This window comes from Neofelis nebulosa, chromosome 4, assembly GCF_028018385.1.
Source record: "Neofelis nebulosa isolate mNeoNeb1 chromosome 4, mNeoNeb1.pri, whole genome shotgun sequence".
NCBI lineage: Eukaryota > Metazoa > Chordata > Mammalia > Carnivora > Felidae > Neofelis > Neofelis nebulosa.
The window spans coordinates 158,053,411-158,122,035 of NC_080785.1; the positions used below are offsets into that span (position 1 = coordinate 158,053,411).

The following is a 68,625-nucleotide window of genomic DNA, read 5'->3' on the forward strand; positions in this document are numbered from 1 at the left end:
TGGCCAACCCCTGACCCTCTGGAGCTGGAGTGTCCAGGAGCGAGCCTAGGCTGGGGTGAGGGGTTGGGGAGCCGGGAGCCCTGCTTTGAGGGTGGGAGAGTAGACAGCAGCAAGGGAAGGGACACTTAGGAGACCAAGTGTCTCCTCAAGTGCCTCGCTCAAGAGGCACTGGTGACTCACCCGCCTGCACCTGCCGTGCGGCCCAAGGAGACCCCAGTGTGGGGACAGAGCGGGATATGCATTCAGGCTGCCAGGACCGGGCGGGGGCTGCAGGACCCAGAGGGCCACGTGACCGACAGCGACTCTTGAACCTGGCCCGGTCCCGAGTGGGGAGGAAGGGGCCCTGCGGGGAGAAGCGGGCGAGGCAGAAAAGATTGTCCTTTCAAAGGCCAGTTGTGAAAGAGAGCGTGTGTCTGTGCGTTGTGTTTGCGTCTCTGTTATGTTTGTGTCTGTGTGTCGTGGGCCTGTGCCGTACGTGCGCGTGTTTCTGTCCCCTTGTGTCCACGTGCGTATGTGGCAATTTTGAGGAACTGAATCCCCTGGTCGGATGTGTTTGCCACCCAGAGGGTGTGGGAGGCTCCTCCCTGCCCTACAGCCCCACTGTCCCCAGGCCTTCTGGGCTCTCGGCCACACCCCAACCCTGACCTCTTCTCTCTCTCACCCTCTGCCCCGGGCCCCCCAACTTCCCTCCTGCCTGAGCTCTCCTCTCCCATCAGCTGCCAGGGGAAGATGTGGAAACCTAAAACCCTCTGTGGCTCCCACCGCTGGCTCCAAGTCTCTCTGTCCCCTGTCCCAAGTCGCTGGCTCCACGGAGAGTTCTCTGAAACATCTTCTAGCCCCGTGCCAGGGCCGGGGCCTCCTTGTCCCCACCCAGCCCCCCATGTGCCACGAGCACAGAGATATCTGTCCCCCACACCCCACTGCCCCCCAGAGGAGGGGTTTTTCTGGCTATTTGCCTCCTTGCATTGAGAACAAGGCCTGGTACAGAGCAGGTGCTCAATAAATAGCTGAATGAATGGGGGTGGGGGAGGGGCTGGAGAGGACAGAGGAGCCGAACAGGGTGAGGCCTCTGCTGTGGGTCTGGGCCTGGTGGGGGGGACACATTCTGGGGAGTTGGTGAAACCCCATGAGCCGGGCACCTCATGGTCTAAGAAGCATCCCTTTGATGCGCTGGACTCAAAGGCAAGTGTCATCCGTGGGGTGGGGACCGCCAGGGGCTGGGCTCATCCAGTGCAGTGGCTTAGGCTGGGTGAGGTGTGGGGGACGGGGGGGGGGGAGGCGAGAAGCAGGCGGTGGGTGCAGAGGTGAGACTTAGGAGGCGGAGCGAGCAGGAACATCACCGCGGTCTTTCCTGGGATGCCGGAGGACCTCAAGACGACCTGGCTTCAGGATCGGTCTGAGCGGTGGAGACAGAACCGTCGGGGGGGGGGGGGGGGGGACACAGGGGTGAAGGTAGCCCAGAAGCCAAGGGCGGAGGGGGCAGCTCAACAAAGGGGGTGTGGCCAGCACCCCACTGGATCCGCCCCTCCGCCCCGCCCCCCGGAGCCTGACTGTGGGTGGGCGGTCCAGACCGCAGTGGGGTTAGAACACGCGGGAACCACAGCACCCCCAGCCGGGCTGCAATGAAAACGTCCGGTAACACTAAGCGCTGGTGAGGATACGGAGCCGAGCCACCCCGGAAGGCTGTTGGACAGTGTCTACTGAAGCCGAACCTAGATCTCCCCTCCCCTCGAACCCAGACATCCTACCCGCGGGTGTTTGCCCACAAGAGAAGAAACACGCAGCCGCCACAAGACGCGCCAGGAGCAGTTTTTTCCTAATAGCTCTGGACTCCATCCCAGCGCGCGTCAGCCGGGGAACCGGGCCGACAAGCTGCATCGGCCACACCGCGGAATAGTATGCAGCAGGGAAGAGGGGAGGACGTGGGTGACCCTTAAAGGAGCCGAGCAGAGGTAGATCCCCGGGGTTCTGTTTGCCTCAATTCGAGAACGGGTAGATGAAGCAAGGGTGCCAGCGAGAGCCCCGTGGTTCCCTCTGCGCGGCCGCATGAGGGAGCCTGCGGGGCGGGCCGGGGGCAGGGGAGCCGTCGGAGGGGTGTTGTTACGTGTGCACCTGAACACACGGAGGTAAACGTGCATCACGCTTCACACAAGATCTGCGTGTTTGGCACGTTTTGCCGCTTCGTTTTATCACGATCCAAAAGTGAATATACACGGGGCGCCTGGGCGGCTCAGTGGGTTAAAGGGTCGGACTTCGGCTCAGGTCATGATCTCCCGGTTCGGGAGTTCGAGCCCCGCGTCGGGCTCTGTGCTGACGGCTCGGAGCCTGGGGCCTGCTTCGGCTTCTGTGTCCCCCGCCTCTGTCTGCCCCGCCCCGCTCACGTTCTGTCTCTCTCTCTCTCTCAACAATAAATAAACATTAAAAAAATTAAAAAAGAAAGCGTGTGGTGATGTGGATGCGAAGCGGCGTGTAACCACCGCTCTGAGGTTTGGCCCCTCAGGGAGGCTGGGGGGCTGGGGTCACTGTGAGGAGGGGCCGGCGCTCACTCGGGGTGGGAGCAGGGGCTGATGGGAGAGGCCGGCTGGTGCAGAGGAAAGGGTTCATCCAAAAGAACTTGCCAGAAATTTCCAGGCACGGTATGCCCAGTTTGGCCAGGTGCCATGGCCTTGTAGCCTTATAACAACAACGACGACAACAAACAGTGAAATCCCTCAAAAAATGAAACGTGAATTACCGTATATATGGCCAGCAATTCCCCTCCCCGGTATAGACCCCAAAGAACCGAAGGCGGGGACTCAGACAGATACTTGCCCCCCCCCCCCCCGTGTTCACAGCCACGCCAGTCGCAGTCGCCAAAAGGTGGAAGGAACCCAAGTGCCCCTCAGTGGATGAGCTCGTAACGCGGTAGCGCGTTAGTCATAACGAGGACTGAAACGCTGAAACGTGCCACAGTGAGGATGAACATTTTGCACAGCGAAAGGAGTGAGTCACAAAGACGCAAACACCGTATAATTCCATTGACATGAGGTGTCCAGGAGAGGTAAATGGACAGAGGCAGAAGGCAGATTGGCAGTTGCCAGGGGCCGGACGAGGGGGCGGGGAGCGACTGCTCATGGGGACAGGTTTCCTCTTGGGGTGATAGAACGTTCTGGAATTAGAGGGAGGTGGTGGTTGCATAATACTGTGAATGCCCTAAATGCCACAGATTTGCTCACTTGAAAATGGTTAACTATATGTCATGTGAACTTCACCTCAGTTGAAAAGTGATGACGATTTGGTGGCCCCGTGGTCTTCGCGCCTTCTGGAAGGATCGTGGCCCCTAGAGAGGGCAACTGAATAGTTCCCGCTTGGTTGACAACAACCTAAAACTTCCTTCTTCACGAGACTTTTTCTGCTAATGAAATGGCCTGCAGCAGCCCCAACACGGACGTGGAACCAGGCCCAGAGAGGGTAAGGGGCCTGCTCAAGGTCACACAGCAAGGGAAGCTGGTCTGTGGGGCTCAGTTTTGGCCTGGGAACCCTGGGAAAGCCTGCGTGCGACACAGACCCAGTTCCCTGTTTGTTGAATAAGGAGCTGGAAGGGGTGGGTGAGGGGCACCCCGTCTGCCCTCCTCCAAGGCCCCTATCCCCCACCCCCAGAGGGCAGCCAGCACAGGCTGGGTGGGCAGCACTGGGCATAGGGCACCTGCCTAGTCCTGGCCTGTCTTTGGGCCTCAGTTTCCCCTGTGTACAGTGGGGGCTGCAGGGCTGGGGCAGGCACTGGGCCACCTGCACCTCGGGTTCCCTGAGGTGGAGAGGGTCAGCTTGACCCCTGGCTGGCCCTGAGTTGATTCTTCTGGCCAGGACAGAATGGCCACTGAGGATCACAGGCACCACCCTGAGATCAGGGCCCCCAGTCACCTCCACCCCCATCTGCTGCTTCCCTAGCTTCTTCCACCGTGTCTGACAAGGCACCACGGGGCCATCAGGGGGCATTCAGGACCTGTCACCTTTGTGACCTTTCCAAGCCTCAGTGTCCACATCTGTCACAGTCAGGCTGCAGTGAGGACCCCCAGGAGGAACAGCAGGGCTCCGGGTCACCCCTGTGTTCAGAGAGGGCCTGTCCTGCCCACCTTTCCAGGTGGCCCAAGTCCTGGGTTGATTTCTGACCTGTAGGCGCCCCCTTGTGGCGGTGACTGGCAGAACCTGGGATACATCCACAGGTCCCCGTGCCAGCCCCACGCTGCCCCGGAGCCTGGGGACGCAGCAGTGACTAACCAGACAGGGAACCCTGCCCTTGAGGGCCTTGTAAGGCAGATGGGGGACACAGGAAAATGTGGAACAAGGGACAGTTGCACGTAGGGACAAGCTGGAGTGGCAGCCGGAAGGTGACATTTGAGTTGAGCTGCGGCCAAAAGAAGGGTGTCCCAGGAGAGAGAGACTGCAGGTACAAAGGCTCCGAGGGGAGACAAGCTTGGGGCAAAGAGGTGGGGGTGGCAGGAGCGGAGGGAAGGAGGGTGTGAGTGGAAGCCGTGGAGTTTTACTCTTGAGGGCACTGGGGAGCCATGGTGGGATTTTGAGCAGGGGAGAAACAGGATCTGAACAGCAACCTTTATTAAGAGCCATCTTAGGCCACCACAGAAACACCGATGATACATACCCATGTATTGAACAAGTCTCCATGCATGTACCACTGACCGGAAGAAATAAGCCTGACAGATGCAGTTGAACCCGTGGTCTCTGGCTGTCCCTCTCCACCCCGCAGCGTACCGTGGTCAAGAATTTGGAGTTAGTCCTTCCTTCATATGGTTTATACTTTATTACATACTATGTTGGCCATAAACAATATGATTTGTGTGACTATAAACTCTGTATAAGTAGTGGGACCACACACATCCTCCTGCGATCTGCTCATTTCATGAACATTGTTTGCATTTGTAAACTATTAATAGTTTTGTTTTTTAAGCTCTGAAGAACTGAGGTGTAACATGCCCACATGAAGTGTGTAAAGTGCACACGTGTTAAATGTACGGCTCGGTGCATGTTACCTACACGCACAGAAGTGTGTGCAGCACCCAGATCAAAATGTAGGACCTTCCCATCATTCCAGAAGGTTCCCTCCAGTCCACAGCCTCCTGCCCCCGGCCGTAGGCGTCGCTCATGCCCGTGCTCCCTTCCGTGGTGGCGTGGAGCTGGCTCTTGTGCCTTTTCATCGCTGTGTCCCATCCTGTTGAGTGGGGCAGCCACCGTTTGAGTTTCCAGTTTGGGGCTATCGTGAGTCAGGCCGCTGTGAACACTCCATGGGTGAACTTTTGTGGACTCACGGGCTCACTTGTCTTGGGCCACTTGCCCAGGGATGGAACCATGGGGTCGCAGGCTGGGCGAATGTTCAGCTCTGGGAGGGGGGCGGGGAAGCCACTGAGCCCAGCTGTGGGATGTGGCCGGTCAGCACACCCAGCCCTGGCCGTTCACTGAGTGAGCGGAATATCCGCCTGGATGGACACAGTTGCTCGGCCCTCCTTCCCCCAGCTCCATGTGGGTTGTGTCCTGCTGTTCGCTCTAACAGGGCAGCTGGTCGTGCGTGGGCGCCTTCTCGAACACGTCTCTGTTTGTCCAGGGGCCTGTGATGGAACTCGGGCCAGCGTGGCAGGACAGCAAGGACATTATGACTTTCACGAGCCCCTAAGTGAGTTTCAGCATCTCCCAGTCGCACCTGTGAAATCCAGGGGACCTTGGGGTCCCCGTTCCTGGCCCTTCCTGCTTGTCTGCAAAAGCCTCCTTTCTGATGCTTGGCGGGAAATGGGATCATTTGGAGTGGGGAAGTTTCTCCCTTTTACTTCTGAGCTCGTTTCCGTTAGGGATGTCGGCCGTGTCTTAACATTTCTTTCTGGAACAAACGGATATGGTTTGGTGACGGGACAAGTTACACGAGTTGCGCGGCCCTCTGTGGAAGCCATCCTTGTCCCTGGAGTGGACCCTCTAGTCACTGCATATGATGCTACCTCCCGCTACTCTATCCTGGTTGCTGACATTTTGTCGAGCGCTTTTGCTTTGTGGTGCGTAAGTTTCGGCCCCGGTTTCTTTTCTCCCATCCTGAACTTGGTTTTGGCATTCAAGTGCTGGCTGCCTGAAAGAATGACGTGGGGGCTTTCCATCTTTTTTTGATTGTCTGGAATTGTTAACTGACATTAGAGTCATCTGATGTTTCATGCGTTAAATTTGGGGGGATTATAACATCGTACTGTAAAGCACGTAAAACACAAACATGCGGTTTAACAAAATTATGGAGCAAACACCCACGTCACCACCGCCCGCTCAAGAAATGGAGTGTGGCCAGCGTCCCAGAGCCCCTGTGATTGCCTCTCTGTCCCCCGAGGTAGACCCACTTTGACTTCGTCTTCTCCTTCTCTAGATTTGCCCCTTGCGGTGGAAGGATCCCTGAAGAATATAGTTCAGCTGAGCTTGTTTCTGAACTTCATTCTAAAGCACTTACTCTGTAGGTGTTATTTTGTGTCTTTTTTTTTTTTTTTAAGGTTTATTTTGAGAAAGACAGAGCATGAGCGGGTGGAGGGATGGAGAGGCCCCACACTATCAGCTCAGAGCCCGAGAGGCTGGATCCCATGATCATGACCTTAACCGACCCTATTCTGCGTCTTAATTACTCTTAATGAAGTAGCTCTTGATGCCCAAACAGGCCATCCTATTTTATTCTCCTTCAAGATTCCTTATTATCCTTGGCTCTTTGACCTTCCACGGAAATTTTACAACCCGCTTGTCAAGTTCCACACGCACCTGACTGGGATTTTGATTGTGAATGCATTTAACCTATAGTTTTCAAGAGTCTATTGGTCTCCCAGTGCTGCTGTAACAAATTATCACAAACATAAACAACACAGATTTATGAACAAGTCCTAGGGTCCAGAGCCTGAAATGGTCTCACCGGGCTAAATAAAGCCAAGGTGTCGGCAGGGCTGTGCTCCTGCTGGGGACTCCGTCGAGAATTCGTCCCACCCTCTCCCAGCTTCTGGAGCCTGCATCCAAGCCCGCATCCCTGGCTGATGACCCTTCGTCTACACACCGGGTCCCTCACACACCACCACTTTCTGCTTCTCCCTCTTCTGTCCCCTTCTTCCACTGTTAAGGACTGTTGTGATTACATTGGACCCACCAGGTCGTTCAGGGTAACCTCCCCATTATGGTCAGCTGATCAGCAACCTTAATCCCATCTGCGATCTGAATCCCCCTTGCCATGCAATTTAACAGATTCAGAAGTTCTGGGGGTTGGATTGTGCACATCCTGCGGGGGGGCGGGGGGGAGGGCATTTTCTGCCTACCAGAGGGAATATTGGCATCCTTGGTACCGAGACGTCCATTCAATGCCCATGGAGCACCTCTCTTTCCATTAGGTCTTCCCTAAACACCTCCATAAGGTTCCCCTAGGGGCCTTGTGTGTTTTTTGTTTGATTTAATCCCAGGCACTTCATTTTGGGTACTATTGTCAATAGTTTGTAGTTGGCTTAAGGGTTATTCTTTCTGATCATGAATGAATGCTTAATTTTATTAAACCCTTTGCCCATACCTGTTGAAGTGATCATATGTTTTCCTCCCTGACTTAAACAATTTTTTTTTAACTAGGCTCCATGCTGGGTGCTCCAATGCAGGGCTCGAACTCATCAACTCTGGGATCAAGACCCGAGCTGACATCAGAAGATGTGCCACCCAGGCGCCCCAACTCCCTTACTCTTTTTAAGGCAGTGGATCGGAGCAATGCGTTTTCCAGCATTAAATTTTGCATACCTAAGATTCAACCTTAGACACAAGGTTACATCCTTTTTATACGTCACCACTTCCCCTCCGATTTTTCAAGAGAACGTGCTTGCATGTCGGTGTACGTGTGTGCATGGGCAAGTGGGGGGGGGGGCAAAAGGAGAGGGAGAACCTCTAGCAGGCTCTGTGCTCAGCATGGGTTATAGGGCTTGATCCGCAACCCTGGGATCATGACCAGAGCTGGTATGAAAAGTTGGATGCTTAACTGACTGAGCCACCCAGACGCCCCCCTCCCTCAATTTTATTTAGGATTTTCACATCTATGGTCACCAGTGAGGCTAGTCTAGAATTTTCCTGTTTCATATTGTTTTGAGGAAATGCTGGTCTCATAAAACGAGTCAAGAAATGTTTATTTTTCTTCTGAGTTTGTTAAATTCCCTTTTCTCTCCCCTTGAGTGTTTGGTAGGACTTTTCCAAGAACGCCATCTGGGTCCAGACTTCTGACTAGTTCTGTTTCCTTGCTAGCTTATAGGACTATTCAGACTTTCCCCCTCTTTTTGAGTCAGTTTTTTACCCCCTAGGAACTTATCCAAGTTAGCTGACATTTTCAAGTGTGCTGGCACCAAGCTGCTCACAGCATCCCCCCCCCCCCCCACCCATGGGGTTTTCGTGTGGCTTAGACAGGAGAGCCCCTCCTCCAGGAGGCTGGGCAGCAGAAGGCGGCCTGCCTGCCTCAGGAGGCACGTCTCCTGCCCTAATCTCTCCATGTTTGAAAAGCTCTCTCTCCACGTTTGATGTCTTTCGAGGGATAGCGATTTGGGCCTTCTTTTCATCTTGATCAAATTTCCCAGCAGCTTCTGAATTCCATTCATCTATTAAAACAACCAACTTGAGGTTCTGCTTTTTATCGAATGTTTGCTTTCTATTCCCCTCCTATTATTTCCTTCTTCCTGTGTTCTTAGGCTTATTTTCTTGTTCTTTTCCTGACTCAAGATGCATGCTTAGCCCAGCACTTGCCATCTTTCTCCTACATACTATACCTAGTATTACACAGGCACATGCTCACAGTGGGAGGGCTTGCACATAACCTTGTCCCAAGCATTGCTGGGAAGAGGCCCCACTCTACCCTGCGGATGACCTGTGACCCCCAGGGGCTCGAGAGGCTGCGGCTTGGCCTCCGGTGAGGGCAGTGATGGAAAATGCTTTGGACCCAGGGTCTTCCGGAAGGAGGCCATCAGGGCTTGCTGCGGATGTGGGTGTGGGCAGCGAGGGGCAAGGCATCAAGGGCGCTTCTAAGGGCTCTGGCCTGAGCCCCAGGCAGCGTCCTTTACTCAACGCGGCTGGAAGGGCAGGATTCCATGGGGCTGATGCCCACCAGTCCTCGAAGGGGGAGCTGGGCGATCTGGGGGAGGGATAGGGGTGCACAGCCCTTGCAGGCAACAGGCGGTGAGCCGGGCAAGGCCCAGCAGGGCAGCAGGGGGAGATGCAGGTGTCTGCCGTGGAAGACAGGGCACTTCCTGCCCATGTGCCCACCACAATCCCCTCTGAGGACCAGGCATCGGTTTTCAAACTCCAGCGCACATATGAACCACAGGTGGAAACTGTTGAGAGGTCTCCTGGGCCTCGATCCCAGAGACTCTGCCTCGGCAGGTCGGTGGGGGGGGTGGGGGCTGAGGGGGGGGGGCGGTCTGTGAACGTGCATTTCTAGTGAGCTCAGAGAGGACCTTGATGTGAGTCCAGCACCTGCCCTTGGCCACCCAGGAGTCCGCAGCACGCTGCACCTGAGGGAAGGCAGGCAGTGTGTTTAAGTAATGGAATTTAATGTAATTGTGACACGGACACAGGGTGGTGGTGCGGTGGGTGACCCAGCACAGACGGGGATGGCCCGTGCCCCCCGCCCTATGGGGCCGGCGGTCCTCCGGGGGACAAACACTGATGTGGCTGGGTGATGGCCTTGCACGGCACGGCTCACCCTGGGAAGGCACCTCCGCTGAAGCTGGGGGTCTAGGCCGGGAGCCCCCGAGGAGCAGTCAGAAGCTGCAGCCACAGACCCGAGTGCCAGGTTCCGGCCGGACGTGGGAGCGCCACCCGGTGCTGGCGCTGCTGAGGAGGGGGGCGAGCCCGCCCGCACTAAGTGCTGCCCAAGAGCGCTTCAGGACAAGGGGCGGGGGGTGCACACAGTGAGGTTCACGTAAACAACGATGGACGAACAAGACAAACTCTGGGGACACTTATAAACCTACGACGTTCAGCAGAACGGCAATAAAACAGCGGCCCTGCCGGCCCGGCCACATGCCGCGTGCGGCCAGCAGTCTGGCGGGCAGGGCAGTTCCCAATCTTTCTGGCGCCTGGGAGCTAAACAGCACAGAAGGCTGCATTTGATCTCTGGAGGGAAAGATTTCATTTCCTTCCCCTCAAACTGACTCAGGGGGCAGAGAGACGAGACTTCTCGAAGATGAGCCTCTTCTGGGAGAAGGGACCTCAGGGACGACAGTGGCAGAGCAGGTGTGCCTGGAGGAGGTGGGGCCCGGGAGGAGCCCGGAGGAGCCGGGAGGGTGGCCGGCAGCCAGGGGGGGGCACCCCTCCTCCATCCCGCAGGCTCGGCAGGTGCTTCCTCCGGGTGCTTCCACCTGGAGCGCCAGCGCCGGCCGTGGGGCCCGTCACTGGGTCCGGAGCTGGTAATCTAGAAGCAGGGAAGGAAGCGTTGGTTTTCTGCTCCGCACCTGGAGGCGGGGCTGCCCCCCTCCCCCACCACAACCCTGGGGCTGCTCTGTGTGCACCACCTGGGGCACAGGGGGACGGCCACCAGGGAGCCTGTCTGCACCGCCCGTGGCGGGCTGCACGCACCTCCGTTCTGAGTGATGTACCGGACCCACGGCAGAGCCTGGTAGCCGCTCTTCTCAATGATCTTCAGGTAGCGCACCTAGGGCACGGGCAGCAGGGCCTGAGTACGTGCGTGCTGCCCCCCGCCCCCACCCCGTCACTCCCTCGGGGCCAGGGAGGGGAGGGGAGGCTGTGAGGAGGAGCAGGCAAGCACAGGCAGAGGTGTGTGGGGAGGGGGGGGAGGGGGAAGGGGCATCTGTCTGGAGCGTGTGGACACCGCGGGAGGGAGCGGTCACTGCCAGAAGGTGCGGGAGCGAGCCAGGCTGTGCCCTCTCAGACACGGCCCTCCAGCAGACTCCTGGAGAGGAGGCCCAGAGTTCACCTCCCCTCGCGGATTTGGAAAACAGGCCCTGTGGCGGCAGGTGCGTGCACACCGGAGGCTCCAACTCTAGTTCCGGGGGCGGAACGACTCTCTAATCTCGGGGCTGAAGTGCAGGGTGAGGTCTGTGTGGACAGGGGTGGGACCAGGCTGCCCGAGGAGGGCGGCAGAGCCGGGGCAGCACGTCGGCGCCCTGGGAAGGCAGACCAGCGCCGTTGTCCACGCTGGCTGCAGCAACCCGAGCTGGGATGGAGGCCTGGGCCCGTCCACGTGTGCTCTGGGGCCCTGCGGCCCTGGCCGCGTGTACCTGGATGCCAGAGGTAGTGAAGTAGGGGATCTCAAACTTGACGCTGATCGGGGGCTTGCCCTCCTTGTCCTCCGCCTCCACGCTCGGAAGGCCAAAGTGGGCCCGCATCAGGTACTCCTTGCCACCCTGGGGGAGCAGACGAGGGAGAGACAGTCAGGCCAAGGCCCCGGCCCAGCTCAGCCAACAGCTGCCCTTGCAGGGCGCCCAGTTGCTGGCCCGGCCACGGAGCCCCTTCCTGCGTGGCCGCGGTCTCCCAGAGTCTCGGCTCCTCAGACACACTTACACTTAGCCCAGGCCTCTCGGACCGTCCTGCCAGCTGAGCCGGCCCGATCGCAGGCATGCTGCAGAAAATCGCCGAATTGTTAGGATCAAGAGAGTGGCACAGACTCTCAGGGAATGAAGACTAGTTGCTTCAAGGATGCCTAGACTTACAGGCCTCAGGCAGGGAAAGGAGGCACGAGGTGTGGACCACCTGCTGAGGCCAGAGCCCGAGGGAACAGCCCCACCTGTCCCATGTCTGGGCGGCATGTGGAGGCAGAGGGGGAAGGTCAAGGTGAGGCATGCTGAACAGAGGGAGATGACAAAAGTGAAAGATGGAGGCTGGGGGCTGACTGATGGGTTGGACTCCCAGAGGTGGCCCCCGAATGACCGGAAGCCCAGGCCCAGACGTGAATGAGGCATCTCAGCCCGGCCATCCAAGCGCCCGGAGTGTCGCACCTAGAGGAGTAGGGAGCAAAGACAGCGCGGCCCTCATCGCGCCCAGGACACCAGGTGACCCCCGTGGCTCTGGCAGGAGCGGCTGCTGAGCAGGGCTGCTTCTGGCCGGAGCAGGCAGGGGCGGTCCTGGAGCTTCTCGGGCAGAGCAGAGCAGAGCGGAGCCCCGGCTCCCGGCCTGCAGTCGTGCTCCCCTCATGCTCCCCTCCTTGGGGCGGAGCCAGCGGCCAGTGTGTTCACCACCGCCAGGGCCAGGGCCACAGCAGGGACTCTGCCTGAGCCAGTGACATGTGCTGAGTAAAGACTCTGGGACAATGAGGGGAGAATAATGCGGTCCCAGCCGCAGACAAAGCAGGCAGCCGAGGAACTAAAGCCGCTTCATCATCAGCCTGTGTATGAAACAGTACCGGACCCCAAATCTGAGCCTTATAAAGACAAAAGGGGAAACGAAAGCACGAGGACAGGCCGAGGGGCAGCGGCGCGTCGGCTCGCCCGCCCCGTGTCCGTCACGCCGATGTCAGCGGGTACGAGTCCCCCGAGAGCGAGAGACACCTACAGGCCGGCTCACAGGCCAAAACACAACTCTGTGCCGCAAAAGCAGAGAAAGGCCACACCCGCAGGAAGACCCGGCGAAGGCGCACCAGCCAGAGGCAGACAAACGGCAGGGGAGAACGCAGGGCAGGAGTCACAGGTGCAAGGGAGGACAGGCCGCGGTCCCGGAGGCCGCGGTCCCGCGGTCCACAGGCAAGACACCGCAGCTGCGAGTATCCAGGCCACCAACTCACGCGGCGGCAGCTTGTGAAGCGGGCGCCACACGAGGCGCAGAGGGAGCCGGAGGAAGGCCGAGCTGACGGGCAGACGCTACCTCGGCGTCACGCAGACCTCGTGGGCTCTCTCCCCGCCAGTGGAAGCCCTGCCTTCCTCCCAAGCGCACGCAGGGGATCTGCAAACTCTGACCTTCCATTCGCATACAACAAACACTTCAAGAAATCCCAGAAACGGAAACGACAAGAATAGCACTGTCTGGCCTCAGTGCTCCAAATCTGTAGTGAGGAGAAAAGAAAACAGAAGGCCCTTCCCCGAGGAAATTTAAAAAGAACAACCCACTCTGTTTGGGTACAGAATTTCTAGATGATCACATGAAATAGGACATGTCAGAACCTAAGCGCTATATGGCTAAGGCAGGGCTCGTAGGAATATTTATGGCTTAAATACTTGTGGCGATATAAATTTTAAAACAAAATCATCAAATGAAGCTATCCAACTTGAAAACTCAGAACAAGGATGGAGCCTGGGTGGCTCAGTTGCTTACGCATCCAACTTCGGCTCAGGTCATGATCTCATGGTTGGTGGGTTTGAGCCCCACATCAGGCTCTGTGCCGACAGGTCAGAGCCTGGAGCCTGCTTCAGATTCTGTGCCTCCCTCTCTCTCTCTGCTCCTCCCTGCTCATGCTCTGTCTCTCTCTCTCTAGAAGTTAGTAAACATTAAACATTTTTTTAAAAAAAGAAAGAAAACTTAGAACAAGAAAAGGATGAAGAAATTTAAACCAAGGACTTATAAAAGACTGGAAAATATTACAACAGAATTAAAAAGCAAATCTGGAAGAAAAAAAAAAAAAAAGAGAGAGAAGCCACCAGGTAGCTTTATCAAGGAAGACAGAAGGCCCAAATAGACAAAATAAAAAATAACAAGGTAGAAGTAACCATCATAATGGGAAAAAAAAAAAAAAGAAAAAGAAAAAGACCACTTTCTCCAACTTGGCAGACAACTTAAAAACCTGCTTAGGTTGGCTGACTTTTTGAAGGGAAACAATTTACCCAAACAGCCTGTAACAGAAATGGAAACTCTGAATGGCCCAATTTCCACAGGAGAGAGAAACTGGTCGAGATCTGGAAGGTCACACAGCCAGATTCTATCAACCTCAAGACCAGACGACCTCCAGGCTCCTCAAACTGCCCTGCGGCATGGAAATGGGGCACGGGGTAATTACGAAACAGGCAGAACAGAGAGCGCCCCCAAAAAAGTCAGCCTCGGTTATGAACATCAGCGTGCAAAGGTTATGCACAGTGTTCACGCAGTTCAACGGTGCTTTAGAAAGGAAACATGCCTCGATCAGGTGGAGCTTACCGGAATGCAGCCATGTTTCGAGATCCACCCGTTAACAGATCTGAACTGAGACACCAAAGGGGCACCTGGATGAATTTGTTACCCATTTGTGCCGAAAACACAGGAAAGTAAGGGCTGGATCGAGTCCACGGCCCCACGTGGTGTCAGACTTGGGGGGACGACGCCCAGCGCCTCCAGCTGGGGCCAAGACCAGAGGTCACTCTCCACCTCCACTTACGGGCCCTGGAGACAGCAGCCACAGCAAGGAGACGCTGGAGCCATCAAATGCCCAACAACAGCAGAGAAGGGAAAACCGTATCTGGTTATAAATGATACGAAGGAGCATCTGAAGATGCACAGGAATTGAAAGAAAAACTACCATAAACCAAAAATACAGGAGGGAACTAGGGCGTAAAACTACCATACAAACATCAGCCACCTGCTGGAAGACACAATGGAAGAGAAGACCCCACTCACTGACACACTGACTTAAAAATCATTCTCACAAGAGGGGCGCCTGGGTGGCTCAGTCGGTGAAGCATGTGACTTCAGCTCAGGTCATGATCTCACGGCTTGTGAGTTCAAGCCCCGTGTCGGGCTCTGTACTGACAGCTCGGAGCCTGAAGCCTGCTTCGGATTCTGTGTCTCCCTCTCTCTCTGCCCCTCCCCCTCTTGCGCTCTGTCTCTCTTAAAAATAAACAAACAGGGGCGCCTGGGTGGCGCAGTCGGTTAAGCGTCCGACTTCAGCCAGGTCACGATCTCGCGGTCCGTGAGTTCGAGCCCCGCGTCAGGCTCTGTGCTGATGGCTCGGAGCCTGGAGCCTGTTTCCGATTCTGTGTCTCCCTCTCTCTCTGCCCCTCCCCCGTTCATGCTCTGTCTCTCTCTGTCCCAAAAATAAATAAAAAACGTTGAAAAAAAAAAAAAAATAAATAAACAAACATAAAAAAAAAAATTTTTTTTTTAAATCATCTTTATGAGAAATGTGCCCATTTCTCATAAATGGGGATGTTCTGTGGCCTTTATCTAGTTCCAGACACGTGGATGTTTCCCCCCGAGGAAGTTCATTGACTCATTCACATTCCATTTGTGTACTTTTCTGCATGTTGTATTTCAATAAATGCACTTTTTTACACCTAGGGAAAGGCTATGTGAAGTATATAAGGTAAACATTCAAACATCCCCAAAAGCACAAAGGCGAGACTGACACAAAGGTCAGTCTCATAAAAGGACAAAGGACAAAGTCCTCATAAAGGACAAAGCCTCATAGAGGTGTTCTGACTTTCGTATTTAGTACAAACAAACAGATTCCAAAATTCATTAAGGAAAACCAAACAAGCAAGAATCACCAATGAACAGACAAGAGATGGATATGGGGGGTTGGGGGGGGGAGGTGGGCCTGGCCTGATCAGATGTTAAAATATAGACTAAAGCCCTGAGTTAAAACGTGGCCTCGCTCCATGGACAGACAGACACCAGGACATTCAGAAAGAGATCTTATGCCATATGAAAATTTGATATTTGATACACATGGCATTTCAAAACCACTGGGGGGAAGGTAAGATTTTTTAGTAAATGATGTTAGAAAACTGGATAGCCATTTGGAAAAAGACAAAACTGGACCTGTACCTCACCCCATTTACCAGACCTAGCTCTGAAAGGACCTAAAAGCCAAGGTTAACAAAAATGCCACTATACAGGTTCTAGAAGCAAATATGGGTGAATTCCTTTATATCTGGGAAAGGTGAGGCCTTTCAAAGTATGACTTACAGTCCAGACAAAAGGGCTGAGAAATCTGACTACGTTAAACAACAGTCATAAAGCAAAGAAGCAATTTTGAAAAAGTCACACAGCGGCTTCATTTTCTTGGTTTTGGCTCAGGTCATGATCTCACGGTTCGTGGGACTGAGCCTCCCCGTGGGCTCCGTGCTGACTGCACAGCCTGCTTGGGATTCTCTCTCCCTCTCTGTGCCCCCCTCACTGTCTCTCACAAACTAAATAAATAAAAATTTTTTCAAAAAAAAAAACAGGTCACACAGCAAAAACCACCAGAAACAAAGCCAAAAGATAACATCAAACTAGGGAAAACCTCTTGCAACTCGTATCAAGGAAAATGCTTTGCTTAATCTTGCCCATATAAAAAGAGCTCTCGGAAACGAAGAAAATGACCAAACCTGACAGAAAAATGAAGGGGACAGCTGCCGTAATTTCCAGAGAAAGAAATGCAAATGGCCCCCAGACTTAAGGAAAGGAGTCTCGTCTTGTTCATGATGAGAAAACGGCAACGGGCCGTAATCAGCACAGCACGGGGGGGCACACCCCCCTTCCCGGCTCTCCGGCTGCCACTGCTGCAAACCCAGACTCAAGTGCTCAAAACCCTGACCACAAGCCAGGCATCTACGCCAGCACGAAGTGCTCTATTTTCCCGGAGCTGGTGCTGGAGTCCCGAAACCCACGCTGCTCAGGCCTCGAGGCAGTCTGTTCCCCTCAAGGGAAGCGGAGTTCTGACCCGGAGTGCCAGAAGGAGGGCAGGAGGGAGGCAGAGAGGCAGGGGTGCTGCCCTGAGGCTGGAGACGAGCCATTCGGACAAGCTGCCCGTGCCGGCTCCGGCTTTCCCTCCTCGCTTGGCCCGCCCCTTGGCTCTCCGTCCACGGGGATCCTGGCCCCGTGCCCCGCTTTGAGGCTGCTGCGTGCTGGGATGGGCACAGGAGGCAGGCGGGGCGTGGGAGGAAGTCGAGGGGCACCCCACTGAGAAGGGCGCTTACCGGGAAGGACTTGATGGACCACACGATCTCACTGTTCTCGGGGACCCACTTCACACTCCCCACTGTTGTCTTGAACTTGGGGGAGTCGGCGTCGTTGGGCACGGGGATGTGGATCTCCACGTTGTTGGCCGTTGACCGCCGCTTGAACTGGCTCTTGGCCTGGAGACGAGGCCGATGCAGCCAAGGTTGCGGAAGGCACAGGTGAGAAGGCCCAGCCCCGACCCGGCCTGCCCCGGCAAGGGCCCCACCCCCCTGGCCTGGCCCGGGGCCCCCCACCAAGCTGACCCCGGTTCTCCAGGCTCAGCTCGTACCCTCCTGCCCCCTGAGACCCTCCCTATAGCCTCCAGTCCCCTTGGCCTTCAGGGCTCCCCATTCTCCCCTCTGGGTCAGTGAGGCAGCAAGGGCCTCAGCCACAGGCCTGATCTCCCCGGACAGGGGTCGCAGAGCCCCACGGTGTCCCTGCCCTGGTTAGGCCTGGTTCGGCCTGGATAGCCAGCCCTGAGCCGGCGAGGCTATCCACAGCCCCCTCTCTCACTGCCCTTGTCCCCAGGTTGGCGCTGTGTGCCGGGTGTGCACGCACCTTGATCATGTACTCGATGCGGCTGTGGGAATGCTTTTCGATCACGGACTCGATCCATATCAAGGGCTTGACCTGTTGGGGAAAGCGAACGCGGCACTCACACCTTTCCCACAGAGGGACACTGAGGCCCGAGGCAAGGGACCATCTGCCAGGCATGAGCCCAGCAAGCCACCGCCTGGGGCTGCCGGACGAGTCCCAGCCAGGCCAGATGGACACGCAGACAGAGGGGCCTCTGGAAATGCAGAACACGTCACCGGGGCTGCCTGCAGTGGGGGCAGTAGGGCCAAAGGGCTCCGGTCCCTCAAACGGTTCAGAGCCCCGAGTTGTCAAACACCGGCTCCGCAGAGCCGGGCAGCCCGTAGGGGGCTGTTCGTGCCCTGGGTGTCAGCTCGGGGACAGGGACCATTCCCACCCAGCAGGGAGGGGGCGGGAGCCTGTCTGGAGCCTCCCGCGGCCACCCTGGAGGAAAGCCTGCTCCGGGGGCGGGCGGGCGCACGCACGTGGGTGTTGAGGCGGTAGGACATGAGCTCGAACTCGCCATCTGGGGGGATGAAGGAGATGGTGCGGTCGTTCTCGAAGCGTGAGAGTCGCACACACTGGTGGAACTTCACATCCTCCAGCTCCACGGACTTGCTCTTGCCACCTGCGGGGAGGCGGCGTGAGGGCGGGACAGACCCTAGCCCCTCCGGGTCATTCCCTCGGCAACACTGCCAATCCCGGGGGCTCGCCCCTGGCAGAGCAGAGCTGCCCCTCAAATCCGCGAGAGCGTCTGGGTCACGAATGCCAAGGCGCCCGGGTTCCTGGACGATCTCCCCCGTCCCCCCACAGCCCCTCGGAAGCCCCGTCACCTCCTGGCCCCGGGCTCGGGCTGAGGGCAGGGCTGGGTGGCCTGGCTCACTCTGGCCCCCAGCAGCCAGTCCGTGGCTTAGCCGGCGCTCCTGCCCAGGGCGAGTCTGCTGAATGTATAACAGAGCCGGCTGGAGACGCGGGGCGACGGCTCAGGGCTCCCGGTGTGCCCCGGCCGCATCGTCATCCCTTGTGTTCTGGGTTCCTGTCTTGGTTTTCCATCCCGCAGAGGAGCTGTGCAGGTGGGGCCCAGCCAGGGACAGGAGCTGCCCTGATGGGCTGACACCCGAGGGGGCCTCACTCCTGCTGTGACGGTGTGGCCGCCCCTGCCACCGCTCCCACGGCCGGGGGGCCTGTGGTGGGCCAGGAGCCAGGTGTCCCATTTGTCAACACAGAGCCTCGGCATGCTGGGTGCCTGAGATCACTCTGGCCCCCGCCCCACCGCAGGGGGTGCTACATGCAGGCCGCGTGGCAAGAGCCAGAGCCACTGTGTGTAGCCTTCAAACAGCCCAGACCCAGCACTCCAGGTGGGGGCAGGAGCTGGCACAGGACAGGAGAGAACAAGGCAAGGCCTGACCTTGAGCCCGCAGCTCCCTTCAAGATGGCGTAGGGCAGGGTCGTGGACCTGCGTGACCCTTCCCACACTCGACGTCTGAGGTCCTCGCCCGTGCCCTCTGGCCCATAGGGTGACGAGGGGACTTGACTTTGGGATCTCTGCTCTTCTATGTTTTCTACGTCCAGTTATGGATTTACTAGTTTTCACGGTTGCCTTTTAAACCACCTGAACATGTTTCTAAAGCAGGTACTTGAGGGACACGCGTTGGCCCATGCAGCTGGGTATTCCCTCAGCTCAGCTGTGAGCTCAGCACAGGCCCGCTCTGGCCACAGGGATGCAGGGGGGGTGGCGGGGGGTACTCACGGCCCGTGTTGTCGAAGAGAACCTTGTCGTTGAGGCCCAGGCGCAGCTCGGGCATGCCTGAGAGGAAGACCCTCATCTTGATGGAGCCCACAATCTCGCTGCGCAGCACGTTGCCATTGGCACTGACCTGGGGGGCGGCGAGGCGGGCGTGAAGGGAGGCCCCCACTCACCAGCTTCATACCCTCCCGCCACCCAGTTCTCGATGCCCTTCTCCCCATCCCGGCCTCCCTCCAGCCTCTGTGCCAGGGTCACAGAGGCCGACCCGTGGGCTCTGCCCTCTAGGCCTCAGGCCACAGCTGAGCGAGGACCCTACCAGTGCCTGCGCAACCACTAGGCTGGCCTTCCTCCAGGCAGGCCACACTTGCTTTTCTAGAGATCTCTGTTTCTCCAAGTGGGGCCTGAGGAGGCCACCTGCCCCATATCCGCTACTTCCTAAAGATGGAGCTTCCCGGGCCCTGACTCCTCGCTGCTCCCCAGGGCTGCCCTGAGGTCCGATGACCACGGATCCACAGCACCAGATAAAGTCAGAGGAGTAACGGCTGAGCCCTTCCCCGTGCACTCCAACAGTCTGCGTGGCGGAGTTATGCTTCGGGCAACCCTGTAGCTCACGAGCAGACCAGGAAGCATCTGAGATAGTGATTAGAACGTCACAACAGGCCAGCAGGCAAACCCTGAGGCTGTCCTGAGGGAGCCAGGCTGCTGGAACACCTCTTCTCAGGCCCATTTTAGATACAGAACAGAGGCCACACAATGGCTGGCGGAGGCGCTGGGGCCACAGCTATGACCACCACCCCACATCACCACGTCCACACCCACAGGCAAGAACAAGGGCTGCAGATGCACAGGCCTTGGGGCCACGAGGGCCGCTCCTCGGAGGTGCCAGCCACACCCACGTGCTGGAAGGCCCCAGTTGCCTATTTCTACAGAGAAGGAGGAAAATCTGTCCAGCCTTTAACTCAAGCATCTGGAAAGCACCACAGGCAAACATGAGAGCCCTTCGCCTCTGAAGGAGGTGGAAAACCGAGGCACCAAGGAAACGACAACCCGGGAAAGGCACAAAACAGGACAGAAGGCCCTGCAACGTCTGGTTCTGTCACCTCACTGCTCACTATACTCTGGTCACACTGGCCTCTCACTGTCCCCACTGCACACAGCGGCCACCTCTTCCTCCTCCGCCTCTCGTCAGCTCTGCCTGTCCACCTCTGTCCCCACTCTGGTGAGGGGGTGCGTCAGGCCACTCACTGCTGGGTCCAGCACGAAGACAGTGCCTGGGGGCAGAAGGTCCTCAGCAGGTACGTGCAAACGTAGGCCCTCGCTGGTGGGATGGGCTCTGGGCACCCCCCATGCTCCCAACTATGACTGCCCCTAGATGTGGAGGGCCGTCCCCCCGCGTGGGGAGTAGGGACTACACAGCCCTCTGGAACTGAACAGGTGAAGTCACCAATGCTGGGAAGGCGGGCTCAGGAAGGGGAGAAGAACTGTGCAGGCCCAAGGCTCATCTCAGCCCTGCAGGCGGCAACCAGGATGGGTGGGTGCAGAAGGGATGTCTGCTGAGCTGCTCAAGTATACCGTTACACCCAGGTCACCGGAAACTGGACGCTGGTGTGGACTCAGCAGCCGGCTCTGCAATCAGACTCAGGAAGACGGTGTTCCGGCACATCTGGGACACCTGCACCTGCCTCGTGCTGCCCCGTGTATGGAAGAACAGGGTCCTTCAGGCACAGCCACGTGCTGGGTGCACTGTGGTCGGGACACCCATCGAACTGCCAGTGTTTTCATATAACCTATTTATAGGCTGTTCCCCCGGATCTGCTTTCATAGGCCAGCACACTCTAGTGCCAGATGGACCATGTTCTGGGCTCAATAAACAATTCAGACAAAGGCAGGAGGGGCATGTGGTTACTGAGGCCACTGTCTTGCTCCAAGACTTAAAAAGTAAAAAGGCAAATATGTTTATGCGCAGTCCACTGGGAGAATCTTTTGGGGAAGCACCGTCAACAATCCCACACCGGAGGACCCACCGCTCCAGGAACCCCGCCCAGGTAAGGATGCTGCCCCAAACACACATCTGAGGACGGACAAGCTGGCTCATTTCTGCACTGCCTGTGGCAGCTGGAAAGGGGCACACCCTAGTGAGCCACGTGATGGGACTGGTCTGATCAGTCATGATCATCTCCAAAGTGAACACAAGCAGGCTGCGGGTAACATGGGGTCGGCTTGTATGCCCTTCCCTGCCACTGGCTACAAGGACGACACGTGGGCAGGGTTCATGGGCAATCATCAAAGACTGAAAGGCACAGTGGGTGGATCTGGGAAGAGCCGCTGAAAGCGCGGCACCCAGGCCCCGTGGGAAAGTGCAGAGGAAGCCTGGAAGTGGAAGTGAGCCCTGGGGACGCTGACTGAGCTGGCGGAAGCCTGTAGCTCTGGCTTCAGGGCCAGAAGGGGAACTCCTGCTGCTTAGAGGGCATATGGAAATCCCCCGATTCCCCCCTTGTCTGTTCTCTCACCTCCAGGCCCCAGGCAACCTAGCTGTTGCTCCCAGAGGGTGGGGCAAACCCAGGATTCAGGCCCACTGCAGGCAGGCAGGCCAGAGTGGGGATCTAGAGCCCCCAGTTGGTCACAGAACCCAAAGGGGAAGTCCTAAACAGCTGACAAATACCAGAAAGAGAGCATACAGTGAGGAGTCCAGGAAAGCAAACCCATGAAGTTATTTGTGTCTCCAGAGCACTCTAGAAATGGGCATGAGTAGCTACGATCCTAATTAGCATGCCAAAGACTCTGAGAAACAAACCACCCAGTGCCAGACAGACCACCAGGCAGTGCATACTCCGGACAAACTCAAATAGCAAATGGCAGGAAGGCTTTGAAAACTGAACTGATACTTACGGCCCACAAATTGGGGGCTGCAACTTGTGGCCTGAACCTAACCAGGCCAACTGTCAGCTCGAACACAAATACGGACATGCTCTGTATAATCTAAATAAGACCTAGAATCTTATAATGTAACATTCAAAAAGGTCCAAGATACAATCTAAAAATACTCAGCATACAAAGAGCCAAGAAAATTTAACTCACACGGAAAATACAATCAACAGATGCCAATGCTGATGCAAATGTTGGAATTATCCGACAAAAGACTTTAAACAGTTATGTAAAAATTACAAACACCCTTGCAACAAATGTTAAAATAGAAAGTCTCAATAAAGAAGCAAACTATAGGAAGAAGAATCAAATGGAAATTTTAGAACTAAAAGATGCAGTAACTGAAATACAAAACTTGCTGGATGGGCTCAACAAAAGGATGGAGATAAAACAGGAAAGGGTCAGTGAACTTGAAGACAGATCAGAAGGAAGCATCCAATCTAAACAACAAAGAGAAAAAAAAAAGATGGGATAAAAGAAACAGCACCTCAGGGGCCCTTGGGACACTGACTAAAGGTCTGATATTCATGTCACTGGGCAAACATATTTGAGAACATAATGGCTGCAAACATCCCAATTTTGGTAGGAGACATAACCAAACAGATACAAGAAGATGAACAAATCCCAAACAGTGGAAACCTAAAGATATCCATACCCAGACACAGCAAATCTATCTGCTGAAAACTAAAGACAAAGAAAAAATCTGGAAAGCATCCAGAGAAAAGCAGTGTGTTACCTACAGGGAAATATGGATTCAAGTGACCGTGGATTTCTCACCAGGAAGCATGGAACCTGGAAGGAATGTCACAACATTTTCAAGGAGCCAAAGGACAACTGTCAACCCAGAACCTGTATCCAGTTGAAATATCCTTCAGAATGAAGCAGAAACGAAGACATTCTCAGATGGAGGAAAAGCAAAGTAGACCTGTTCTGAAAGAACAGCTAAGAGTAGCTTTTTAGGCAGAAGGGAAATGATACCGGAAGGAAACCTGGGAAAAGTCAGGAAATCGAGGGAGAGCCACCGAAGTGCCAAATGTCTGAGTTAAATGGGTTATTGTCTTGACTGCTTTAATGCATGTTTGAGAACTGAGAGCAACAAATCTTAGCACTGTCGGGAGGTGGTTTCCAATGCATCTAGATTAATGTATAAAACAGCTCTAGCCTTGAGGGGTAGGAAACTTTCTGGATTCCAAGTGAAGTGGTGAAATATTGATTCTAAGCAGGTAAGTATGCATTTTATAGCAACCACTAGATACAACTATATAAAGAGATATGGTAACAACCACCATAAAGAAATGAAATGGAATATTAAAAACATTCAAACAGACCAGGGAAGGATAGGAAAAAAACAAAAACAAAAACAAAGGAATGAAAAACAGAGGCAACAAAAACAATAAAATGGCAGACAGTTTAATCTAACAAATTAACAGTTACAGTAAGTATAAATGCTCTAAACATATCAATTAAAAGACAGAGACTGCCAGAATGGATGTTAAAAAATGACCCAGTTTGAGCACTGGATGATGTATGGAAGTACTGAATCACTACACTGTATACTTGAAACTGACATTACCGTGTATATTAACTAGAATTTAAATAACTTTAAAAAAATAAAATAAAAGGATAGGGGCACCTAGCTGGCTCAGTCAGTGGAATGTGTGACTCTTGATCTTGGAGTTATGAGTTCAAGCCCCGTGTTGGATGTAGAGATTACTTAAAAATAAAATCTTCAAAAAAATAAAAGGATTAAAAAAAAGAAGTAAAAGGATAGAAAAACACATAGCGTGTAAACACTGATGGAATAATCTCTGGAGCGACAATATTAATAGCAAAATAGACTTCAGAGCAAAAAAATTACCAGGGGTAAAGAGGGACCTTCTATAATGAAAAAAGAAAGGGACATTTCATCAAGGAAACATATGAATCCTAAATGTGCCTGTGCCTAACAGCATAACTTCAAAATATGCCAAGACATAATCTGCAATTAACAGCTGGGGCTTTTATCGCTATCAATAATAGGTAGAACTAGTAGACAGAAAATGAGTAAGAAAAGCTAGAAGAAATAAATGTCACTAACCAACAGGATTTAATTGGCAATTACAGAACAGTCCACCCAACAAAACCAAAATATATATTTTTTTCAAGTGTACCTAGAACGTTTGGCAAGAGAGATCACATTCTGGGTCACTAAAACAAACCTTAAATTTTAAAGAATGGGCATTATAAAAAGTATATTTATATATTTTAAAGTTTATTTATTTTGAGAGAGAGAATCCCAAGCAGGCTTCACATGGTCAGCATGGAGACCGATGTAAGGCTGGAACTCGCGAACCATGAGATCATGACCTGAGCCGAAACCAAGAGTCAGATGCTTAACTGACTGAGTCACCTAGGCACTGCATAGAAAGTATATTCTCAAACAATAATGTAATTAAATTAAAAACAAAAAAACAACGACAATAAGGTAACAGAAAAATAGGTAAACAGTTAAAAATTAACACACTTTCATTAAATAATCCATGAGTCAGGGTGCCTGGGTGGCTCAGTCAGTTAGGAGTCCAACTCCAGCTCAGGTCATGATGTTGCAGTTGGTGGGTTCGAGTCTCGTGTTGGGCTCTGTGCTGACAGCTCAGAGCCTGAAGTCTGCTTCGGATTCTGTGTCTCCCTCTCTCTCTGCCCCTCCCCTGCTCATGCCCTCTCTCTCTCTCTCTCTCTCAAAAATAAACATTAAAATAAATAAATAAATAAATAAATAAATAAATAAATAATCCATGAGTCAAAACTGAAGTCTCAAGGGAAATTTGAAAATATTTTGAAGATGAAAATCTAACATACCAATTATGGGTCGTAGCTAAAGCACTGCTTACACATGTACGACATTATCTTTATATTAGAAAAGAAAGATTCCAAATCAGCATCTTCACTTCCACCTTAAGAAACTAGAAAAAGAAGAGCAAAACAAACTCAAATCACAGAGAAAGAAATACTAGAGCCAAGAACAGAAATCAATGAAATTGAAAATGGAAAATCAATGAAATCAAAAGTCAATTCTTGGTAAAAGCCAATTCATCACCAATAAAATAGATGAAACTTTCACAAGACTGACAAGGAAAAAAAATATGACATAAGTGACTGATATCAGGAATGAAAGAGGGGACATCAGCACAGACCCTGCAGACATTAAAAAGACAGTAAGGGAATACTACAGAGAATACTATACACATAAACTCAATGACTCTGATGAAGTAGATCAGCTTCTTAAAAACAATAAACTGCCAAAACACCCAAGATGAAACAGAAGACCCGAAGAATCCTATAAGTATTACAGGATTGAAATTTGTAGTTAAAAATATTCTGGAACAGAAATCTCTAGGCTCAGATAGTTTCACAAGTGACTTCTACCAAGTAAATCTAAAATATACAATTTATGATACTTTCAAAAATACGAAATACTTAAGTATAACTCTAACATAACATATACATGGTAAAAATTACCAAATGTTTATGAATGAAATCAAAGATGACCTAACTAGGGGTGCCTGGGTGGCTCAGTCAGTTAAGTGTCCAACTTCGGCTCAGGTCATGATCTCACGGTTCATGAGTTTGAGCCCCACGTCGGGCTCTGTGCTGCCAGCTCAGAGCCTAGAGCCTGTTTCAGATTCTGTGCCTCCCTCTCTCTCTGCCCCTTCCCCACTCAAGCTCTGTCTCTGTCTCTCAAAAATAAATAAATGTTTAAAAAAAAAAAAAAAAAAAGATGACCTAACTAGAGAGACATACAGCATTTGTGGGTTGTGAGACTTAATATACTAATGATACCAATTCTTTTCCACACTGATTACTTATTAAAATTTTTTTTTTAATGTTTATTTGTGAAAAAGAGGAGAGAGACAGTGTGAGCAGGGAGGGGCAGAGAGAGAGATACAGAATCGAAGCAGGCTCAGGCTCCGAGCTGTCAACACAGGGCCTGAATCAGGGGTTGAACTCACGGACTGCGAGATCATGACCTGAGCTGAAGTCGGATGCTTAACCAACTGAGCCACTCAGGCACTCCCCACACTGATTATTTAATAGTTATTTAATAAAATCCCAATCAAAATCCGCAGGATTTTTTTTGTAGACACAGACAAGCTGATGCTAACATTTTAAACTTTTTAAAAATATATGTATTTATTTTGAGAGAGAGAGAGTGAGTGTGTGCATGCGTACAAGCAAGAGAGGGGCAGAGAGAGAGGGAGAGAGAGAATCTCAAGCAGGCTCCGAGCCGTCAGTGCAGAGCCCCATGTGGGGCTCAATCCCACAACCATGAGATCATGACCTGAGCTAAAATTGGAAGTCAGACACTCAACTGACTGAGCCACCCAAATACCTCCTGATGCTAATATTTTATGCAAAGGAACTAAATAGCTAAAACAATTTTGAAAAAAGAAGAATGCTGGAAGGATCTCATTACCTGATTTTCAGACTTAATAAAGTTACAGTTGTCAAAGGCAGTGCAGTGTTGGTGAATGAATAGATAATACAGATGAATGAACAGAAGAGAGTCCAGAAACAGACTCACAAAATACGGCCAACTGATTTCTGACAAAAATACAATGGCAGTTTAACGGAGAAAGGGGTAGTTTTTTCTTTTTTTTTTTTTTTTTTTTTTTTAAATTTTTTTTTTTTTTCAACGTTTTTTATTTATTTTTGGGACAGAGAGAGACAGAGCATGAACGGGGGAGGGGCAGAGAGAGAGGGAGACACAGAATCGGAAACAGGCTCCAGGCTCCGAGCTATCAGCCCAGAGCCTGACGCGGGGCTCGAACTCACGGACCGCGAGATCGTGACCTGGCTGAAGTCGGACGCCTAACCGACTGCGCCACCCAGGCGCCCCTTGGGGGGGGTAGTTTTTTCAAAAAATGATGTTGGAACAACTGCAGAACACTGTTCTACATCCACACAATGGACATAAACCTCATAGCTCATATAAAACTTAACTCAAAGTTGGTCATGGATCTAAATGTAAAACCAGAAAACTTTTAGAAGACAATTTAGGAGAAAACCTACATGACCCTGGGTTCGGCAGCGTGGCACCAAAAGCACATGCACAAAAAAATCGGTAATTAGATTTTCTCAAAATTAAAAACTTTTGTCCTGTGAAAGACACTGTACCAAAAGAATGAAAAGACAAGTGATGGCCTGGGAGAAAATACCTGCAAATCACGTATCTGACAAGAGACTTCTATCCAGGATACATAAAGAACTTTCAAAATGCAACAATCAGAAAAGAAACAACCCAATTTAAAAATGCTCACAAGACATGAAAAGACACTTGTCCAAAGATGAAATACAGATGACAAAGCAGCACACAGAGACGCATTTAACAACATCAGCCATCAGGAAATTGCAAATTATACCTACAATGAGCTAGCACAATACATCTATTAAGATGGAGAAAATCAAAACAATGCTCGAGGATATAGAACCACCAGAACTCTCATCCACCGCTGGTGAAAAGGCAAAAATGGAGCAGCCACTCTGGAAAACGGTCTGGCGGTTTCTTATAAAGTTAAACGTACGCTTACCATGTGACTCAGTGACCCCACTCTGGGTATTTGCCCTCGAGAAAGAAAAACTTCCGTTTACACATAAACCTGCACACGAAATGTTTATACCAACTCCACTCACAATAGCCCAACACTGGAAACAACCCAAAAGTCTTTCAAGAGGTGAATGGATAAACACAGTGTGGTTCCGAAAATAAAATAAATACAAATGGATATAAGAAGAAACAGGCGGGGCGCGCCTGGGTGGCTCAGTTGGTTAAGCGTCTGACATCGGCTCAGGTCATGATCCCGCGGTTTGTGAGTTCGAGCCCCGCGTCGGGCTCTGTGCTCACAGCTTGGAGCCTGGAGCCTGCTTTGGATTCTGTGTCTCCCCCTCTCTCTGCCCCTCCCCTGCTCACGCTCTGTGTCTCTCTGTCTCTCAATGATAAATAAACGTTAAAAAAAAGAAGAAGAAGAAACAAGCTCTTGACAAACACAGCAACTTGGATAAGTCTCAAAGACATTATGCTTAGTGGAAGAAGCCAGACTGAAAAGGTCACATACTCTGGGATTCCACACATATGACAACCTCAGCAAGACAACACTAGAGGAGTCCGCCTTATCTGCAGGAGAGACGGTCCAAGACCCCCAGTGGATGCCTGGGAACCCTCATCACGTGCTGTTTTCTCCTAAACGTATATATCTGTAATACAGGTTAATACGTAGGTTACACACAGTAAGAGAAGAGCAACAAAGATCAAATGGGACAGTTATAACCACAAACTGTAATACAAGGTATGTGACTGCGCTAGCTCGCGCTCTCTAATACCTGTACCCGCCCTTCTTGTGACGGGTGAGACGAAAAACGCCTATGGGAGGAGATGAAGGTGAACGACACGGGCACTGGGATGTGGCGCTCCGACGCCAGACAGGAGCAGGACCCCCGGGCCCAGGCCGCGCGGGCTGGCAGAGAGGCGGCGTGGAGCATGGGGCCTACTGGCTAGCGACGCGTGACGTGACCGGAGCAGCGGGTGCCAGGGGGTGGAGAGGCGGCAGGAGGGAGGTGTTAGAGGTGACACGTATCCTGATTACAGCAAAGGGGAACAAGAATCTCTATGTGGGCTAAAACTAATAGAAAAAAAGGTCAATTTGACTTAGTGAGAACTTAAAAAATAAAACCAAAGGAAAAAGCAAACACGCACAAACAGAAAAGAAACCTAAGAAAACCAGCTGCAGGAGAGCCGCGACCGCTCTCGGTGCGACGGGAGGACCGCACACGCGTTTGTGAATTTACAGCGTGAGGCCCAAAAGGACGGTGGATCGTGAGTGAGGCGGTCTTTCTGAATACGGAGCCCTGCGCTTTCCAACCTCCCCCCTGCTTTACACAGCAACGCCCACAAGGCCCCTGCGTGGACCCCCAACAAGAACAGAAGCTAAGGAAGCCTGAACGAGCGCCAGCTGCAGCGCGGCCTGACCGCTGCGGATCTGCCGCCACCCAGAAAGTAACGGCTTCCCAGGGCTCTGCTGCTGTTCAAAGTCTGCTTGTTCTCACGTCAATCGTGGAGAAGACACCATTTTTCCACCAGAGGAAAAGAAAGCAGACGAAGCCCTACCAAGAGGTTGACGGACTCGATGACGTCCAAGAACACCTCGTTCTTCCGGTACTTGATGCCCTCAGACCGCCAGGACACTGCGTTGGTGACGGTGGCTGGGGGCCTCGGGGCCCCCGTCTCCAGCTTGTGGCCTTCCTGGGTGATGTACCTGTGGGACCAGGCCCAGAGTTGAGGAGCTCAGGCACGGACATTCCGAAAAGAGCCCCTCCCAGTGGCAGGCTCCAGTTTCACCTGAATGCCAGGATTTCCAAAAAGCCCCAAAGAACCCAAGTGACCATGAGCGCAGAGCGCTCACTTAGGCCGGGGTGGGGGAGGGGCAAGGAGCCGGCAGGGGCGGGACCACAGGGAGTGTGCGCCAGCTGCCACGGCCCCGTGCAGAGGGGACTGCGTCCCTGGAGGGGAGCTGGCGACCCCGACCCCCCCGGGGAACAACACACGAGATGCAAACGCAGGCCAGTTCTCCGAGTAACCCTTGCCCCGTGTAAATGGGGAGCGGGGCCTCTGACAGAGAACGGAGAAAAGGGGAGCCGCTCCCGTGGGGCGGGGTTCACAGAAAGTGCTTGATCCGTGTGCCCCGGTGTGAAGGGCAGGATGGCGAAGAAGGACGCGTTTCTCTCTCAGCCTCAGTTACGTGAGCGGAAACAGAGGCGGTGACTCCCTGATACCCAGGCATCCAGTGCACCGCCCTGAACAACGCTCACGCTGCGCAGGGACGCGGAGCGGCCAAGAATCCAAAACCGCCCAACAGAAACCACAAAGGCCAGGAGACAGGGTGGCGGCACAGGGCGTGAAGGCACGCTCGCTTCCCCCAGCCCCAAGCCTGGGTCTCCACCGCACCCACTCACTCCTGCAGGATCTTGCTGTCGGTGGTCTGGGGGTAGCCGAAGTCCATGAGCTCATCCAGCAGCTCGTAGATGATGACAAAGTTGTCGCGGATGCTCTCCTCCTCCAACTCCTTGAAGTACTCTGAAAACACCTGGGTGGGGGCGGCGGGGGGCTGAGACGCGGGAGGGGGACCGCCCGCACAAACCCACTTGTCCTTCATGCCCCGGGGCCCAGAACCAACAGCCCTCTTGCCCACAAGCTGCATCTACCCACGTTCCAGGCTTGACGACATGCCACAGACACGACCTCAGACTCAGGGGCCGCGGCAGGACAGCGACGGCTGCCCGTGAGGCAAGTCGCGGGCTGCAGGCAGTGCGGGCGTCCTCCGGGGGCCTGGTCAGAAGCCCTGCATCTCCACTCCCGAGGGTCCCTCTCTCCTCTCCTCCCTGACAGTCACCCCCAGTCTGGCTAGGGCCCCATCTGAGCTTCTCTTCAATCCCTGCTGTGAACGGTCACCCTTTGCCTCTGAGCTACAAGTGACTCAGGTGAGGGGCGAGAGCCGCTGGAGACAGAACCAGTGGCTCTTCCGGACTCTTCCGAGCCCCCTGGGCCACGGACACATGTCCCCCAGTTCAACAGAAAATTAAGTCGACCGAACAAGGGAAGGGAGAAAAGTTTCGTTAGCACCCGCACCGAAGGAAAGTCACGGAGGCAGACAGGAAATGCCAGACACGGCAGGAAGGAGAACGTTCTTCCCACCCTCTCGGACCTGCCGGTGCCCCTCTTTACTCCTGCGACAGGGCCACCGCCCTGGCACGAAAGCCTACTCCTCAGCCTGCACTCAGGGCTTCCCAGGGGGACACATACTCTCCCGTCCCCGTGTCTCCACGGCCCAGACCAGTGCCCCCCCCCCCCGTGTTCAGCACCAGTGACTCCTGAGCTAGCTGCACGTGGTTACCACCTGAGGGCTCACCGCAGGCCTCCCGGGTCCGATTCTCCACCTCCCTCAACCCCACGGCTCCTGCCCCAGCCCAGCCCCTCCATTTCTGCTCTGGAAGCCTGCAGCAACCTCCTCGCTGGCCTCCTTGTTGCCTTCAAGTTTTCCTCCACTTAGCAGCCACGGAGCCGATCTCAACTCCAATCAGGTCTCATCAGTCCCCTGCTTAAGGTCGCCCGCCATCTCTCGTCAGGAACCAAATCAAAACTCCTCACTAAGTCCTGTTTGCCCCCAACCCTGCAGCCCAGCCCCACCCACCCCTTGCTGATCGCAGCCCCCCACGGGCCCCAGGCACACTGGCCAGCCCGATGCTCCCCGACCGACCGGACCACATGCATTGTGGCCCCAGGGCCTCTGCCTGTGCTGCTCTCGCGCCTCCCCACCTCTGCGCAGAACTGGCTGCTCTGCCCTCCTCCCGGCTAGCCTACCTCCCTAAACTCGGCCTCTCAGCGGGCCACCCTCCACCCTCCCACAGCCAGCTGTGGGGCGTACCTGTCCCTCCTGAGGTCCGGGCGCACCGACCTGCCCCGAGCTCCACCTCCTGCTCACTTTCCTCCCCTCGTCAGGGCAGAGGGACACTAAGGCCATAAAGTCCCACACACAGGGCAGCTGGAGCTCCCCTTCCCATTCCCTGGGGCTCCAGCCCCGGAACTCCCCAGGAGTGCTCCAGCCCTCGAGCACACAGCAAAGCCAGGGCGACTGACACCCCTCCTCGGGTCAACTCACCTGCACCACCTTATAAAGGAAGGAGAACACCAGCGACACACATGCGTTCTTCTTGGAGGTAGCAACCACTGCATGGCGGCCACGGTTAAGGAGAGTTCAGAGGCCCAGACTGCTGCCTCACAGACCCCGACTCAGCCCGCGTCTCGGAAGGACCCCCACCCCCACCCCCGGCTCAGAACCTCCCTCCACCCCACCCCCGGCCATTCACCAGGCCTTGGTCGGAGCCAGGCCCGGGACAGGCAGTCGCCAGACATGGTCCCAAACCCCAGGAAGCGCTCGATGACAGAGAGGCAGCAGGGGGCACTGAGAGCCCACCCCAGCTGCTGGGGCGGGGTGGGGGCTGCCCTGAGGAGGTGATATCTGCGCTGAGAGCTCTAGCCCAGGGTGGGGAGGCAGCGTGCGGCTCATTCTGGGAGCAGAAGGCAGGACTGCGATGATTGGTCCTTCCCCAGAAGCCAACGGCTTGTGTGACCCCCAGCAGGCTCCAGAGGAGGCAGCCAGGGCCGACGCTGGGTCTGGCCCTTCCTGCAAGCCTTGGCCCCTAAAGCAAACCTTTTTAATGGAGCCCCATTTTCTCACTTGCTTGATGGGCGCCCGGCAGCAGAGTCGCTGAGGCAATGTGTGCGAAGTACGTGGCACAGACTCCCCTCTGACGTCATCACTGAACACTCCTTGCTCTTTCCCTCAAGGGCCTCGAGCCCCCTGGGGAGGCCGGTTCCTCCCCCGCAGGCACGCGGGCTGTGCCCTGGCCGTGGCCGTTCATGACAGGCCTGGGCCGCCCGGCCCCAGGGCTGAGATGGGAGCTGCAGGTGACAGGGACAGCAGGAGCCACGTCCACCTCACTTCCTGCCTGGAGCCGGGACCCAGGTATCAGGTGCTGGGCCTCCAGCCCAGGTCGCATGCCTTCGGGTGCTAAGGAGGACCAGTGGGCACCGCAAGGCTGGGCCGGCCGGAGACCGTCACCAGACAGCAGAACTAGCGACAGGCCGGGGAGGCCGGGGGCGCCGGGCAGCGGCACCTGGAGGGGTGAGCCACTGCTGTCTCCTCCCCGCTGCCCACACGTGGAGCCAGGGCCCAACCGGAAACTGGTCTGACGGCTCCCGCTGGGCTCACACCACCCCCCCCCCCCGGACACCCCTCCCCCCTGCACCCCCCCCCCCCCCCCCCCCCCCGACCTGGGCGCCTTCACAGTAGTCCAGCTTCCGGGTTCCAAGCCACCTGCGGTACTCTCTCTGAGCACTCTGCGAGCAGCCCCCCGGGCCCTCCAGAGAGGTGAGGGAGAAACAGAGGCGGGGCAGGAGCTGGACCTCAGGGACCCAGACAGTCCGACCGGGCCTTTCTGGCCCCCTCCCCCTCCCCACATCCACTCCGGCTTCCCTGCAGCCTGGCCTCTGCTCAGCAGCCAGAAACCTTCAGAAAATGCAAATCTGATTTTGTGTCACCACCCCCCGCCTAAAACCCCCGGAAGGCTTCTCATCACATCTACGGTGACGTCCCTCGAGACCCCGCAGCGTTGCTGACCACTTGGGCCTGCTCCCACCACATACCCCTTCCCGGTGTTCTCGCCACCCCTCCTGCAGCTTCCAGAATGAGCTTGTTCCTTCTGCAGAGCCTCTGCCCAGGTCTATCGCTCCTGGCGTCTGCCCACTGCTCTGGATGGTGGACACCTGGCCTTCCTGCAGGGCTCCTCTGGATGTCACCTCCTCAGGGAAGCCTCCCTGGGTTCCCAGACTAGATGAGGTCCCCTGCCACACCCTCTCCTCGCCCAGCTCCCGTCACACTTGCCACCGTGTTCTCCGCTCATCTCTTCAGGCCGCAGGGAGCTCCGGGAGGGTGTGCCCGATGGCCCTTGCTGCGCCCGAGCCAGCCCCGGGCCAGGCTAGGCCAGGTGCCGGCCACTCTCGGTTGCCTGCGGGCCCACACACGCGCACACGCACACACCCACACAGGAGGCCCCCGGGGGGCTCCCCCGCAAAGGGATACGATACAGATTGTTGTGCTTGATCCACATGAAGCGGACTCCCCCGTGGGCCAGGATGGGCGACAGCATCCCTTCCTCCTCCTTCTCCATCAGGATGGGCATGAAGTGCTCCACCTCGGACATGTCCACGTCGCCACGGTAGTTCCGGCAGATGAGCACCTAGGCGGGGGTGGGAGGTGAGGCTGCTTCCATCTGGAGGCCCACAGCCAGATGCGTGCGGTGGGGCGTGAGACGCGCCAACCTCCCTTGCCGCAAGGACCCCACTCACACCCCTGGCCATCAGAGACTCCAGGCCGCGCTGACCTCTATCCCCCAGGGAATCCCTCAAGGAGCGCATTTCCCAGAGTGAACTCCACAGGGGCCAACTCGCGGGGGAAAGCAATACGAGGTCGCAGTCCAGAACTCAGTCAACTGGGAGATGCCAGGTGAAAACAACATCCTGTAGGTTCTCACTGCAGACCTTCTCAGGGCCTTTCCTACGCTAATGCACTCTGCTCTTCTGCCTGTGTCAGGGTACCCAATCAGGGGACACTGCTGAGTGTTCACATCCACTAAAAGCCACCTGTGGCCAAGACTCGCACACAAACGTTCGCTGCGGCTTTATTTTAAATAGACCCAGAGACTGGGGGCGCCTGGGTGGCTCGGTCAGTTGAGTGTCCAGCTCTTGATTTTGGCTCAAGTCATAATCTCATGGTTAGTGAGTTCGAGCCTCTCGTTGGCCTCTGTGCTGACAACGCTGAGCCTGCTTGGGATCTTTTCCATCTCCCTCTCTCTCTGCCCCTTCCCAGCTCATGCACACGCACGCTCTCTCTCTCTCCAAATAAATAAACTTTATAAATAGATAAACAGATCGATCGACGGATCCAGACTAGAGTGAGCACCAATGTCCTTCAACAGGCGACCAGAAACAAGAAGTGTGTCCATCTGGAACGCAACTCAGCCATGAGAAGGAAAGACCACTGACTCGAGCCACAGCAGGTGAGCCACCAGACAACAGACAGCATGTCCCATATCCTGTCCCACATAAAACCCACTTACATAAAACCCTCACCAATGGTGACAGAAAACCGGTGGCTTTCTGGGAACGGGCTGGACACAAGGGGCGTGAGGAAGCTTTAGGGGGTGACAGGGTGTGTGCTTCTGGCTTCCTGGGTATATACAATGACCGAACGCACCACGCTGTGCGCTGGAATAAACGCAGCTGGGTACACGTCCATCACGCCTCCCTGAAGGAACAAGGAGGCAGCCTGAAGCTCCGCCAGGCTGAGCAAGGCTCCATCTGGAGACGCCGCCTACAGCTGACGCCGCTCTCGTGAGCTCATGTGGGCAGCAGCTGCAGGGCCCAGCTACGTGCGGAGGTCGGCCTTGCTGAGCTGACCAAGCTGGGAGCCGCCTGCGTCACAACCTGGGCTTTTGTAAAATCCGTGGTCTTCATTGTTTCAAGCCAGGAGAGAGGGAGAGAATCAAAACGAGAACCTCTTTCCTGGCTTCTCTTTCGTGGTCCGTGCCCTCTTCCTGCTGAGGTTCACAAGGCCGCTTAGGGCCACTCAGGCACCTAGTGGGAGAGCCAGGCCCGGACTGAGGGACTCCCATGTCCCCTCTCCTGTGCTCCTTGCCCAGAATCTATACTGACCGGCCACGAGGTGGGGCCACTATTTTTACAGAGATGCACAGTGATGCCTAGAACTCTGGCACCAGCCGCCTGAGGTCACAGCCAGCAAAGCTGAGTCCAGATCCTAACCAGTTCTCACCCCCCGCACGGCCCCTTCTGCTCCCTAACACTGCTTTCCTGGGCTTCCCAAGGCCCCACCTTCCTTCTCAGGTATATGACTTTGGGGACTGCCGCTGGCAGGGAGCCTCAAGGCCCCTAGTGCTCCAAGGAAAGAGGAAGCATCTGTTTTGCTTGCCTTCATGTCCAGGGCTCCAGAGAGGTCCACTCACCCACCCGGCACACACCGCGGGCCCCTCTGCCGCACACCATGCTGGGCCCGGGGACCAGAGGTGACCAAAACAAACAGGGTCTCTGAACTGGGACGCCAACTTAGGAGAAGCTGAGAGCCTCCCGAGGGTGTGACCTTCACACTGAGGCCTGAAGGGACAGGTGCTACACAGGCAGAGGGACGGCGGTGGCTGAAGCCGCGGGACAGAACAGGGGTGCAGTCCAGGGGGAGACCTTGGAGCACTGGTCGGGGGGGCGTGAGGACGGTCTTGGAGCCTGGGCCGCAGGCCCCAGGTGAGAGAGCAGAGGACAGGTTGAAGGGAGACAGGCAATGCTGAGGTGACAAACCTCTATCCCCACGGCTGCTCTGTCCATCTCACCCCTCTGCCCCCGCCCCAGCTCACTCCATTCCGGCCACCCTGGTCCCCCAGCTGCTCTCTGAGCCGTCCACATCTACTCCTGCCTCGAGGCCTTTGCACTTGCAGTTCTCTCTGTCCAGGATGCCTGGGCCTCTTCTAATTTCTCAAGCCTCACCAAAGATGGCACCTCCTCCAAGAAGTCTTCCCTGCTTGCCCTGCCTGAAAGGTCATAACCTGTCCACTTTTCCTTCACTGCCCACTACACTGCTGTACTCTAACCCCTATCCTCGTTTATGGTCTGTCCCTTCCACCAGAGTCTAACACTCCCTGAGAACAGTGACCACTTCCATCTCATTCACGGCTGTGTCCCAGAGCCCACAACAGAGCCTGACCCCAGTGGGTGCTCAGGAAATGTCCGTGGAGTGAACACGAGGGTGAGGAGAGGACGGAGGCCAGGATAACGCCCAGGTCTCCAATGAGGACAGTCGCATGGATGGCGGTGTCGCTCAATGAGGTGGGAGAGAGCAGGTCTGGGGAGAGAGTTCAGGGCAAAGGCCAGGTTTGTGGCAGCTGTAGGACCTCCGAGATGTCCCAGAGAACAATGCATCTCTAGAGCAGTCCTCTGGGATGCGGCACACATCGAGTCACTGGCACACTGGCGAGAATCAGAGCAGACCCGAAGAGAGGGCAGTGTCAGGGGGCCGCCCAGGCCCGAGGAGGAGGGGCCGACATCCAAGGGGAGGGGCCAGGAGATTCGACAGAAATGGGCAAAACGAGAGAGAGTGGCAACTCAGAGGCCAATGGACGCCCGCTGAGGAATGTGGTTGTGATGTCAGAAACTGCAGAGAAACAAGAAAGATAAGGGCCAAGAAGCGTCCACGGACGGCCTTCTAGCAGCCAAATGTGGCCATGCTGGTTTCCTTGCGCTCAGAGGTTCCGGGCGGCTGGCAGACAGACGTGTTGTCGTGAATTTCCTAATGTGCCTTACCTTACTTTTTGCTAAAAACGGTCCGCACAAAAGGTCCTTTCAAGACCTGAGGTCCAAGGGCATGGAGTAACAAACGGCACAATGGCTGCTGAGAGTGGGAGGCAAGCCCGCGGCTGCCCTGGGAGCTTCCCAAAAGGCAGGTCTGATCACGCTCCTCCGAGGCTTCAATCTCCTCCAGTGGCTCCTCCTCCCTGGGATCAGAGCAGTCCCCTCTGCTCCTCACGCCCATCTGGACATCCTCGACCACCCACGGCCACACCGGTGCCATCCTCCAGGCTCCAGCATTCCCCAAGGCTGCCGGCCCGCCAGCCCCAGCAGGCTGCCCCCGACTCTTCAGGCCTACTGCGGTGACTCCTTGTCCAGCTGTCACCTGGTCCTATGGCACCTCCCTCCTCCAGGTGGCCTTCTGTAACGACTTCTGCAGCCAAAATCGAGGTTGGCAACCATATTACCTGGGGCCTTGTCCATGCCCTTGCAGCTACCTAGATCTGACCACCTGGACCCATCAGCTTCCACGTGTCTTCCCACCTCAAGGCCCTCGATGGGGTTAACCAGGACCATGGGCCACGGGGGTGCTGAGCCTGTCTTAAGTGTCTGCTCAGAGAGCCCGCACAACAACACCATAAAAGCTTCGGGTGAGCAATGATGGAAACAAGGCGCAGAGAGAAGTTACTTTGCCTGGGGTTACACAGCTGAGCAGCAGAGGTGGGTTTTGAACTCAGCCCTAACTCCACAGTCACGGTGAGATAGGCAGCACTGGGCTTGGTGGCATGCTAGATGCTCGGGAAATGTTTGCTGAATGAGTGATCTGAGATAAGGCAGCCTCTGGGAACCCTGGGGACCCAGTGGCCAGGACGGGAGCAAGAACACGTGCCACAAGGGCTCTGGGAACGCTGCACCCACCCAGCCCCTGGTGTGCCCTGTGACTGATCCCTTGCCTGAGGCCTGAGGAAGGGAGCCCAGCACCGGGCCTCACTAGCTGTTGACTTTGGGTGGCATCCAGGGCAGGCAACCCACTCAAGGGACTCCTGGAAAGTTCTAGAGCCTGGGACTCTGGGAGGGGAGCAGGAAGGGATAGCCACTTCACCTCTTCACTCCCCACGGCTTCTGAGCTAACTCTTGCCTGCCCCACCAAGGCCCGACACCCACCACCCCCCCCCTCTCTCTCGGTGATCCACGCGGGGCTTGGTTAACATTGTACTGTTCCTGTAACTCCCAGATACAAGAGGCCAATACTCACTTGCCTTCCAGACTGGACGGACCGGGGGAAAAAGCAGCAGCCCACTGTGAAAGGCTTGGAGATCCCTCCTCTAAGAGGTTTTCCCAGATTCCCCGGGGAATGGCACTTGGGTCCTAATTAAATTGCCCACCTCTTCCTTCAGGTCTCAGCCAGATTTGTCCCTCCTTCCCAGAAGCCCTCCCTGACCCCCAGCCACTGCTTCATCACTGCACCCAACATTGATTTGTACTTTGTGAGATCAGTGTCCCTTTCTCCCACCAGACTGTGAGCTCCAGAAGGACAAGGACAACTCTGATTTTGCTCACCAAAAGCAGCCCAAGCCTAAGAACCCTGTATGGCACTTGGCAGGTGCTCCCCAAATACCAGCCGACTCCTAGACCTGCCACTCTGTAACTGGTGTGACCTTGGGCAAGTTGCACACCTGTGTGCCTCAGTTTCTCCCTCTGTAAAATGGCCCTCCCATCACCCACTTCACTCAACTCTCGTAACTCGGAGTCACACTGAACGTTAAGAAATTTTGTACAGGGACTGGCAAAGAAAAGTCACAGGATAAACAGGGGGCAGGGCTGGCCCGAGGGCACACTGTCCCCTACACGCCTCACCACCTTGGGCCAAGGGTCGCACGGCACCTGAGAGCCAGTCCTGGCTTCGAAGCCTGATGCGGGCCGCTCTCCCCACCGCCTCGGGTTCCCGGATGCCCCCACGGAAGCTTGAGAACCCGGCCCATGGTGTGTGTGTGTGGGGGGGGGGGGGGGGGTCAGTACAGCAGCTGCGTTACCTAGCAACAGGGCGGGGCTCGTGGATCGAAGCCCCCGCCTGGTACCCTAGCAACAGGGTGGGGGCCTCAGGTGAGGTCTATAGACCTCCCTGCCTAAGACTAGGGTGGGTCCCATTGGCCGGTTACCAAGCAACAGGATGGGTCTCACCCCCCCACCCAGGGGCGAGGCCCCGCCGGTTGCCTGGCAACGGGGAGGGTGCGGAGCCATCTGTACCTTGCCCTTTAGGTCCAGCACGTAGACGGCGCTGGCGGACATGACGGCTGCGGGAAGCCTCGGCTACTGCCGAGGGCGGCGGCGACGGCGGGGACTGCCGGGCGTTGAGCAAGGCCGGGCGTGCCCCACGACAGTTCGCCTCCACTTCCGTCCCGGGAAGCCGCGCGCGAACCGTTATGTCCGGTCGGGGAGGGGCTGCCAGGAAGGCGCAGGCGCGAGGCGGGTACGCGCAGGCGCAGTACGTCCGATATGCCCTTACTTCCCGCTCCGGCCTCAGGCATCCCGGAAGTAAGGCCCAGAGGGGCGGGCCTGGGCGGCGCCAGGCGGGGCTGATTGAAGCGAGGCCCTTTCTGGCTGCCAGGCTGGGAGACAAGCCAGGGCAGCTGGAAACCCCGCCCCGCCTTCGTGGACCAAGTTAGGTGACATACCGTTGGTGGAACCCCACCTGGGGCCCAGCCCCATGAAACTCCTAGCCTGGTGGGGGAGTCTAGGAAACAAATACAGTTACCAACTGTAATATGCTTTATAGGGGGAGGGTAAGGTGGTTGTTACCTGGAAAAGAGGTCAAACAAACTCTGAATGGCAATCAAGTCTTACCAAGGGTCACGACCTATCACCTGTCAGTGTCAACACTCATCAGAGCTTGTTTATTGCCTGGAATGATCTGAAAACCACGCCCCACCGAACCTAGGCAAAAAGCACATATTTCATTTCTGTAGTTAGTGACTGCAGTGGGTGATGCAAACTGTGACCCCTGATTAATCAATTGAGTATCTCATCACTTTTATGAACACTCAGGCTGTGGCAAAATGCCTGCATTTTGTCCTACGGAACCATCCATCACTTGCTCTGGGAATCCCAACCCTGCAGTATCAGAACCATTTACTCAGGCTGCCTGCCTGATTTTTAATCTTCCCTCCTATCTCCTTTGGGGTTTTGAAAGATGGCTTTTGCCAGTATATCCTCTTAGGATGAAGTGCAAGAAAATCCAGAGGAGAAAACTGGAATATTTAATGACTACTAAGTAAATCCTGGGCTGGAAGCATTCTTGTACAAAATGGCCAGGAGACGGTTTTTGACAATTGTCTTGTAAAACACCCTAGCCTCATACTGCACCCAAAAAGAAACACAAAAAGAAAAATCACCCAGGAGAGGTGACCCCTCTTATCATGGAGCATTTCCTTTCAGGCTTGCTCTAGGCATTTTGTTTAGATGTTTAAAATCAGTACTGTGGGGGACTGGGAGGAACAGACTGGACAAAAGCCTTCTGAAAAAACAAACTCTCAGGTACGAAGAGTACCATCACGGTAAACACACCCTACACCTAAGTTACGCGTAACCTCTTTTTTCCATACGTGGGGGAATTCAGGTCATATCTGAATTTCATCCTTGGTATTTACATTTAATGTGTAAGCCAGATTTGACCTCTGCACCATCTCAAAAAAGATCATACCCATTGTGGTAGGTCAGGGTTTCTCAGACTTTCCTGCCCATTAGGATCGTCTGAGGAGCTCTGAAAATTCTCAGTGACTGAACCACCCCAGCCAGCATCAGTGGTTCTTAATGCTCCAGGAGAGCCTAACATCCAGAAGAGCTTGAGAAACTGTGCTAGACTAGCAGTGATGGCCCCCAATAAACCACATCTCCTGGTGTCCATGCCCAGAGTTCTCTCCCAGATTGGGTTTGGCAATGTGACTTGTGTTGGCCAAAGGAATAAACAACACAGAGAAAGGTTCTGGAGAATGAGATGCCACCTTGGACTTTCTGGCCCCAGGCAAGTCAACGTAGCTACACAAGTGAACCACACCACATGGCACAGAACTGTCCAAACGAGCAGTCAATCCACAGAAGAGAAATCCTGCCGTTTGAGGTCATTCAGCTTTAGACTGGGTAGGCAGGGAGGTGGAATATCTATATTCCACGTGCTTTATCACAGCACATCATGCTCACAAACCCCAGCTGCTGGCTCAGGGATGGAAAAGGCCTCAAAGTGCCTTTCCGCGAGGCAATGGGGGAACCTACCCAAAAGAGCCACTGCTAACGAGAGAGTATATTACCTCTTGGGGGGGTGGGGGGCTGTATACCACAGGTGAAAAAACAGGTTATCTACTTTTTTCCAAAGCGAGGGTGAATGGTCATTTTGCAGCATGCACATTCTTTATGTGCAATAAATCCCAAAAGCAGCATTTCTAGTGATAGTCAAACCGCTTATAATTAAGACACTCAGACTTCTATTTAATAACTATTTTTTGCTTTATTCTCTTCACCATGTGACAGCCCCAAACCCAACACGATTTTGTTATCCTGTCACTACCTATGTCAACAGAGACTTCCTCCCAATAGTATATGCAGTTTGATCTTCATCAGGTAGGAACACGTAGGTCCTCAAAAGAGATCACGGCTCTCCAGCACCAGGACCTGGGTCCTCCCCTTTGACTGTATTGTACTGTCTGTGCCAGGGCTCTGCCCAGGTCCTGCCACCCCTGAGATGTCCTTAGGCCAGAAATGCCAAGCAGGCTATAAGTTATATGCCACTCTGAATAAACACAGGGGCTGCTTAGAGCCTAGGGTTGAGGGCAGTGAGGCAGGCAGTGTCCGGGTTCCATTACAAAGAATGCTGTGTTTGATTAGTGATGTCTGCCAGGGCCACACCCTCTAAACTCGTCTGGAATGGGGGCACTAGGGGCAGAGGCTGTAAGTCCGCCAGGAGCTCAGACGGGGACAAAGCATACATTTCATCCTTGCCTTTGGCAATGGTTCTATTTCCAGGCTGTGTGGTCTTACACACCAGGGGGCTGAGGAGGCATCTGAAGGCCAACAAAGTACAAATGGCTTCCCTAGGCTCTGGAAGAAACAGTGCAAGCCCCAAGCAGGAGGAAGCTCAGAAGGAGAGCTCACGTAGGGCCCCACGGGGTCTGTAAGCTGCCGGCTGTGTTAGCATTACCTCCTGATCCCCTGGAGTCCGTTTCATCCAAGAAAAGATGGCTGGCTGACTGTCAGAGTTAGATGCAGTTTGGGGGCAAAGACCCTTTTCTGTGACACACGGAAATAGCCTCAATCTCTGGATAAACTTTTAAAAATCTGTAGTCCGAACTAAAAAAATTTGATCTTCTACTGAGAAACCAAAATAGAGTAAAAGGACAGTCTTACTTTAATCGAGTTCCAGAAAGAGGACATACTGCTTTGGAAAGCACTTGTCTCAGCAGAAGACACAAGGGTGTGTGTAAAAGAATGTTCTTAGAAAACACCAAAGGCACCAAACAGAGCCCCGATTCCACCTTCCATTTCCCCTTGGTGCCACTCCATACCCTGGGTGGGGAGGCTACTTGGTCCAGCTGACTTTGGGAATGTCATAGTGCTCCGTGAGGGTGTCCAGGTGTCTGTTGAAATCCTGGGAAAGCCGAGGAGAAAACCCACATCAGCAGAGTCTCGGGCAGGGCACCAGGGTTGCGAGACACTGCCCACTCCCGCTTTTCCACATCCTGCCTCTCCTTGCTGAGCCCCTCCCCTCAAAGCCACCCGGCCCTGAACCCTGGGCTCATCCTTACATGACCCGGGGAGGCTTCGCTTCTGTTGGGCACCCCCCCCCCCCCCCCCCCCCCCCCCCGCCCAACACTCCAATGGCTCCCTCTGCCAGGCTCCTAACCTCTGGGCCCAGCCAGGACCCCACAGAGCCTGGGGTCTTTCCTCCTGGGCACGTGACTTACCTCCACTCTCTGCTTGTGGGTTTTGGATGCTTTCTTCAGGATCCTTTCCATTTGCTGGAGAGAGGAGAGACACGGAGGTTGAGTTCACACACTTGACACAGCCCAGGCCTGAGTGGGGCGGAAGACAGAAGCCCCCGCCAGCTTGGCTCTGGAATGGCTGGAGGTCTCGGGCGTACATCTCGCCCCTCCCTCACCTCTCCTCAGGCTGGCCCAACAGGGATGCCCGGCCACAGCATATCCCACCAGGAACCCAGGTCAGCTGCCCTTCGGTCAGTGTCAAGCAATGTACTAGCACTGACTCGAGTCGACTCCGCTGGGAGCTGTAGGTGTGCTTCCTGAAGCCCTGGGCAAGGGCAGTCACTGGCAGGCATTCCCATTTGGCAGGAAAAGAAAGTCTCAGATGGGGTTTGAAGAAGGACGAAAAATGAGAAGCGTAGGGGCACCTGGGGGGCTCAGTCGGTTGAGCGTCCGACTCTCGATTCTGGCTCAGGTCATGATCTCACAGCTCATGAGAGGGAGCCTCATGTGGAGTTCCGAGCTGTCACTCGGAGCCGGCTTGAGATTCTCTCTCCCTCTGTCTCTCTGCCCCTCCCCTGCTTGCGCGTGCACACCCTCTCTCTCAAAAATAAAAAAAAATAAACTTAAAAAAAGAAAAATGGGGAAGATAAAGAGCCCAACACGTAACAGGAGCTCAAGGGAACAGATGCTGGTGACACAGTGCCAGGGGGGCTACAAGATCCAGAGCACCTTGATAATCATGACTGCAGAATACGTATCGTGCCCCACCCCCCCTTCCTAATCCCCGATGCTACCTAGGAAGAGTCTAGAGCATGGGATGCACAGCCAGACACACCCGGGGCCGCACCTGGCTCTACACGTACTGACCGGGTGACTGTGGCAGACTCTGGTAGTCCCCCTGTGAACCGTGCTGCCTGGTCGTGGTGCCCTAGTGCAGTTCTCCGTCACCATGACTCTGGGCTGGCCCTGTGACTCAGTTTACTTAACAGAACGCAGTGCCAGTGCTGGGCCAAAGCTGTAAGAGTCAGCCGCCTTTGCTTTGCGTTCTTGGAAGTCAACCACCACACAGGAAGTCTGATGACCTTACTGGAAAGAAAGGACCCGGAAGATGAGACGACACGCGCGGAGGGAGGAGCAAGGAGGCGCCAGACACGTGATGGTGAGGCTAGCTATCTTGGCTGTTCCGGTCCCGCTGGGCCTCCAGCCCCAGCCGAGCCGAGTCAGCCCACAGGAGATGATCCCCGTCACCCACCACCTAGCTGCCCCTCCCTTTCCTTCCCTGCCTCTTCTTACCGTGTGAGCCCACGTGAGGGCTGTGCCTCCTCACGAGAGGCCGCACTGACGTGGGCAGCTGACATCAGTGCCAGGCACTCGGCGGAGCGCCTCTCCCCACTCCCTCTCCCCACTCCATGCACCAAGTTCACAGGGTGCCTTGTGGGCTGTCACCACCCCCACTTCCAGAGAAAAGGGGGAGCAGCATGCACAATGGGTGATGGGGCTGGAGATGCCAAGCCCTACCCCTCCTTCAGGCCGGGACTTCCAAGAGCTGTCCAGCCTTCATGCCCGCTGTGCTTCAAGGGACACTCGCCCACAAGGGATTCCGCGTTTCCCCCCTCCACCTGCCTCCGCCCACACCTTCTCCCTTCTCTCCCCTGGTTCAAACCAGATCCACAGCAGCACTTCCGGTTTTCAACACCAGCACCAAAAACGTCCCCTTGACCTTCCACCACCTTCCAGCTATGTGCTTGTTTCTCTGGTCCTCTTGCTAGATCTTCCAAGAGTTATTTCTGCATCTTGTCTCCACCTCTGCCTTTCCCTACCCTCCCTTGGATCCCCTCTCGTCAGCCTCTCTTCCTCCACATTCCAAATGCCACCAACTCCGGGCTCTCGGTAGTCACCCTACAAGACCTCTTGGCAGCAAATGACACTGTTGATCACTTTCTCCACTGAGCTCCTAAGGACACCCTCTCCCGGTTTTCCTCCTTCTCGTGAGGGATCCTTTACAACTTCAGATTCTAGACCTCTTCTCTGTCACTGTCTCTCCTCGGAGGATCTCATCCAGTCAGAGGGTCTCCTCACAGCAATTCCAGAACGTTCAGGGGAGGCCCAGACCTCTCCTCCAAACTGCAGATTCAGGTATCACACTGTCCACGAGAATTCTCCATTTGAATTTCTAACAGGCCCTCAAACATAACCTCTCTAAAACCAAGGTCTGGTTGCCCCGCTTTAGAAAGCTGCTTTCGGGGCGCCTGGGTGGCTCAGTCGGTTGAGCGTCGGACTTCGGCTCAGGTCATGATCTCACCGCTTGTGAATTCAAGTCCCGCGTCGCACTCTGTGCCGACAGCTCGGAGCCTGGAGCCTGCTTCGGATTCTGTGTCTCCCTCTCTCTCTGCCCCTAACCCACTTGCATTCTGTCTCTGTCTCTCTCAGAAATAAACAAACATTAAAAAAAATTTAAAAAAAAAAAAAAAAAGAAAAGGAAGAAAGAAAGCTGCTTTAGAGCCTGCTGTCCTTCTTACTGCGGTAAATAGCACTTTCACTTACCCAGCAACTCCTACCAAAAATCGTGGTCATCCCTCATTCTTTCCCAGCCCACACCCAGTCCATCAACTAATCCTGCTGTTCTCGCTCCAAAATCCATTCCAAACCTTATAACTTCTATGGCTTCCAGTACTACTGTCCAACTCTGGGGCGTGCATACATATATATACATAGCCTGATGGTTATATATACACACACACACATATATATATATATATATGTGTGTGTGTGTATATACATGTATATGTATATATATGTATATATATGTATATATACGTATATATATAGCCTGATGGTTACCCCTCTCCCAAGAGGAGTAACACCCCAGCCTAACCTGTGACTATAACCTCAGGGAAGGAAATTAAGTGCATTCGCTTGTTAAACCCTCACCACAAACCCGTTAGGTAAGGACTTCAGCCCCACTTTACAGATGAAGAAAATGAGGTGTGGGAGGTTAACCGACCTGCCCAGAGCTACACCACCACCAAGAAGCGGTAGAGACACAATGGAACCCAGGTTGGTCTTGCCAAAGCCAGTGTGTCTCACCATTTTTTTTTTTTTTTTTTTTTTTAATGACTCAATTAGGCCTGAGAGTAATGAGTTCACTCTTCCTGATGTTACTGGACCAAACACCCCAGACCAGGGTTAGGGTTTCTCAGCATGGACACTTGATATTTGGGGCCAGATCACTTTTTTTGTTGCAGGGGGTTCTATCTTGGTCACTGTAGGACACTGACCAGCATCCCTGGCCTCATCCCACTAGATGCCAGTAGCACTACCCCCACCCCTGCCAACATAGCAAGTTTTATCAAACGAAAAGGTCTTCGAACATTGCCAAATGTCGTAAGGGTGGAGGTGGGATACAAAATGGCACCCCATTGAGAACCACCAACCTAGACTGATTATTCCCTTCCCCCAGATACCAGGCTGAGCTTACCTATCCTCTGCTAACATCTCCTACCCCCTACCGTCCAAATTTACTGTGTTTAATATTAAGCTAAGTGATTTACTGCAGTGCCTAAGTGGCTCAGTGGGTTAAGCTTCTGGCTCTTGGTTTCAGCTCAAGTCACAATCTCACAATTCTTGAGTTTGGGCCTCGCATCAGGCTCTGTGCTGACAGTGCAGAGCCTGCTTGGAATTTTCGCTCTCTCGCCCTTTCTCTGCTCCTCCCCCTTCTCTCTCAAAATAAATAAACTTTTTTTTTTTAATGTTCATTTATTACTGAGAAACAGAGCGAGACAGAGCACGAGCAGGAGAGGGGCAGAGAGAGAGAAGGGGAGACACAGAACCGGAAGCAGGCTCCAGGCTCTGAGCTGTCAACACAGAGCCCGAGGTGGGGCTGGAACTCACAAACCGCGAGATCATGACCTGAGCTGAAGTCGGACGCTTAACCGACTGAGCCACCAGGCGCCCCTCAAAATAAATAAACGTTTAAAAAATATATAAAAGAATTAAAAAAAAAATAACCTGCCAAACAAAGTCATCAAAGTAACAGACTTCCTGGAAATTTAGAGCAGGAGGCATGACCATTTAATATCAACAGCTAACGTCAGCTGAACACTGACTTGGGACAAACCAAGTGCCAAACGCTTTACCTGCATGACTTCATTTAAAGTTCCCACACCTTTTAGGCGACAGCACTACCCTGACCCCTCCAGATAAGTGAACTGAGGCAGAGAGAAAATGAGTTATTAGCCCAGTGTCACTAGACAAATGAAAGGCTGCGCTGGAATCCAAATTCGGTCCCCAGCTCTGGCCTCCTTTCAACGCCAGCTCTAGCTTTCTCCTCTGCCATCCACTCTGGCCAGAGGTGCTTCCCGTCCTCGGAGCTCCCCCAGCGCGGACTCCTCCTCCTCCACGTAGCATCTTCTTCCCGGAACTAACGCCTCTCTGACCGCTCGCCACCCCTTCGAGCGTCCCGGGCTGACCCCAATTTCGAGTCGTCAGGCCCTGTCTCTGCATCCACCTCGGGAGACCCAAACCCGCTGCGCGGGGCATCCCCAGCTTCCCCATCCGCCTTACCCGCTTCTCTTGCATCTTCTCGAAGGCTGCCTGGGCCGGGGTTCGCTTGTCCAGGCCACGCCGCTTCTCCTCCTCGTTCTTTTTGCTCGTTCCCATTGCTTCCAGGAGTTTCGCTTTGTCTTTGTCCTTCTTTTTCTTTTTCCTGGGAGGGGAGAAGCGCGGGGGAGAGGAGGTAAGGGCGGATCGCGGGGCAAGAGCTCTGGAACTCTAGAAGACGGTTAAGGGGACAGAAGACAACCTTTCGCGGTACTCTTGGACACTCACCGCTTGGTGACGCCGAGCTCTGCGACGCCTTTCAGTTTCAGGGGCCCCTTTTGAACCTGCTCGTAGGCCGCCATGACACCGTCTGCGATTCCGTAGGTAAACTGCCACATTTCCTGTTTGAGAACGCTATTTCCTCCCGAACGCCCGCCTCACTTCGTCTTGATTGGCTGAGCTAGGAGGTGCGCGTGCGCTCTCGGCGTCTAGAGCTGGGCCACACTTTTCAGTTGTGGGTGGGGCCGGGAGGGTCTGGAGCGACCTCATCCTTTGCATCCGGTCTTCTGCCACACTTCCGGCTTTCAAGCCCAATTCCGGTTTTTCCGGCCTGGGGCCTCCTTGATCTGCGAAGCCGGTTTGACGGAACCCCGTTTCCTAAAATACACTGGTCTCTTGATTGTTTTGCGTGCACTTGGGGTTCTGTTCCCTTTTATTGCTGTATTTTGAAAGTGTAATAGATAACCTAGTTTTGTAAACCTAATCAGTACTTACAAGTTTTTAAGTTTTGGGGCGATGGTAGCATTCTGTGAAATACGTGTCAATGGCATTTGAAAAAAGAAAAAATTAAATGTAGTCTATTGGGGCTCCTGGCTCAGTCGGTGGAGCATGCGACTTTTTTTTTTTTTTAAGTTTATTTATTTATTTTGAGAGAGAGTGCACGTGTGAACATGACTGGGGGAGGGACACAGAGGAGAGAGAAAGAGAATCCCAAGCAGGCTCTGTGCTGATAGCGAGGTTTGATCCCACCAACCCCCAGATGGTGACCTGAGCCAAAATCAAGAGTCAGATGCTTCACTGACTGAGCCACCCAGGCGCCCCTAGTATGCAACTCTTAATCCTAGGGTGGTGACTTCAAGCCCCACTTTAGGCGTGGAGCCTACTTTAAAAATAAATAAATAAATAAAAACAAATAAAATGTATTCTATTGAGGTATCATTTATAATCAGTAAAATGCACTCATTTTAATTGTGCTCTTTGATGAATATCATCACATTTACACACCTATGTAATCACCTCCACAATCAAGATCTAGAACACTCCATTCCTACAAAGTCCTTTCTTCTCCTTCCCAGTTAATCCCCCCCCCCATCGTTCTCCCCAGGCAACTCCAAGTCGGTTTTCTCTCACTATAGATTAGATTTATATTTTATAAAAGCTTTATGTACATGGAATTCTACTGTATACATTCTTTTGAGCTAGAGTTCTTTCTTTTTTTAATTAAAAAAAATTTTTGACATTTATTTTTGAGACACAGAATCCTAGCGAGTGAGGGGAAGAAAGAGAGGGAGACTCAAAATCTGAATCATGACCTGAGCTGAAGTTGGACACCCAACCGACTCAGCCACCCAGGCGCCCCATGAGCTAGGGTCCTTTCAAGGAGCATAATGTGTTTGAGATTCTTCCTTTTGGTGGGTATAAAAGGTCCAGAACTTGATTTGGAAAGAACAGCCTCTTGTCTGCCTTAGCTGCGACCTACACACCTTTAAAAAACAAAACAAGGGGCGCCTGGGTGGCTCAGGGAAGCATCTGACTTCAGCTCAGGTCATCATCTCAGCCCACATTGTAACCACTTCAAGTTGTGCAACTCACTGGCATTAAATGCATTCACAATGTTGTGCATCTATTTATTTGTATTTGATTGCAAAAGCTATGCAAACGTTATTTGCAGAATATGTAATTGGAAAAGTACTGAGAAGCCCAGAGAAGACAGTAATCACTCCCATCCAGAAATAATGTCTGTTATTATTTTGATTTCTCTATTTCCAGTCTCTTATTATCTGGAATGTTAAAAATAAAATAGGATTTTATTCCGAAGTCGCTTTATCGCTGACCCCCCCATCAAACTGTTGTGACTGCTTTTGTATGTGGAGTTAAACACCGAGGGAAACAGAGAAGAAACTCCAAATGTCCCATAATCCTCTGCTGACATTAAACATATATATGCATGCCCATGTCCCATGTGAGAAAACCACACAGTACAGAAAAAGTTAAAAGAAGAAAGAAAGCAAAAAAGTAGAAACTTCTCTTCCCACCTCTTTCCAAAATGATTAACAATTGCATTTTTATATTTTTCAGCACAAAAGTGTGTATGCCCACATCTGTGCATCTGCACGATGTCTTTTTATTTCTGTCTTCGGTTTGTCATCTAGCAAAATGTCTTGAAGCTCTTTGCAAGGCTCCAGTCACCTCCACTCACCTTCGTCAAAGGCTGGGTGACCTGTGGCTGAGTGACGCCCCTCCCTAATCAAAGCCCATCTAACGTGCCCACAAATCTTAGCTCACTTTTGCAAGTGGCCTGAATCCGTAGCAGTGGAGTCACTGGGTTCAAGATTATGTAGATTTGTGCATTTTCATTTAGACTGCTACTGCCCAACTTGTGCCAAGGACTTTTGAGGGAGCATGGAGGAGGGAGAAGCAACCGTTCCCCACCCCCTCGCCTCCGCCCCCATCAGGCCAAAGGGGGGCACGGTGCCTGCCATTTCCAGTTCTGCCTGCAGGGGGCAGCAAGCGACTGCCCAATTCTCCAGCTGTAGGCATCTTCGGTGTTCAGGAATTGGATGAGGGCGTCCAGACGGGGTAAGCTTGCTGGTGGGGCCATCCTTGACCGGATGAGCTCCCCAGGGAAGAATAGGACAGACTCCGCTGGGGAGGTCTGTTCTGCCCCAGGCAACCTAGGAGCTTTGAAGTTCCTCTCTGGCACTTCCAAGGCTGTGTGCCCTGCAGGAAGTGGCTTGATCTCTTTAACTTTCGCTTTCCTCTTTTATAAACTGGGGCTGCTGCTGCGCGGCGGCGGCAGGGGCTGATAACCACAGCTAATACTTCACGTGGATTTACATGGATCATCTCATTTGCTTCCACGGCCACCCTGTTACACAAACCATCCTGATTTTACAGGTTGGGAAACTGAGGCACAAACTGTAATCCAACCTTGCTTTTGTCACCATAGCATGAGGTCATCCACTGTAAGATGTGTCACTATTTTATAAACTTCGACGACAGCACTTCTCAACCTTTTTTTTTTTTTTTTCATTATCATCCCCTAAAGAAAGTTTAGTTTAATTTAATGAGAGAAGTTAAATGCCAGTGAATATGTTTTTGTCGGGGAGGATTGAGCTTTGGAGGGCCACGAGCCATCGAAATATCTAAGGTTCTTTCATCCCTTCCCCACCCCTCTCCCGGAACCAATTTTCACCACCTTAGGAGAGATATTGCCCCCATTGATAATTTATGTTCTAAGGGGTAATTGTTCCAAATAAACTATGATACGGTGCTTTTGCTCACTTAAAAAAACTCTTATTTTGTATCCATTTAAAGAGTCTTGAGGGGTACCTGGGTGGCTCAGTCAGTTAAGTGTCCTACTTCAGCTCAGGTCATAATCTCGCGGCTCGTGGGCTCGAGCCCCGCATCAGGCTCTGTGCTGACAGCTTGGAGCCTGGAGGCTGCTTCGGATTCTGTGTCTCCCTCTGTCTCTGTCCCTCTCCCATTCTCTCTCTCTCAAAAATAAATACACATTAAAAAAAATAAAGAGTCTTGAGATTTAAATACATAGAGATTTTTATTTTATGCTACTCCTGTGTATATATACACAGGAAATACAATAAATCAGTTAAGGTTTTCTAAACATTTTCATGCACAGAGTATAACTCACTGAAATCATTGGAAAAATCAACTCTACGTTGGTAATGTCTGTGCTTTATCACCCAACATCCCCCTATGTGCCATCAAGGACCCTGGGAAGGAGCATTTCTTTAAAAGACTCTTTGTTTCCAAAGAACAGATTATGGAAAGGGAAAACAGTTATCGAGGATGGAAAAACATGGCAAACACCACCTTGCCCCAAAGGATCAAGGTCAACATTGTCGATAATGTCTTGTAGCTATCAAGTAACTCCAGGTCTGATGTGATGAAGAGGTGATGAGGACATCACCTCACCTCTGAGGTCTTTCCTGAACCCATAAATCCAGTCCATTCACGAGAAAATGCCAGACAAATCAAAATGAAGGGCATTCTACAAAGTACCTGACTGGTACTCTTTAGGACTATTAATGCCATTAAGGAAAAAAAAAAAAAAGACCAAAAACCTAAAACCAGATAAAACAAAACAGACTGAAGATCAGGAGCCTAAGGAGATATCATGACGACGTGTAACGTAGGATCCTGACACAGAAAAAAGAACATTATTGCAAGTATATATCCATGTTCATAGCAGCATTCTTCACAAACAGCCAACAGGTGGAAAGACCCCAAGTGTCCATCGACCGGATGAATGAATAAACAAAATGTGATCTATCCACACAATGGAATATTAGTTAGTCTTAAAAAGGAAAGAAAATCTGACACCTGCCACAATGGATGAACCCTGAAGACATCACGCCGAGTGAAAGAAGCCAGACACAAAAGGACACATAGTGTATGATTCCATTTACATGAGGTTTCTAGAACAGGCAAATTCTCAGAAACAGGAAGTAAGTTGGTGGGTTCCAGGGACTGGGGGGAGGGGAGAATGGGGACTTGTTTAACGGGGACAGGCTTTCAGTTCTACAACACGAAAAGTGTTGTGGAGACAGAGGGTAGTGACGGCTGCATAACAATGTGAATGTATTTCATACCACTGAGTCGTGCGCTTAAAAACGGTCCAAATGGTCAATGTTATGCTATGTGTATTTTACCACAACAAAAGTTAAAAACAACAACAACAACAACAACAGGGAAATAATACAGAGCGATCCCGTGTACCCTTTTCCAGTTTCCCTCGATGGTGACATCTTATAAAACCCTAGGGCAATGTCACAACCAGGATATTGACACTGCTACAGGCAAGATATGAGCAGTCCATCATCATAAAGATCGGTCCTGATGCACTTGCGTATGGCCACACCCACCTCCCTCCACCCCATCCCTGCACCCTGGCAACCAGCAACCTGTTCTCATTTCTATAATTTAGTCATTTTAAGAATGCTATGGAAATGGAACCAGCCAGTATGTAACATTTTAGGATTGGCTTTTTCCCCAACCACTGAGCATAACTCCTCAGAGATTCCTCCGAGTTGTCACATGTACCCCTTTCATTGCTAAGTAGTGTTCCATGGAATGGATGGACCAGTTTGTTTAACCGTTCGCCTGTTGAAAGATTTATGGGCTGTTTCCTGTTTGGGGCTACTATGAGTAAAACGTCCGTTACAGGTTTTTGTGTGAACGTAAGTTTTCATTTCTCTGCGATTGCCCAAGAGTGCCAGTGCTGGGTCATATGGTAGTTACGTTTTTGTTTTTACTTTATTTTATTGTAGTAAGAGCGCTTAACATGAGATTTTTTACAATTTTCTTTTAAGTAGGTTTCACATCCAGCACGGAACCCAAGGAGGGGTCATGACCCTGAGATCAAGACCTGAGCTGAGATAAAGAGTCGGACACTTAACCAACTGACACTTAACCTTCCCCTCAGCTGCTGTAAACCACCATTATACGTTCTCCTCACATAAGTGGAATAGGTTTTACTCATAGTAGCCCCAAACAGGAAACAACCCATAAATCTTTCTGTGATTTGTCTTTCTGTGATTGGCTTAGTTCACTGAGCAAATGCACTCAGAGGCCATCCAAGTTGTTACATACTGCAGAGTTTCCCTCTTTATAAGGCTGAATAATATTCCATTGTACGTGCACACCACATTTTCTTTCTCTTTTCATCCATCAACAGACATTTAGATTGTTTCCATATCTTGGCTATTGTGAATAATGCTGCAATGAACATGGGAGTGTTGTCTCTTTGAGATCCGGATTTGAATTCTTTTGGACGTATGCTGGATCATATGATGGTTCTATTTTTGACATTTATTGATTTATTTATTTCGGAACCACAAGTGGAGGAGGGGTAGAGAGAGAGGGAAACAGAATCCCAAGCAGGCTCCTTGACGTCAGTGTAGAGCCTGATGTGGGGCTCGATCTCATGAACTGTGAGATCACGAGCTGAGCTGAAATCAAGAGTCAGATGCTCAACTGACTAAGCCACCCAGGCACCCCTATGTTTTGTTTGAGAGAGAGAGAGAGAGCGAGCGAGCACATCCGCAAGTTGGGGAGAGGGGCAGAGGGAGAGAGAGAGAATCCTAAGCAGGCTCCATGTCCAGTATGAACTCATGAGTGTGAGATCATGACTTGAGCTGAAATCAAGAGCCAGATGCTCTAACAAACTGAGCCACCCAGGTGCCCCTAGGTTTACGTTTTTGAGACACCTCCATACTGTTTTCTATGGTGGAGGCACCATTTTGCATTCCCACACCCATGGTGCGCGGGGTTGACATTTCGCTACCTCTTCACTAATATTTATTACCTTTTGCTCTTTTTTGATAATAGTCATCCTGGCAGTGATATCTCATTGCCATTTTGATCTGGTTATCGAAACGCAGTACTGGCGTTATGATTCTGAGTTCTACATCCCATATGGCAAGGGGGGGGGATTGTTGCATCTTATTTATCGTGATGAAGATGGAATTTATCCACACAAAGATAGAATTAATTTACTTATACCATGAGAAATGACTTCTTGGAAATGCAAAAAAGAAAAAAAAAATCCCATCATTGGAGCTGGGTGTCAGAGAGGCAGCCTGTTAGTTGTAATTAATGCTTGCACCACACCAGCCTTCTCGCTCTCCTCCAACTGTGTCAAACTTACTCCAGCCTCAGGGCCTTTGCACTCGCTCTCCCCACCGCCAGCGACTCTCTTCCCACTCACTATCCCCTCACTTCCCTTGGGTCATTACTCAAATATCACGTCACCAGGGGTGCTTTCCCTTCCCAATGTTTTTGGCCCAACCTCATCTCTCTATCCCTGCCCTGTTTTATTTTTCTTCCTGGAACTTAGCACTCCTAACTAATCCTATATTTATTTGGTAGCTTGCCCACTGGAACGTGAGCTCTGTGAGAGCACGGCTTTTGTTCACCGATGTATTATCAGGACCTAGGAGAGCACCCAAAACATAGTAGGTGCTCAACAACTAATTGTTGATGGAGGGGCCATATAACCAAATCAGAGTGTCTGATGGGGTCAGGCATAGGAATCTGGACTTCAACCATGAGGCATGGGGAGCAAGGTCTTTACTAATTAGTTTTGTCATTGTCCTCATTTAAAAAAATGTATTTACATGCAAAAATCTCACCCTTTTTGGTGTACGGTTCTATGAGTTTTGACAAACGAATACAGTCATGTAATCAACACTACAATCAAGATACTAGAACTATTTCATCACCCCTAAGATTCACTTGTTCCCCCATCTGCAGCCCCTGGCAACCATTGATCTGTTTTCTGTTCCTATAGTTGTGTCCTTTTGAGTACGTCATATAAATGGAATCATCCAGCAGGTGGCCTCTTGAATCTGGCATCTTTCAGCTAGCATGATGCATTTGAGGTCCATTCATTTTGTGTATATCGACAGTTCATTCCTTTTTATGGCTGAGTCTATTGTATGGACGGGCCCCAGGTTTTGTTTTTTTTTTATCCATTTCCCAGGTGAAGAATATTTGTGTTGTTTCCAGTTTTGGGTAATTACGAACAGAGTTGCCATCACTCTTCATATACAAATATTTTTAGAAACAGATATAATTCACATACCATAAAAACCACCCTTCTAAGTAGGCAATTCAGTGGCATTTATTACAGTCACAGTGCTGTGCAACCATCACCACTATCTAATTCTAGAACATTTTTATCACCCCGGGAGGAAACTCCCCCCACCTTGAGCTGTCACTCCCCATCGCCCTCCCCTGGTCCCTGGCAGCCACTAATCTGCTCTCTGTCTCCATGGATTTGCCTGGTCCGAATGTTTCATACATGTGGAGTCACACATGACAGTGACCTTTTTGTGTCTGGCTTCTTTCACTTAGCACGATATTTTCAAGGCTCATCCACATAGTAGCATGTGTCAGTGCTTCGTTCCTTTTTATGGCTGAGTAATATTCCACTGTATGAAGGAACCACAATTTCTTTATCCATTCATCCGCTCGTGCACATTTGGGTTGTTTCCATTGGGGGGCTGTTATGAACAATGCTGTGATGAACGTTCACACACAAGTTTTTATGTGGACATATAGCTTCACTTCCCTCCACCTCAGAATGAAAATTGCTGGGTCACGTGGTAACTCTGTGTTCAACTTCTTAAAGAATCGCTGAACTGTTTTCCAAAGCAGCTGCATCATTTCACATTCCCACCAGCAGTGTGTGAGGGTTCCCGTAGCCCCACATCCTGGTCAACACGTGCTATTGTCTGTCTTTTTCGTTACAGGCATCCCAGTGCGTGTGAGTAGTATCTCACTGTGGTTTTAATTTGCATTTCCCTAATGACCAGTGATGTTCAGCATCTTTTCACATGCTTACTCTATATCTTCTTTGCCATTTGTATATCTTCTTTGGAGAGATGTCTGCCCAAATCCTTTACCTGTTTTGTTTTGTTTTAATAGACTTTATTTTTAGAGCAGTTTTAGGTTCACCATGAAATGGAGCACAAGGTACAGGTATTTCCCATATACTCCTGGCCCCTGCACATTAACAGCCTCCCCACTGTGAACATCTCCCACCAGAGTGGTGCACTCGTTACAAGCAATGAACTTACAGTGACACATCATATCATCCAAAGTGTACACGAGGCTTCACTCTTGGTGTTGTATATTCTGTGGTTGTGGACAAATGTATAATGACATACGTCCACCATTACAGTATCATACAGAGTTGATTCACTGCTGTAAAAATCCTCTGTGTTCCATCTATTACTACCCCCACCCCCAACCATCTTTGCCCATTTTTTGATCTGGGCTATTTGTCCTTTTATTGTAGACTTGTTAGAGTTCTTTATATATTGTGGTGACTAGTCCCTTATCAGATATATGATTTGCAAGTATTTTCTCCATGCTGTGGGCACGAACAGGTTTTTGTGTGCCCGTAGATTTTCATCTCCCTTGGGTAACTACTCAGGAGTGGGATTTCTGAATCACGGGGTAAGGGCATGTTTAATGTCTAAGAAAGCTCTCCATTTTCTGGAGCGGCTGTACCATTTTGCATCACCACCAGCAATTAATGACTTCCAGTTGTTCCACACCCTCGTCAACACTTGATATTGTCAGGTTTTTAAAAAAAAAAAAATCATCCTCAGGGGGTCTTTAAAGCCTTATCATAGTCCCATTCTACCAGGTGGCTTCACACACTGGGACAGAAGAGAGTTGATGACGCTAGGAAGAACTGTGATGGTCCAGGCCAGGGAGAGTGTGTGTGGGGGGGGTGGGGTTGGAGGGAGGAGATCCAAGAGCAGTTCAGGGAGGCTGGGCTGTGGAGCTAGAAAAGGCTGAGCAGGAGAAGAAAGTGGAGAGACAGGCGAGACCCAGAGAAAGAAGAGCACGGAGCACCAGGCGAAGGGCTTTTGACTCCCAGGTGTTCTGCCCAAGAGGATTCTGGGTCCTAATATGGTTGGCAGCTGCTACGTTGTATTTACCCATTGAGGATGCATGGTGATTATTAGCATACTAAGGGCTCTGACAAGTCCGGCAAAGAAAGAAGTCTCTTTGGTATTATTTAACCAATTGTTTCTCAAACTTACACCTTGGATCACTTTTCTTGAGCCATAACATCATCATCATCATCATCATCATCATCATCATCTCCAAGCACATCTTGGGACCTCATTTAGCTTGCTCACCCAATTATGCTCCCAGTGCCTAAAACTGGCTTCTAACCAATGGTCAAAAGAAATTGTTTTGATTGCATTAATGATATTAGATCTTCAGAATGACTCTATGAGTTAGGTACTGATACATCTCCCCTCTCACAAACGAGGCTTAGAGAGGTCAGGTGACTTGTCCAAGGCCACACAACTAGTGGGTGGAGAGCTAGTATTTGAGCTGGGGTGTGCCTGCAGTCTTTCCATCAGGCTGCCTGTCTCTGGAAGGCGTCCCATGCCCCCAGCCTCACCCAGTGGGGGCAGACGTGCTCTGCTGTTCTGTGACCTCCTACACAGTCCTTCTCGCCCTGGTGGCCATGGACATACTCAGGCTGTTGCCCAGAGAGCTGGGTTGTAACTTGATCTCCCCCAGGCTGGGGGTGACGGGGCGGGTGGGCAGGTGACAGCCAGGGCAGGGAGATTTGCCCAGACGCTGATGTGCAGCAGCCTGGCAACCCGTGTGGCCCCAAGGAGACCAGGGGCTTTGGGAGCTTGTTCCAGAGCCCTGACAGCGGCCTTCACCATGGGCAACAAGCAGACAGTCTTCACTCATGAGCAGCTGGAAGCATATCAGGTAGGGGTGATGCGCTGGGCCCTCGGCAGGTTTGGCAGCCTTGATTTCTTGGCCTGAGGAATGGGGACAGCATCATCTGTCTTGGGTGTGCGGTCGGCAAGGGTTCCTGGTACAGATCGGCGTGCAGAGAGGGGGTGCAGTGGGAGGGACAGGAAGGGGGCCCCTGAGGCAGGCTCTGGGCCAAGCCAATATCTCTCTCCGCAGGACTGCACCTTCTTCACAAGAAAGGAAATCATGAGGTCAGTCTGGGGGAAAGGGAGGAAGACCTGGAAATAACTTTCTATCCGTTGCTGGGTGATATTTGCAATTGGGCGGGATGGGGTGCTTTATGGTGGTTAAAGCGTGAAGGGAGGGATTGCAGCCGTGGTCCGTGGGTGGAGGCGGGGATGGGGAGGCTGAGAAGCCACATCTTGTCATACTGTCACGGCCGCTAGGCTGGTTAGCTCGGGCTTTTCCCGAGGGTGATGGGGAGCCACGGAGGGTATGTGAGCAGGGGTGGGGGGCAGGGGCTGGCACAAATCAGCATGTCAGAAAGATGCTAGAAAGATGTCAGAAGGCGTGTTAGAAAGATCCCTCTGAGGCCAGGGTGAACAGCCTGGCACTGGAGGTTGGGAACCTGGGGGCAGAGTCCAGAGTCGGCTCTGGGCTGTGAAGGTAAATCAATGTAAGGGTGTGTGTGTGGCGGGGGGGGGGGGGGTGGCCTGAGGCTGCTGCATTTCCCTGGCGTGAACGAGAGGGGTTGGTGGGTACCCCACATGACCGCTCAGCCCATGGAGCCATTGTCCAGAGGCCCCAACCCATGAACTCGGAGTGGTGAAACCCTAGCCGGCCGGGGTTCAGATACAGAGTGATCGGGGCCAAGGCCCCAATTGTGTGGGCACCAGATATCCATTATTGATGGGCACACCTTTCACCAGTGAGCCCCATTGTCTGGGTGAGGACAGCTCGCAGGGTCACCCTGGCCATCACGATCAGATTACCCATGGGGAAACTGAGGCTCGCACGGGGGCGGCCCACTCCAGCTCTGCAAGACGGGCAGAGCTGCAAGGGGTGTGAGGGCTGACGTCTCGCCTGCCCTAAGCTTCTTGTTTGTCAGCAGAATAACTGGGGCTCAGAGGGGAAAGCGGAATGCTCGAGGCCATACAGAAACCCAAACCCGGGCTGTTCCTGAGGGGACCCAGACAGGGAACGGACGCTCCAGATACCCCCTCCTTGAGTTCCTAGCCATCGTATGACCCAGGGGCTCCTGTCTCCCCCCCGGAAACAAACCCTAGCAGCTTGGGGGCCTCTGGCTCATCAAGGATGGTCTCCACAAGGCTGATGCTTGTGGCGCCCCCAGTGGAGACAGGGCGTCAGCAGGTGAGGACACTGGAGTGGAGAGCTGGCCTCACAATCCAGGCAGTGCGGGTGGCATTTGCTGTTTTGCAAAATGCCTTTCACGCATTAAAACAAACAAACAAACAAACAAACAAAAAACCCTGAATATTGGCCTTTTGTCTCGGCTCTGCCCCGTTTAGGAGACCCTCCCGTTATGGAGGGAGAGAAGCAAAATGTGAGGACGGGGGTCTTTAGAGGCAGAGTCTTGCCGACAATGTGATGATATCCAGAGATTCATAGACTCGCTCAGGTTCTCTGAGTGCCTGATGCGCTGTCCCTCTTGTCATCCCCCTCTGCCTAGGAATGAGCCCCTACGCGTTCTTCAAAGCCCAGTGTCAGCGTCCCCACTCCAGTCTCCCCTAGCTCTGGGGCCCTCTCTCCACTGTGGCCCTGTCCCCAGTGGGGAGAAGTGCCTGTGTTCGGCTCTGTGTGCTTGAGGACTGGGCTCAGAGCGGATGACTCTTGGGGACCCAGGGTCCTCCAGTGGGTAGTGGGCAGGTGCACGAGTGAGACAGAAGGGACACGTCCTCCCCAGCCCCTCTCCCAGCCCTTTCCGATGTTTCCCTCCGCACACCAGGCTTTTCTATCGCTACCAGGACCTGGCTCCCCAGCTTGTCCCCCTCGACTATACCAGCTGTCCTGATGTGAAGGTGCCCTACGAGCTTATCGGCAGCATGCCTGAGCTGAAGGTACACCGAGTCCAGGGGGCAGGCGGGGGAAAAATAACAGGTCCCCTGCCCCACTCCTACGAAGTGGATGCATTTTGCAGATGAAGAAACTGAGGTTCAGAGAGGTTAAGACACTTGGTCAGCGTCACACAGCTAGGATGTGAGAGAGACAGGATTCAGAACCTGGGTTGTCGGAACGATGAAATGAGATGAGGCAGGTAAAGGGTGTGGCATGGGGCCTACAGCGTGGCGGGGACTCAGGGGATGTCCGTCCTGCTTTGCATAGCAGGAGCCATTAAAAACGTAGGTTCTTCTCAGCTGGATGTTTGTCACATAGTTTGTGGTGCTGAAGGGGACTCGTGGGGTGAGTGACTGAATAGAGAGGATCTTATCACAAGGGACAGAAACCTCATTCAAGAAAGACAAAATCTAGGGGCGCCTGGGTGGCTCTGTCAGTTAGGGGTCGGGACTTCCTCTCAGGTCACGATTTCACAGTCTGTGAGTTCGAGCCCCAAGCTGGGCTTTGCACCGGCAGTGTGGAGCCTGCTTGGGATTCTCTCTCTCCTTCTCTTTCTTTGCCTCTCCCCCACTGTACTCTCTCTCTCAAAAATAAATGAATGAACTTAAAAAAAAAAAAAAAAAAAAAAAAAAAAAAAGGACGGGGCGCCTGGGTGGCTCAGTCGGTTAAACGTCCGACTTCGGCTCAGGTCACGATCTCGTGGTTCGTGAGTTCGAGCCCCGTGTCGGGCTCTGTGCTGACAGCTCAGAGCCTGGAGCCTGTTTCGGATTCTGTGTCTCCCTCTCTCTCTCTGACCCTCCCCCGTTCATGCTCTGTCTCTCTCTGTCTCAAAAATAAATAAACGTTTAAAAAAATTAAAAAAAAAAAAAGGACAAAATCTATTGGATCACGTGAGCAAAAACTCCAGGGGTAGAGCTGGCACCAGGTATGGCTGGAACCAGAGTCTCGACATGCTCAGGAATCTCCTTCCATCTCTCAGTGACTCCCAGGAAGAGCCTTCAGTCTCAGGCAGCTTACCCACTTGAGATAGTGAGGGAAGCCCCAGTGGTCGCAGATTTCCTCCCGTCAGCTCTGCAACCAACAGAAGGCAGGGACCTCCATCCCCGTCTTTCAGAAAACATCCCAGGGCAGCCTCTGATTGGCCAGCTTGGGTCACCCTGCCTACTCCTGAGCCAATCAGGGTCTCCTAGTGGATGGTGATCTCTGATTGGCCTCACTTGGGTCATGTGGCTGTGTCTGGAGCCGGAAGGGTGGTCAAGGCCACCCAGACCTCAGGGGCAGAGAGAAGAGTTACCTGAAGTCCTCTCCTGGGTCCGTGAGAGGGAGGAAGTCTTGGTGGGGAGGTCCTTGGAGGTTTCAGGAAGGTGGGTGCTGAGAGCGATTCCACCTGGGGCCCTGAGACCCTGGTCAGGGATGGCCACCCTGCTTCCTGTCCCCAGGACAACCCATTCCGCCAGAGGATTGCCCAGGTGTTCTCTGACGATGGGGACGGCCACATGACCTTGGACAACTTCCTGGACATGTTTTCCGTGATGAGTGAAATGGCTCCCCGTGACCTCAAAGCCTACTATGCTTTCAAAATTTATGGTGCGTGCAGGGCCCGGGGGTGGCGGAGCGTGGGGGTGGGGAGTGGGAACAGACCAGGGCTCCAGCCGGGGGCTGTGCCTGCCACCACAGGGCTTCGAGGCCGTGCATGGCCCCGTCCTGCCCCACCTTGGTACCTGCTGACCTCACGCCCTTACTCCTTTCCAGCCACGCTGGCCTCACTTTTCCTCCAACACACCAAACTCGGTCTCCCTCTGGGCCTTTGCCTCTGCTGTTCCCTCTGCCTGGAACACCTTTCCCTTGACTCTTTCTTACCTTGAAGTCTAAGTCAAAAGCAGCCTCTCTCAGCATGAAGCAGTGCTTCTTAACTTCTTGTTCATAATCTGTTCATTTCTCTTTTTTTAAATTGTATTTATTTATTTGGAGAGAGAGAGAGAGAGAGAGAGAGAGAGAGAGAGACAGTGGGAGAGGGGCAAAGAGTGAGGGGGAGAGAGAGTCCCAAGCCAACTCTGCACTGTCAGCACAGAGCCCGCTGTGGGGCTCAGTCTCACGAACTGTGAGATCGGGACCTGAGCCAAGATCAAGAATCGACCGCTTAACTGAGGGAGCCACCAGGCGCCCCTGTAATCTGTTGTTCATTTCTTACTGACTTCTCTCTGATGAGACCCAAGGGCCGCAGCCATAACTGTTTTCTTCCCCATCTGTCTCGCACGCCCGGCACAGAGTAGGTGCTCAATAAAAGCTTGTTGGTTGGAGGGAAATTTATCACAGTGCCTAGAACATAGGAGGCACTTCCTCGATACTTGTTGAGTGAATGAATGGCCTCCCAGCAGGTCCCTGCCCAATATTCTAAAGCAAGACTCCAGCTATTGCCCCAGGGTCCTGGGTTCCCTCCGCTGCCTCAGTTTCCTCCTCTGTAACGTGGGGACAAGAGGCCTGCCGCCAGATGAGCCCCCACCCTACATCCCCGTCCATCCTGCGGCACAGACTTCAACGACGACGGCTACATCTGTGCGTGGGACCTGGAGCAGACGGTGACCAAGCTGACGCGGGGGGAGCTGAGCGCCGAGGAGGTGAGCCTGGTGTGTGAGAAGGTGCTGGGCGAGGCCGATGGGGATCACGATGGGCGGCTCTCCCTGGAAGACTTCCAGAACATGATCCTGCGGGCACCCGACTTCCTCAGGTGACCTTCCTGGCGATTTCCACGTCTGAGAGGGGCTCTTACAGAACTAGTGCCCAGACCCCGTTTGTGAAAGTTCCTCCATTCGCTCATCTGTCATCTTAGAGAGCATTCCCAGCCTCCCTGGCCTCAGTCCCTGCATCTTTAAAATGGGGATAATCGGGGACCCCTTGGGCACGCCCCGTGGGCGGACGCAGCTCTTTGGGTGAATGGAACATGGCCGGTCTTCAACCCTCACTTTTCTGAACATTTTGCAGTGGGCAGAGGGTACAACTGTGCTTGGCAGTCCTGGGCGGAATCACAGCCCCCACCGGAGGGCTGATAGCGAGTGAATACAGGGGACGGCCAGCCACCTGTTTTTGTACCTCCCATGAGCTAAGAATGGCTTTTACGTGTTTTCAATGGCGGGGGAAAGATTAAGGAATAGTAACACTGCATGACACATGACACGGATATGAGGTTCAAATTTCCGTGTCCATCAAGGGTCTTATTGGCACACAGCCACGCCTGAATGTGTACGTACCGTCTCCGGCCGCTTTCTAACTACGAGACCCAGCTGAGCCGTTGCGCAGAGCTGGAAATATCACCTATGTGGCTCTTGACAGAAGAAGTTGGCTGACCCCTGAGTCAGCGCACGGAAAGATTTTAGAGCCGTGCCTGGAACACAGCAGGTGCTCAATGTGTGCTGTGGTTGCTGTTGCGGCTGTTATTTTTTTTTTTTTTTTTAATTTTTTTTTTTCAACATTTTTTATTTATTTTTGGGACAGAGAGAGACAGAGCATGAACGGGGGAGGGGCAGAGAGAGAGGGAGACACAGAATCGGAAACAGGCTCCAGGCTCCGAGCCATCAGCCCAGAGCCTGACGCGGGGCTCGAACTCACGGACCGCGAGATCGTGACCTGGCTGAAGTCGGACGCTTAACCGACTGCGCCACCCAGGCGCCCCTGTTGCGGCTGTTATTATGGGCGGTGTCCTTACGTGCGCAGAGGGCCCCCTTCCTCTACCTGGAGAAGCGCCATTGGTGTCTTAGCGGAGACGCGGATAATGGCAACTGAATGAGCCCTACCACGGACGGTACCCCTGTGTGACAGCTCCCTGTGCATTCGCCCCCTTAGCCCTCATTACAGCCCCATGTGGGAGGGATGGCTATTATCCCCATTTTACGGAGGGGTAAACTGAAGCCCAGGAAGGCACAGCCACTCACTCAGAGTCCCATAGCAAGTCTGGGGCGGAGCCGGGATGTAAACTGATCCAAGGAGATATGCTTTCAGCCCCTGTGGGAGCTGGGGGTGGGGATGGGGGGGCACGGCCTGGGGTTTTTGAGAGGATCCGTCTCCCCCTTCCATGGCTCCTTGCCTATCTCAGGGACTTCCGGCGGGATAGTCTGGGGGAACGATGAGGGAGGGTAACCCTTCGCCTGATGACACTGACCCTATATCTCTTTGCACCCAGCACCTTCCACATCCGCATCTGAGGGCACCGTGGAGAAGCCGGGTCAGAGGAGGCCGGCGTGACCCGTCACTCCACTGTGGAATCCGGCCTCCCTGGGTTCTGGGAATAAACACACGGCACTGAGTCACATCTGCTTGGAGGATGTATTTTGCACCTTAAACCTGCCGGATGGGAGACAGGAAGCCTGAGATCTCACCTCTGCCCTCATTGTGTGCCCCCAGGTGTGGCTACGCCCTCTGTGGGCCTCGATCTCCCCATTTACACAGGAAAGGGGCTGACTTCTAGCTCTCTGTCCGCTGTGAGGGCTGGAAGCGCCAGGTAGTCATGAGTCTCGGTGGACAGAGACCAGATGCGGAGGTCAGGTCCATGCGATCTTACCCCAGGGCTGCCCAACGTGGACCCCTTCCCCCAACCTCTCAAGTCCCCTCTCCCCTCCCGGTCCTGCAGTTTCTCAAGGGGACCAAAGCTTTAACTCCTTGCTGATTAGAACTGCCAGAGGAGGCCTCGGGCGGGGGGATGGGGCGGCAGCAACGTCATTCACTGAGGCTGGCACCGTACTTTACAGTTTACGAGGCACCTGTCTCTCTGCCATTGCACTGGCTGCCTATGACATCCCAGCGGGGCTGACCGAGAAGCAGTCACCCTTCATTCAGGGAACAGAGTGATCTGCCCAAGGCCACACCTCAAGTTGTCTGCAAAGGCAGCCTTGAACCCAGGCCCACCTGTGCCCAGATCCCAGACACCTACGCTTTGCAGATTTGAGAAGCCCCACACTCACTCCACTTGTGGTCGCCCTGGGGCCCCATCGATAGCCCCAGTCAGTCCAAAGAGTGCTCATTCCTGCAATCGAGACTCGCCCCCAGGGACCTTCCACGTGCATCATTTCTAGACCCCACTCCCACTCTCCAACCTCCACCTACTAAGCAACTTTCGTGAGCCGAAGTCTCAGCTTTCTTGTGCATCCTGCTGGTTCATCCTGAGAACGAGGGACTGCTTGCGCCTCTCCCCATTTTCCAGATGAGCCCGCAGGCCCAGAGAGGTCTAGTGACTTGCCAGAGGTCACACAGCCCTGTGACCTGGGACTTCCTCGCCAGCAGCCACAACCCCGGGCTTCCTCTCCTCCTTTAAAGGAAAGAGGCTCGTAAGCTTCCCCTGGAGCTGATGTCGATGTCGGGGTGTGCACTGTGGGCCAAGCCCTCTGCAAGTCTCACCTCCTTCATCGGCAGGGAACCCCAGGAGGAAGGAGTGAGCAGCTCCATTGACAGGCGAGGACGTACTTGGAATTGAGCCACGCACAGGGGACGTGGGGAAGGGGAGCCACCTGACCAGGTTTCCAATCCAGGCGCTGACACCCTGAAGCTGGGTGACCTTGGCCACGCCTGTCCTCCTCTCGGACCCTTAGTCTCCTCTTTAAAGTGTGCAGCTTGAGCCTACCTGCTGGGTCTGCTTAGGGGTGTAAAAGAAATCATGAACTTGGCACCTACTGTGCCCCCGGCTGTAACTGATAATTACTATTCGAGTAACCAGGTCACCCCACTGGCAACGGCAGGGCTGGACCCAAGCAATGTCTTTATTACATTTTTCAGGTTCCTGTGGGCTGGTGGGCAGACAACCAGGGGTCCGGTGTGAGCAGCCCCTGCAGCAAGGGTCCCAGAGCCAGGGCAAAGCTTTAACAGTACCCAGGGGCAAAGGGTGGCGGCGTGAGGTACTCTTCAGGGAGCCAGTCCCTCTGGGCTTCTGCCAACCCTTCTGTCTCCGGTTTGGATGCTTTTGAGGACAGGGCCCTCATTACCACTCGGTGCCAACTCCTGACCCTCGGGGTCACCTTGCTCCCGCTGGCCAATCTTGAGGCCTTCCCGGAGGGGTCACCTCCGTCTCTCAGAGCCTGGGACTGTGCGGGACTTGTGAGGGACGTGGCTGCAAAGTGGGCTGTGGAGACGTTGTCTTCCCAGTGTGTGTCACCTGGCCTGGCCCCTGAGCTGTGTGCCAGTGCCGGTGGCCCAGCATTCCAGAGCGATGACAAGTTCACAGGTGCCGAGTGGGGTTTCAGCTGCTGCTGGACCCTCTTGCCCGTCTCGGGGAGCATCCTGAAGTTTCTCCAGAGTTTCTGGCAGGCCTCCTCAAGGGGGGCTTTCGGGGGGCAGGAGGAAGTGGCCTCCTCCTTGGGGTCTCTGCTTGTCTTTGCCGATGGCCTCCTTCCCTTTGGCCGATGGAGCAGGATGGGCCTTCCTGAGGTCTGAAACCAAGCGCAGGTGAGACCTGGGGCCATCCCGCCCGCCAAACCTCTGAATCTGCCCTGGAGGTTGGGACACGGGTCCCACTCAGGCATCTTGGGGCTGAGAAGGACCCCAGGTGAACCCCAAGCCTGACCCCACGCCCCATCCCTCCCATCCCCATAACCAGCTTCACTATCCCCCTCTCCAGGGATTGGCAAACTTTTGTCACAAGGGGCCAGAGGACAAACGTTTTCAGGTTCGTTGGTCATACGGCCTCTGTCTCATTCTCCAGCTCTGCTGTTGCGGAGCAAAGCAGCCAGGGACAGCACATCGACCAGAACGTGTGCCCGCGCTCCAGGAAAACCGTATGGACATGGAAATTTGGCTTTCGTCCGACTTTCACGAAATAATATCGCACGAGATATTACTTTGGGTTTTAATTGTTTCAACACTCTTCGAAAACGTGAAAGCCACGCTCAGCTCGTGGGCACCGGGACGCAGGGCCATACGGAAACTGGCCAGATGTGGTCCTCGGGCCCTAGTTTGCTGACCCCTGATCTACCCGGCTGTTCAGGCCAAAACCAGGTGACGTTTGTGGCAGATGGCCGACAGCGCCGTGTCCGTATCCCTCTGCCCTGGGCACGCAGGCGCCCCCAGCTCCGCTCCCAAATGCCAGCAGTGGGGACTCTGCTTGGGGTCGTTCCTTGGCCACACCGGCAGGCCACAAGTGCCAGAGAATTAAACTCTCCCAGGAACAGCGCTTGACCAGTGGCTACTGGAAGCTGGAGGATCAATACCCCAGCTCCTCACCCCTAGGGTGGGATAACTGAAGTGCGCAGTTCCACGCAGGGTCCCAGACTTCCCCGGGAGACTGAGCCCTGGTTGCCTACAGGGGAACCTGTTCGCTAAGACGCCCTCCATTGGCTCCCCCCGTGGTACTTCCTGGGATCACCTCCCAAACAATGGAGGGCCCAGGGACTCAAACCACGACAACGTCCAGCTTCTCCTCCCCCTCCCCCTCCCCCTGCAAGCCATCGGCAAGCTCCCTTCCAAAATGTCCCAAATATCTTCTTGTTCCACCCCTAGAGATCTTTTTCCGGTCCCTCCCACCTGGACAGTCCCCGCCTCCTTCCTGCCACCTCTACCATTGCCCCCAGGCACCCCCTTCTGCAGCTGGCAGCCACAGGCTCTCCCATGGCGGGTCCCCCTGCACACCTGGAATAGAAGAACCCCATGTCCTCACCCTGGCCCCGAGGTCCTGCGTGATTGTCTCCTCCTGATCCTGGCCCCTTACTTCCCGGTGACCTCCTCTGCACTCACCGCACTCCATCCACACACTGGCTTTTGTTGTTCTTTTGTTTTCCAAACATACAGAGCCTCAGGACCTTTGCATGTGCTCTCTTCCCTGCCTGAAACACCCTCCCTGCATCTCTGTGTGTGGCTGACTCCTCCTTATCCTGCATGTCCCAGCCCTATGCCATCTCCTCTGGGAGGTCTTCCCTGACTGCTCCCTTCACGCTTTAGCCCCACACCCGCTGATGTTCATCACACTGGCCTGTTTGATTTCCACTGCTGCTGGAACTTCCCTGCTGTGTGGGGGGTTAGGGGCTCCTGAAGGTCCAATCAGCCCTGAGGAGATGGGATTTGTTCATTTCTTCATTCACCTACTCCACAGATTCATTAGTGGAGCACTTAGGCATATGCACGAGACAGGGTGGACAAGCCAGCCAGCCAGATTCCCAGGTCTCTCAGAGCTCACACTCTGATAGGGAAGGCAGACAGGAAACATGAAAGCCAACAAATAAACAAGACATTGTATATTGTGAGGAGTGCTCCGCAGTGCGTAAACAGGGTGATGGGATGGCAAATGCAGAGAGGATTACTTTCAGCCTGGAGCTGGGGAGGGAGACGCTTGAGGAATTGAAGAAAGAAGCTGGGCATAGGAAATCTGGGGGCAGAGCGCACACAGCATGTGCAAAGGCCCTGGGGTGGGTGCCACCAACATGTGCAAAGGTCTTGGGGTGGGACCAGCACATGCGAAGGCCCCGAGGTTAGCTTGA

At 53.4% G+C, this 68,625-nt stretch overlaps 4 protein-coding genes and 1 long non-coding RNA gene across 10 annotated transcripts in view; 2 read left to right on the forward strand and 3 right to left on the reverse strand.

The window, feature by feature from the left end:
* The first annotated feature begins 2,789 nt into the window (after positions 1 to 2,789).
* LOC131510447 (uncharacterized) lies at positions 2,790 to 7,787 on the forward strand. The gene is made up of 4 exons (XR_009261061.1): positions 2,790 to 2,982; positions 3,257 to 3,450; positions 5,597 to 5,665; positions 7,615 to 7,787. It is a non-coding gene; the product is annotated as an uncharacterized LOC131510447 (long non-coding RNA).
* Positions 7,788 to 9,545: 1,758 nt separating this feature from the next.
* Positions 9,546 to 39,452, reverse strand: AP1M1 (adaptor related protein complex 1 subunit mu 1). The gene is made up of 12 exons (XM_058727598.1): positions 39,291 to 39,452; positions 33,775 to 33,931; positions 31,792 to 31,859; positions 30,089 to 30,219; positions 29,244 to 29,391; positions 19,184 to 19,310; positions 17,919 to 18,061; positions 17,419 to 17,490; positions 16,839 to 16,997; positions 11,256 to 11,381; positions 10,594 to 10,669; positions 9,546 to 10,429 (listed from the first exon to the last, which is right to left on the reverse strand). The coding sequence occupies exons 1-12, from the start codon at positions 39,330 to 39,332 to the stop codon at positions 10,407 to 10,409; spliced, it is 1,272 nt and encodes a 423-aa protein (XP_058583581.1). The 5' UTR covers positions 39,333 to 39,452; the 3' UTR covers positions 9,546 to 10,406.
* A 2,067-nt stretch (positions 39,453 to 41,519) lies between these two features.
* Positions 41,520 to 47,995, reverse strand: FAM32A (family with sequence similarity 32 member A). 2 transcript variants are annotated; one of them, XM_058727601.1, is made up of 5 exons: positions 47,843 to 47,995; positions 47,579 to 47,720; positions 42,998 to 43,051; positions 42,599 to 42,681; positions 41,520 to 42,097 (listed from the first exon to the last, which is right to left on the reverse strand). In XM_058727601.1, the coding sequence occupies exons 1-4, from the start codon at positions 47,950 to 47,952 to the stop codon at positions 42,613 to 42,615; spliced, it is 375 nt and encodes a 124-aa protein (XP_058583584.1). In that variant the 5' UTR covers positions 47,953 to 47,995; the 3' UTR covers positions 41,520 to 42,097; positions 42,599 to 42,612. The 2 variants fall into 2 exon arrangements, with proteins under 2 accessions (XP_058583584.1, XP_058583583.1); XM_058727600.1 differs by lacking the exon at positions 41,520 to 42,097 and having other exon boundaries at positions 42,419 to 42,681.
* Positions 47,996 to 57,870: 9,875 nt separating this feature from the next.
* Positions 57,871 to 64,476, forward strand: CIB3 (calcium and integrin binding family member 3). The gene is made up of 6 exons (XM_058727608.1): positions 57,871 to 58,108; positions 58,313 to 58,347; positions 60,063 to 60,174; positions 61,612 to 61,759; positions 62,705 to 62,900; positions 64,350 to 64,476. The coding sequence occupies exons 1-6, from the start codon at positions 57,971 to 57,973 to the stop codon at positions 64,369 to 64,371; spliced, it is 651 nt and encodes a 216-aa protein (XP_058583591.1). The 5' UTR covers positions 57,871 to 57,970; the 3' UTR covers positions 64,372 to 64,476.
* A 1,410-nt stretch (positions 64,477 to 65,886) lies between these two features.
* The window catches only part of HSH2D (hematopoietic SH2 domain containing), an 11,436-nt gene continuing 8,697 nt past the window's right edge, over positions 65,887 to 68,625 (reverse strand). For all 5 annotated transcript variants that reach the window (XM_058727605.1, XM_058727603.1, XM_058727606.1 and 2 more), the window contains one exon: positions 65,887 to 66,585. In XM_058727605.1, coding sequence (XP_058583588.1) covers positions 66,019 to 66,585 — 567 coding nt within the window. In that variant the 3' untranslated portion in view covers positions 65,887 to 66,018. The remainder of the gene's footprint in view (positions 66,586 to 68,625) is intronic.

What these genes read in the sequence shown, in the direction of transcription:
- CIB3 (XM_058727608.1), top strand. Translation starts at nt 57,971, where the DNA reads ATGTGCAGCAGCCTGGCAACCCGTGTGGCCCCAAGGAGACCAGGGGCT. An exon ending in ACAAGAAAGGAAATCATGAG is followed by an intron (nt 58,348 to 60,062) that starts GTCAGTCTGGGG and finishes TCCGCACACCAG; the next exon opens with GCTTTTCTATCGCTACCAGG. An exon ending in CTATGCTTTCAAAATTTATG is followed by an intron (nt 61,760 to 62,704) that starts GTGCGTGCAGGG and finishes CCTGCGGCACAG; the next exon opens with ACTTCAACGACGACGGCTAC.
- FAM32A (XM_058727601.1), bottom strand. Translation starts at nt 47,952, where the DNA reads ATGTGGCAGTTTACCTACGGAATCGCAGACGGTGTCATGGCGGCCTAC. An exon ending in AGAAGATGCAAGAGAAGCGG is followed by an intron (nt 43,052 to 47,578) that starts GTAAGGCGGATG and finishes TCCTCTCTCCAG; the next exon opens with CAAATGGAAAGGATCCTGAA. An exon ending in CCCACAAGCAGAGAGTGGAG is followed by an intron (nt 42,682 to 42,997) that starts GTAAGTCACGTG and finishes CGGCTTTCCCAG; the next exon opens with GATTTCAACAGACACCTGGA.
- AP1M1 (XM_058727598.1), bottom strand. Translation starts at nt 39,332, where the DNA reads ATGTCCGCCAGCGCCGTCTACGTGCTGGACCTAAAGGGCAAG. An exon ending in GACAGCAAGATCCTGCAGGA is followed by an intron (nt 29,392 to 30,088) that starts GTGAGTGGGTGC and finishes CTGGTCCCACAG; the next exon opens with GTACATCACCCAGGAAGGCC. An exon ending in GTACATCACTCAGAACGGAG is followed by an intron (nt 10,430 to 10,593) that starts GTGCGTGCAGCC and finishes CCCTGCTTCTAG; the next exon opens with ATTACCAGCTCCGGACCCAG.